Source organism: Sturnira hondurensis, unplaced genomic scaffold (assembly GCF_014824575.4).
Source record: "Sturnira hondurensis isolate 20B ecotype Veracruz unplaced genomic scaffold, ASM1482457v3 Scaffold0006413, whole genome shotgun sequence".
In the NCBI taxonomy this organism is placed as follows: Eukaryota; Metazoa; Chordata; class Mammalia; order Chiroptera; family Phyllostomidae; genus Sturnira; species Sturnira hondurensis.
The window spans coordinates 43,090,891-43,161,855 of NW_028079044.1; the positions used below are offsets into that span (position 1 = coordinate 43,090,891).

At 46.5% G+C, this 70,965-nt stretch overlaps 1 protein-coding gene and 1 long non-coding RNA gene across 2 annotated transcripts; one reads left to right on the top strand and one right to left on the bottom strand.

Moving 5' to 3' along the window:
* Positions 1 to 6,235: 6,235 nt before the first annotated feature.
* On the bottom strand, positions 6,236 to 53,391 carry ANXA13 (annexin A13). Its single transcript, XM_037048739.1, has 12 exons — positions 53,280 to 53,391; positions 50,866 to 51,206; positions 31,385 to 31,460; positions 23,963 to 24,057; positions 21,923 to 22,093; positions 19,666 to 19,699; positions 19,481 to 19,560; positions 17,534 to 17,602; positions 17,007 to 17,108; positions 12,506 to 12,581; positions 8,975 to 9,087; positions 6,236 to 6,430 (listed from the first exon to the last, which is right to left on the bottom strand). Exons 1-12 carry the CDS (start codon positions 53,389 to 53,391, stop codon positions 6,311 to 6,313), a joined length of 1,389 nt encoding a protein of 462 aa, XP_036904634.1. The 3' UTR covers positions 6,236 to 6,310.
* LOC118988652 (uncharacterized) lies at positions 37,708 to 47,705 on the top strand. Its single transcript, XR_005066823.1, has 5 exons — positions 37,708 to 37,819; positions 40,546 to 40,718; positions 41,042 to 41,043; positions 47,096 to 47,229; positions 47,523 to 47,705. It is a non-coding gene; the product is annotated as an uncharacterized LOC118988652 (long non-coding RNA).
* Positions 53,392 to 70,965: the final 17,574 nt, after the last annotated feature.

The following is a 70,965-nucleotide window of genomic DNA, read 5'->3' on the forward strand; positions in this document are numbered from 1 at the left end:
TAGTTACATGGAGGTGGGGACAGGCAAGGTGAGAGGGTGATGGTGATGCTGATAACCACGGTGAAGACAGTCCAGGATGGTTGAAGGGAGAGTTTCGGTGTGTTCCGAGGCCCGTGATGGGGATGAGACTTGACATGGTAGCCAGCATCAGCTTCTGGAGGAGGTGACCTGTGCTCTCAGATGGGCTCCTGGGGTGCGAGGAGGGGAGTTCCAGGCAGAGGGAACTGCGGGTGCAGAAGTCCTGAGGCAGAAATAAGGGCGACAAGTTTGAGGGACAGAAGAAAGCCGTAGGTGGTCAGTGCCTGGTACGTAAGGGGGAGTGAGGGTTCCAGAAGGAGCCAGAGGTGAAGGAACTGGGAAAGCAGGAAACCTAGATATGAAGGCGTTGCGGGGTCCAGGCTGGAAAGGATGGAGGCTTGACTTGGGGTGATAGCTATGGGCGTGGTGAAACGTGGAAAACGGAAGGTATTTGGAGCAATGGGACCAATAGGACTTCTGATACTTAGCCCTGAAGGACTGAGGCATAGGAGGAGTCAACAATGACTTTGATTTGAGCAGTTGGGTGGATTGGGGGTGTTAAGTGAGATGGGGAAGACAGAGGAAGGAGCCAGTTTGGTGGGTGAAATCAAGAGTTTTCTCTGTACGTACTTCAAATGAGAGGCTAATTGGACATCCCAGTGGAGAGGAAGCAGCAGCCCTCGTAGAGGCTCAAGGTGTAAGAGTGGCAAACCCTTCCAGGTGCAAGGACGCCAGCTGTGGGGCAGGAAGTGGCCTGGAGGGATGTGTGTGCAGGTGGGAGACCATCCTGGTCTGTCAGGTCAATCCAGGGGGGGAAGGGCAGGCAGAGGGCGGGAGGCACGAGTCCACGTGACATCTGTCTGCACCTTAATTTGCCCCCGTGTGCAACAGACTGCCTCAGGATTCCATTCCAGGGTCGACTGCCCCAGCACAGATGGGTGACTTAGCTAGACAACAACACAGCCGTTGTGTAGGGAGCGCTTGGCATGGGTCTACCTGTGTGCTCAGGGTTTCCATTACTTTATCTCATTAATCAGCACCAAGAGGCTATGGGGGACAACTCCCCCACTTACACATAAATGTAGTTGGTGCTGCTGCTGTTTTTATAAAAATAACACTAAATAGGTGACCTCTGAAAACATCTCCTGTTCGCAGGCAGAGTTGCCCTGATTCTCCTGGAGGTGGCATTGTCCTCATCTATGAAGGCTCCTTTTGCTTTTGGTCCTTAAGTAGGGGAGCTTCTGAACTATTATCACCCCATTTTACATGATGAGGAAGCTGAATCTTAGGAGACTGGAAGGTGGTTTCTCCAAGGGACACAGCCTGTGAATGGAGCCACCGGGAGCCCCTCCCTGCTCTTTCTCGTCCCTCAGCCCCTGCTCTTAATCACCTCCTGGCTTAGGTAGCGACGGTGCCTCCAAGGTCTTTGACTGGAAGACAAGCCTGTGGTCATCACAGACAAATTAATGTTTCAGAAGGAAGGGAAGATGTGTATTCCGTGGAAGCCCTCTTATCTGACACACTGAGAAGGGCAATCAGCCATGTATATTTAGGCCGAAAGCAAAGCATCATTACAATGAAATACATAATTTTATAATTTTATTTTTCATATGAAACATCCAAAAGTATATTGATTTGCTGAGAACTTTTCTCTGCAAATGAGCCACCGATGGGCACTCACTGTTGGCATTTTTCCTTTTTTTAAAAAAAAAATCTCATTCAATTTAGGGCATTCAGTTTAGCTTTTTATAAACACAAAAACTCTTTCTTTTTGCACTTGCACAGTTAATTAGCTTGTTTACTATGTAATTAAGTTATGTAATTACAACAGTGAGCACAATATGTACAAGCAGATTTGAGAATAAATGAAATGCACCCTTGCAAAATGCATGAACCACCGGGAGAGAGAAGGCTCCCTGCCCAGTCCACACTAGCCTCCAGCCTTCAGAGTATCTAGGACATCTACCGATAGACTCTGTGGAGAGGGCAGAGCATGCTGGTTAATCTGTCAGGTGGGTTAGGTGAGATTCAACTAAAAGAGGTCCTACCAATAGAAATGCACACATAGTACACATCTGTTTGCATCGTACACTTCAAGTCATACACTTGAAAGACTTGTGCAAAAATGATTTTGCTTTTCTGATCCTTTTTTGTTCTGGCTCAACTTTTTTCAAAGACTCATTCTAACGTGAACTTGTTCAGTAGGATATTAAAAAAAATTAATACTGGGATCGGGTTCAGACTTTGACCAATTAGTGTGTACATTTTGGTTCAGGGTCATATTATCCAGGTCCACATTACTCCCAGTGAGAAATGATTCAATACCCATTTTCCTTCTAAAGTCTAAAAATGCCTCAGGCCTCTTTTGTCTTGAGATATCATTGTTCTGAGAAGTCCTCAAATGACAGTTGGCAACCAAAAATCATTAACAGGGAGAGGCTGACATGTAAACCCACTGTCTTGATTCTGACACTGAGGCTGGTCTTTCTCTCCACTTTGCTTCCGTGGCTAAGAGTTGGCTGAACACATTTTGAGCTCATTGAAAATTGGTTACCTTAGGAACAGAAGACATGGGTATTTCTGGTTTAGTCCCAAGGAAGCCATGGAGCACTCTCTTGGAAACCTAAGAACGATTCCTTGGGTGCCAGGTGTGGGGGAGCACTCAGCTATGGCCTACCCTTTCTCCCTAGACCCGGCACAAACCCTGCCATTCCAAGTGGAAATATCATCAGTGGCGCATGCAGGGTGATGTGTATGGTTAGCTTTGATTCTTCCCATGGCTCCTTTTTCTAGGAGTGCCCCTTCCACTATCTTGTCTCCTTGTGCTGTTTTTAAGAAGTCAAAGTCAAAAATCCCCCTTCTAGTATGAACCAGGTGGTATTGGATGAAAGTTGAAGACATCATTTGAACTCAGGTATAACTTAACGCAGAGTAAGATGGGTCTAGGTTATACCTACATCTAAACCTATATCTATGTCCTCTGTCTACATATATGTATACATATAGACGTGTGTGATATGTGGCTTAGTATACAGACTTATATTTCCTAGTTCTGTCCACTGAGTGGGCCTAGAAGCAGTGACACCCCAGCAGTGATGAGCACTCCCAGTATCTGGATCTTGGTTTCTAATACCATCATCTAATCAAAGGAACCAGGATACCCTGGACAAATGGAAGGTTGCAGGACTTGGGAAAAGAATATGCAAGATGGGCCTGGAATATCTTATACTTACAGAAATTAAAGGAGATCTCAAAAGCCAAGTGGAGGGTTGTGTCAAAGGGACACTGGAGCCAACTGTAAGAGTTCCCAATAGACAAAGCTGGAACAATTTGGGCAACAAAATAAATAATATAGTATTAGATTATAACCCAAAGTACATAATAAATTGTTCATAAGTCTATACAGATGTAAATAAAGTACTAAATAGGAAAACAATGGGAGAACAGGCAAACCTCCTGTACAGGAGAACCCCAAACAATTTATGTAAAATTCCCCACTCAGGGAAGTAGACTGTAACTCCCCAACCCCGAAGTGTGGGCAGTAGGCAGTGACTTCCTTTTCATGGGTACAGTGGCAAACACTGCCTGAGCCGGGTGATCCATGTTGGCAGTGACAGGTGGTGTTGACAGCATGATAGGATGTGACAGAAATGGCACCTCCCCTCGCTGATCTTCCTCCTCAACCCCCCCAAACGCCAGTCTGACCATGAGAATCATGGCAGGCAGACCCAAACTGAAGGACATTCTGAAAAACAGCTGCCCAGGTTGACACAAACAAGGGAAGTCTAAGGAACTGTCACAGTCCCGAGAAGACTAAAGAGATGTACCAACTAAATGTCACGTGATACTCTCATGAGAACCTGGAGCCAGAAAACAACATTAAGTAAAAACTTAGGAAATGTGAATAAAGTATGGGCTTTTCTCAATTATAATCTACCAACATTAGTTCACGAGTTGACAAATGTAGCATCTCAATGACACAGAAAATTGAGCGGGGTATATGGGAACTCTCCGTGATATAATGACAACTTTTCTGTAAATCTAAAATTCACAGAAATAGGACAGAATTTTTTTAAAAAGAATATTTTGAAAAATCCGCCCTGGCCACTTCTTTTCTTTCTCCTGGCCCGGGGTCTCCCAATGTTCTGGTCTGCACCGTGTGCCCCGGTCATGCAAGAAACGGCAGAGGCACAGACAGGCCTCGCTGGCCCTTGCTGGTTGGTGCGGAGAGCTGAACACCGTTTCTGGCGCCCTTATTCCTTGGCTCATCTAGTTTGGGGGAGCGTATCTGAGGCATTTTTATTGGCTATAGTGTGGCCTGAGACACGGTTTGCTCGCAGCCTGGAGGTGTCCTGAGCATTGATCTCCTGCTGTTGGGCAAGCAAGACCCCACACTGCGGGGTCAGGGATGCACTACTCGGTGTATCAAGGGTACAAATGTGAACATAATGCCTTAATTTGTTAATCACTATGTTACGGTGACTAGAAAACACACCATGACATGTATTCTTATACTGAACATCTGGTCTATTTGCTCTACATTGACTACGCAAGCAAAATGATTTCCCAAGGCTGAAATGTTCCTCACTTAAACATCTCCAGGGACCGCCATTGCCCAAAGGGCCAGGCCCACGCTCAGCAGGCAAAACCATTGCTAACGTGATTCATGCAAACACTTTGGCAGCTACATCGCCTGCCTCCCCGACCCTCTCCTTCCTTTCACCACATCCGTGCCCGAGGAGAATGGGTGTTGTTGCTTTCTGAACACATGGCATCTCCTAATGCTTCTGAACCTCTGCCCATGCCCTTCTTTCCTTGTTTCTCTGTAGATGTTTTGTGCATTCTTGGAAACCCCACACCAATGTAGCTCTTTGAAGTGGTCCCCATTTACCCTAGGTTGAGCTGCCTGTTCCCTCTTCTTGCTCATAAACAGAGTGTTTCACATGCCTGTATTCACGTACTTAACAGCATTGTGTTGAAGGGAGGCATCTGTCTGTTACTGTCCTGGGAATGAACTGCCCACGGCATAGCCAGTGTTCTACTTATCTTTGTGTCCCCAGAGCCCAGCACCGTGATTGGCAGAGAGTAGGGAACTCGGCAGGTGAAGGAATATAGATAGACCCGTTTCCATGTACTTTGTTTTATTTTTCCAAGAAAGGCAATTAGTTGTATGATTTCTGGAGTCAACAAGCCCTGAAATCTATTACTTGCAAATGAACTTAGCCAGGTGACTTAATGTCTCAGTTTCCTCAGCTGATAAGAGGGAGTGATATTAACTTCACAGGGCTGTTAGGGAAATTAAATAGGAAAGTGTACTGTTAGCAGTGCCAGACACAAATAATCATCCAATGAATGATAGCTATAATTACGGGACCAGAGTGTCCGCGTTGTCTCGACAGAACCCTCTGTGTCTGGCAATATACGGCTATGAGACAAACGTCCCGGAACAGAGATGCTATCGGTGTGGAACAAATCCATGTAAGAGTCAGCCCATTGACCTTGATCCTGTTGGCACTGTGCCCAGCCCAATTGTATTTGAAGTTCAGACGGAAGACTCACATGGGTCGAATGTCCACAGAAGCAAGACAAACCATGGAAACTGAGTAACCGATTAGTGGATTGACCTCTAGTTACATTTCTCATAGGTGAGTCCATTGTTTCCTTGCTGCTGGTTTTGACGACTGTCCTTGGTGATTACTAATAAATGTAACTGTTTGCATTTCCCAAATATGTTTGAATTTCACAAGTCATATATTTCTAGGACAAGAGCCAAAACAAATCAGCCCAGTCTTTGGAAAAGCAGCTGATGAAGGCATAATCCACAACTTTAATTAACGTTGAGGCTTTGAAATTGAACACACAGAAGGAAAATTAATGAATTGGTTAATTTTCTCTTCCCTGTACATTAACCATTTAATATTTACCCAGAACACACACACACCTTGTGTGAGATACATTATTCTAAATGTTTTATTACAAATGGATAGTTTTTCCCCCCATCAACTGCTGATTCACTTGTGCTTATAAAGCATTTAGTTACCACACTATAAAGAAAAGCAAAGGGGCAGCCCAGACTCCTGCTAGGCCGGTGTGCAAGGGTGACCTCCCCAAGCAGGTTGAAGCCGCTGACTTTGACTTAAACAGCCTGGCCTGGCTGCACTGCTGGAGCTGCTGAGAAACTAAACCAGGACTCTTGAAAGTTTTTCAGGCTGGAGTGGTGTTTGAAAATCTGGTTTGGAATGGGCTCTCAACAAAGATGGTTCCTCCCTGTGCTCCACTGCTCCAGCTTGGCTCAGTGCAAGAAGGCTACCAGCAGTTTCTGGAAGTCCCCCGAGGTGTCCGAGTGAACCATGTCGGAGAGGGACTTCTGATACTTCTCTTGGAACTTGGCTTTTATCCCCTGGAGGTCCACCTGTAGAGGAGATCACAACAGCAGTGGAGACGACAGTGTCTACAGCATGTTCACCATACACGCAGGCAGACACTATGCTAAGCATGTCATTCTCATTTGCTCACTGATGCCTGAAAACAACCAGTCGCGGTAGGAGCTCTTATTCTTCCCCTGGTGTGGAGGAGAAGAGCAAAGCCAAGTTCAGCTCCCCAAAGGTTGCACCAATGTCTGTGTGTGTGTGTGTGTGTGTGTGTGTGTACATTCCAAGAAAGCTTGACGGATGAGGAAACTTGGATTTCACATGATGTTTATGTGTTGAAAAATATTTCAGCTCCTACTGCAGCTGAAATTACTTTCCTTTGGAATTTCAAACAGTCATTTAAAAAAATGAATCATTCTTAGGTAGCAGGACTGGACAAAACACAGATATTTGAAATGAAGCCTCTTCTTTTCCTCGTACCCTGATCAGTGTGTGAGAGCCAGGCAACAAAATCCAAGTCAGTACCAATTTGTCTTATTTTGAATCTGGTTTATTGGAAGCTTGAAAAACCAAGGTGCTGGGAGTGGTGAGAGGACTGAGAATGAAAAGAAATTAAAGGATTGTTCTGTTCTAAAGACTCCTGCAACTTAGTACGGGAGAGAACACTTGCCACAGAAAAGATAAACTTCCAGATGGAACGGAGCGAGTCTCATAAAAGAAGCCCAGCATTGTCTTTAGGCAGGAATTTTGTTGTCTCTTTCCTTGTTTTGTTTTAAACAATTTAAATTCTATCTCGCTTTCTAGACAGACCTACAAACCATCGTTCAGCTAACCCCTGCCCCAGTTAGCTGAACAGGAGAGAGAAAGACGAGAACAGAAGGTGGGTGAGTGAGGAATTGTCCCAAGTGGGTGTGAAGCGGGAGAGAGACCAGAGCAGGCAGGTGGTGGTGCCAGTGTCTCTGCTCCCCTGGCTTGTGCCCTGTTTGGCTGGGGGTGGGGCATAAAGGGGGAGGTCAACGTGGGGGGCACACTGCGGCTCTGATCTTATACTATGATGCTTTGGTGGATTAGGGGTTCTCGCTAACAATATCTGGCCGGGCCTGCAGCATTCTGAAGGCTTGGTCCCTGTGCGGACATGACTCAGGACACATGGTCAGTACTGAGATGGGCAGAGCGTTTTGGAATGAACACTCCATGGCCCGCATTGGAGTGAACTCCGAACCCCGAGGAGAGCCCTCCGGCCCGTCTGTTCCCCTGGGGTCTTTCTGAAGCCCCGCCCTGGTCTGTCACCAACCTGCTCCTTTGACTTCAACACTTAGGCTGGGGGGGTCAAGTTGCTAAGAGACACAGAGAGAAGACAGAGACCCGGAGAGGTAAAGGAAAGAGAGAGATTTGTAGCCAGGAAAGAGCAAATGAGGACTGTAGAAGGATGACGGGGAGATCAGAGAAGAGGTTGGGGGGAGAGAGAGGCGTAGACTTGAAGAGAGACAGAAAAACACAAATAGTGGAAGAGGAGGAGGAGGAGAAAGGGAGGAGGAGGAATTCCAGGAACAGAAATAAAAACAAAAGAACACTCTTGTTGCTAAGTTATATTTAACAACAACAATGTTAGTTAGATGGTTAAATATGATTTATCAAAAGCCGTGGGCCAGAATTTGGGTTGGTAGCCTTCCCCCTTCGTTTAACCATTTTTCGAGTGGAGATGTCTGTGGTTTTTAAGTACTCAGTTGCACGTCATTCTCACAGGCGTCTCCTGCTGCAGCCGAAATGCTCTCCTCCCCGCCCCTGTTCTTGTCATCTCGTGTGACTCTAAATTCCAAAGCGTTTGCTGTGAAGCTTCAGCACTCCTCCCGAGTTTTGGGTTATTCACTCCCCTGGCCCTTTCTTACAGTCATGCATGCTCAAAGGGAGGTACTATCATTCCTAATGGGACAAAAAAAATTGGTTCTTACAGGGTGAAAAAAACCCTCAATCTTTTTACGTAAAGGAAGCTATAAATGGAACATAAACAAATATACAGCATATTTGTGGTGTTAACATTTCTTGACAGGGAAGGGGGATGGCAATTAAGGAGAAAAATGGGTCCAAAAAGGCTGCTTAGTGGGTGATTAATCATTTTTAAAAGGTTGAGAAGTATTTTCTTCTACTGATGCGTTTCTTGTGCACAGCTGTGCTTCTGCACAGTTAAATAAAGGCCCGGCTCAGGAGTTAGGAAATCATTCACTGATTGTTCCTGCCACTGGGTAACCTAGTCCGGCGCTGAGTTTCAATGTCTCAGTTTGTCTTCTGTAAAATGAAGCTGAGACCAGCCCAGAACGGCCCGGGAGGTCCCCCTGCACACCCCCATGAGCTTTCTGGAGCCACAGGTAACAAAAATAGAAGCAGCTATCATTATTGTAGTTTTACAAAAAGGAGCAGGTTGAAGCAAAGCACAAAGGGTCTTTCACACAGTCTGGGAAGGCAAAGGATGTCTTTGTTCTACTTTTTCTATAAATAGTCCTTAGTAAAAACTATTTGCTGATGACGCACCATGGTGGCAAAAAGAGAAGTCACAGCCTGCCACTTTGGAGTCGAATGTGCCTTACCTGAGCCCGGGTCACAAAGATATGAATTAGTGTCTCCTCATCGGTCCCCACACCCTTCATGGCCTTGTATAGACGGTCAGCAAAATAGCCCTCCTGGTCCCGGGCACACCTCACTGGGCAGAGGAGGGCAAAGAGAAGGTGAGACAGTCACGTTTTGTGGAATAACATGGAGACCCTCGAAGGAACAGAGATGGCCCAGAGTGTCACCTGGCTACCTGTGGAGGTGACTGGTTAGCGAGGCAAATGTTCAAAAGGAGTGAACTTCCTCCTTTCGTGTAATGGGATAGGGACGATTCCCCAGGTCAGGGCACCTGGAATCTTCGACCAGAACGGAGTCAAAACCCCTCCTGACCAGTAAGAACCCCCACTGTTCCCCCAAGACTCGTGGGAGGTGGAGGAACGCTTGACCACCCTCAGGCTCTCCCCACCAAGCTCATGCTTCTGGCCGGCAGAAGTAGCTTTTCTTATCCAGATGAAACCCCTGATGCTGGAGTAGGGTCGGGGAGGAAACAGATGGGCCAGCGTCCTTGCTGTAAGCACACTTCGTCGTCTTGGAGGCTCCCTTGGTTGGCCTGTGGCCTGCTTTCCCACGCTGAACCACCTCCTCCCTTTGCTTTTCCTCTCTGGGTTGGTTTTGTGAGTTTCACCTCTGGATCTTTGCCAAGTTCCCCACTGACCTCTTAGTTTGCAATCTGGGATGTGGGCTTGAGGAATGGCTGGATCCCGCCCACAGGTCACTGCCTGCGATGCTGCCGCTTGCCCTTCCCTGGCCCTCCCCTCCCCGCCAGCTTTGACCTAATCCACAAGTTAGTGCAGCACGATCCATCTTGGCTTCCTGACCAGGAGGGACAGTGCATCTCTGGGGGGTCAGGCGTTGCCCTCCCCCCACTTCCAGGCTCATAGGAGTCCATACTGACTAACAAGTGGGAAATGAACCGTTTACTCTTTAAGTTGTTAACATTTACCTGCAATGCTTCACAGTTTCAATATCAGTGATGAATAACAAGTGATAAGTTCAGTATAAGCATGTAAGGTACAGTCTTAATATGTCCTTAATGGAAACTGCTGTTTTCTAGGTAGTTGCCCATATGATGGATGCCTATTGAGGAGGGGAGGGGAGCAGGGTTAGGGAGGCAGAGACTAAGTTGGGGGTCTTCTTTTAGGGGACATGTGTCAGCCATTAGGACCTCACGGATCAGAAAATCCCACACCCGGGTGTCTGACCCTTCCGGCCCGAGGACAACCCAAGAGCTGCGGGACTGGTGGTGGTTGGCGGGGAACCTGTCAATTTGGGGACTAGCACATTTGGGACTCACCGTGATCCCCAGACCTTCTGAGCGGGTGGCCTCACCGTGTTTTCCTGGGGACCGTCTCCTGTGAGAACTAACTGAGCTGAGATGCCTGTCTGCCTAGTGTCAGTGCACTCCACACCCACGTGGATCTCTTCTCGCCTGGCATTGCCTCTCCTGAGAGTTTGGGGAGGAAATCCTCAGCTTTCCTTTGTGTACAGTCTATGCCTGGCGGACAACCTCCGTCCTTAGCAGCGGCAGAAGTCCCTCAGACGTTTGCACGGGGCTTGCGAGGGAAGATACGGGAATAAAGGCGGTGGGTGAAAGGCTGGGCTGCCGGCTGCTGTGCTGCCTCCTGCTCCCCTTCACTCCAGAGCAGGGGTTCTCAAACCCCAGTGAGCACAAGACAACCCTTGGGGATCCTGTCAAAGTGCGGCTTCCGGCCTCCACTCCTGGAGGTTCTGAGGGGGCAACCTGCAGTAGGGCTCAGGGAACTGTATTTTACACACCTCCCCACAGGCCATTCTGATGCAGGGGGCCCCACTTTGAGATGCGGTGTTCCAGAGGTTACAAGTGGTGGCAGTCATTTGGTTTGCTAGCCCCTCCTTCTCCTTGACTTTAGCCGTAAACTGGAATCTTTATGAGCTCAGTGGGAGTACAGGGGTGAGGGCTGTCTAGAAAATGTGGCCATGAAGTCATGGCTACTGTCCGTGTGGTTCATTCCCAAGGTCTTTTCTAGCTGCTTCGTGGTTCACTGCCACCGGAGCGCCGCTAAGTCCTGCATTCCATGGCCCCCACTTCAGGCACTGAGCCTCCCCTTCCTCCAGACCCCCCTTGCTCCGGCTGTTTTTGTTTTTATCATCACTGTGGCCCTGCTCTGTTACTCGTGTGTATCTGCCGTGGTCTTTAAGCCTCTTAAGAGCAGAAACTGGGCCTGTTGACCTCTGATCCCCACACCCAGCATGACCCCTGGCCTGGGCACATACTAAGTAAATGCTAAGGAATTGGATGGTTGTATTTCCTTTGATATTAAGAAAGATTTCATTACCATAAATAATTAATACTAATGTAGATTAACATTACTGTTTTCACTGAACTCTGGTGTTCTCCTGACTCTGTGCTGTGAGCACAGGGAGGGTTTGGAGCCGCCCAGCTGGGCCAGGAGAAGACTCCCTTTACCTAAAACACTCATTCTTCACTCCCTGAGGGCTGTTGACCCTGTGTCTTCATTCTGTGGGTCAGGGGTTTTAGGCCTCTGTCCACCACAATAGAAGTCCTCCTAATCTGAATGCGAAATGAGGGTGGGTTTAAAAAAAAAACCCCTCAATTGCTGACATTGTTCAAGAAAGAAAAAAAGGAAAGAAAAGAGAAGGCTTGGCAGTTAGAGCACATTTTTTAACTTCCAGGGCTCCTTTTTCAGCTCTTCCTCTCCTTCTGGGGATGCACCTCGGTGTTTTGTGCCATTTGGGACAGTGCCATGGACAATGCCTTCATTCCAGGGCTTGCAAAAACGAAAAAGGAGCCTGCCAGACACAGCCCCATGCCCACCTATCTCTCTGCTATTTCCTGCCCCTGGGCTACAGCTGGAGAGAAGGTCCTGGTGCTTGCTTGGCACAGTCAGGGGCTGGTCTCCCTCCCATCGCTTTCTAAACAGACCTCATTCATTCCAAATGTTGGAGGGAACCAAACGGAAAAAGATGCCCTCGAGCCATCAGGCCTGTGCAGAAACTTGTTCACGAGTCCAGACCCTGGGTACTCTGGAGTGTCATATGAGCTACATATGCTCCCTGAGACTGGACAGGCTGTCGACAGGTGCTCTCAAGGACCCGCAGTTCCAGTGGGTCTACAGTGAATGCCAAGGTGTGTACCCCAGATGACCTCTTGAGGACAAAGTCCAAGTGTTGCCTGCTGGCTCTCACAACTGAGTTTCATCCCAGGAATTGCCCTCCAAGGAGGGAGCAGCCTTACCCAAGGTTGCAAATGCCCCTGGGTGGCAACCAGCCGTCTGCTTGACGTGGGGTGCAAAGCCCTGGCCCCCTTGCGCACTTGGGGCTTCAGGACTCCTTGGGGAGCAGCAGAGCCCCAGTTGCAACTGCATCGCATTCATTCTGTCCCTCGCCCCATGCTGCTGGGTGTGTTGTTCCCAGAACCATTCTGTGAAAGCTTCCTGCACACAGACCTCCGTCTCTGTCTCCACGCAGCCCAACCTAAGCCAGCCCCCCACCCCCCAGCTCTGCCTTACCGAGAGTTAGGTAGGCCTCCTGCAGGTCTCCCGACGTTTCTGCTTCAATGGCCTCTTCGATGTCTCTACCGATGAGCTGGAGAGACAAAGTCTGGCCGTTAGTCCAGGTTTTGCTTTTGGTGCACCTGGGGTTCTTCCCCCACAAAAAGCACTGAACTTGTCCTGGCTGGTGTGGCTTGGTGGGTTGGGGGTCATCCTGCAAAGTGAATGTTGTGGGTTCGATTGCCAGTCAGGGCACATGCCTGGGTTGCAGGTTTAGTCCCCGTAGGGGCGCATATAAGAGGCAATTGATCAATGTTTCTCTCTCACATTGATGTTTCTTTCCCTCCCTTTCTCCCTCCCTTCCCTGTGCTCTAAAAATAAGTAAGTAAATCTTTTTTTTTAAAGCACTAAACTCTGCCAGATTTGGTCATGCAGCCAGCCTCAAGGAACTTCTATCTGACCTCCTAGCTTGCTGAAGGACTGAAGGTGCTTGCCCCGCCCCCACTTGAGTGGGAGCTCTCATGGCTGAGGAGTTAGTCCAGATGTGACCCCTAATGGACTTGAACTCAGTCACGACCACACCCTGAGCCTCAGTTTCTTTCTCTGTAAAGTCAGGGAATGGAAGAACAATGAACGTATGCTGTATCAATAATTCTTTATGTTTTTATATAATACCAAGTGTCCTATGTGTTTTCAAAATTCTTTTTCTAATTTTCTAGGAGGCTGTGGTTGCAATCACCTTACCCACACCTTCCTTGTCATTTTTGTCCCAGGACTGGGGACTCTGTCTCCTACAGTTTGGGGGAAATAAGTAGAGGCTGCGAAGTTCATGGCAAGAACTTGATCTAGTGTTTCTCATGGAGTGGGGCTGCACGGGCTGGAAGCGGGGGTGCTGACCACGTCAAAGTGCCACTCGCCTTCATTCTGGGGTGATTCCAAATGATCCTGTGTCCGTCACCAGCTCGCATATCGCTCTGCACAGCATTACACGTTAGGTTCCTTTCCAAATATTTATAGAAGCTGAAGTTCAGAGTAAAGTATGACCATGCTCAGCTCAAGTACTGCTTGGGCCATGCTCAGAACAGGCAAATAGAAAGGAGAACTTTTTGTCAGGTTTGGGGGATGTGTCCAAGCATTAGAAATGCCAAGGCATCTTTCTTAGACATTATCTTTAGAGGATATGACACAACTGTGATTCTATAAATGACCGGGGCCCTCGAGGACACACCAATGGAGGTTATGTAGTTTCTTCTGAAAGCAAAAGTAAACAAGATATTTTTTTTTTTTGCCGTGCAAGCACAATAAATGGGGGGGGGGGATAGAGGGCCCCAGTCTCATGAGGCCCTGTTGCTCGATCTCATCACGGTTGCACATCTAGGGGTCTGGTGTGAGTAGTGGATTAGAAGTGGATTGGGATGGGGGGCTTCAGTCCTGTGCTTTCCTTAGCTGTTCCCGGCCTCTTGGGGGTTTGATGTGGGAGCTGGTACTTCAGAAGGGACTGGTTTCACTTTCCCATAAACAGGGTTCTGGTTCTGTAGACTAAAATTGCATTTCAACAGAACATTGCATTCATGCAGGTCCGTGTTTACTAAAAAAATCCTTACATTAAAACACTGTCTGTTTCTATTGTTAAGACTGGGCCAGACAGTGCTTTGCAATTTTCTGTAGCAGTTTAGCCTACACAGCAGATAAAAGCAGAAAAGCAGAGCTGTTCTGGAGAGGCAGCAGATGGGTTCCTTATGCTAGCCCAGGCAGCAAAGCCAGGTTTCTGCCCTGTCGGGGCCTCTTCTTTGCACAACTCCAGGGGGCACTATTCACACAACACAATGAGAAGCCACTACTCTCTCTTCTCTATCTATCTCCTGTCCCACCCCTCTCCAGGTAGCTGCTAAGACACCTCCAGGGGCTCCAGGGAACACAAATAAAAAAATCAATTGATTGGCTCCAAGTAATTGTGATCCTCCTTTGCAAATGGCCTACTTTTCACTTCCTGGAACAATTAATTCTTAGGAGGCTCTTGGACACACTCAGGCTTTCTGATGTGGGTACAAAAAACACAGTGCTAGGGTGAATTTCAGACAAGCCTCAAAGGCTTCTAGTAAACCAGGTTGGGAGATTATTAGAAAAACAGGGGATTAAAACCATTTCCCCCCAATTAACGGTGTGCCCACATCAGAACCCTATACACTGGCTTCGGCTACAGCAGCCGAGGGGCTGCAGACTCTGGAATGGGCTCAGGAGCACTCAAAGGGGAGCAGAGCAATGGGGAGGGCAAGGTGGGGAGGCCTGAGCCTGGGCTGTGGGTATGTGCGCCTACAGTTTATAATGAGCCCTGATTAGGGAGCTTGGTTTGGTTTTATAGCTATATACCTTTCCTGTTTGGTAGGCTTAGGGGCATGATGCCGCTGAGTTGGGGAATCTCTGTGGCTCGGGCTGGGATTTCTGAGAGCATCAGTACTCAAGACGCAGTCTTAGAGGGCAGACAGAGGGCAAAAGCCCGAGTTTTTGTGCTGGAAATTACGATTCACCTGCATCTAGGCCATGTCGGGTGCTCCAGGGATGGGACACGAGCACCCACTGCTCGCCAGAGGCTAAGCGCTCTACTTCCATTCATTCGTTTAATGGTGACTAACCCAGTGGAGTGGGAACTGCTATTATCCCTATTTCATGGCTGAGGAAACTGAGGCCCAGAACCCTTAATAACTTGCTCAAGGTCATGCAGCTAGTAGTGTAGAGCAGACTTCTTAACCTTCAACCTGCATCTGGAAACTTGGTAGAGCACAGACCATTGGTCCCCAACCCCAGAGAATCTGACTCAGTAGGTCCAAAGTGGGGACTGAGAATTCTCATTTTTAACAAGGCCTCAAGTGATTTTGATGCCGCTATTTCAGGATTAATTTCGAGGACAATAGATCCCAGGGGTGTCCAACCTGTAGCCCAGAGGCTGCATGTGGCCCAGGGTGTCTGTGAATGGGGCTGGACACAAAATCCTAAATTTACTTAAAACCTTGTTTTTGCTCATCAGCTTTCATCAGTGTTTGTGTATTACTGTGTGGCTCAAGACAGCTCTTCTTCCTCCAGTGTGGCCCAGAGATGCCAAAAGGTTGGACACCCTGGCTCAGGTAGTCAGTCGTTCCCATGCATGCACACACACATGCTGACATGCGTGTTTTTAGAGCCAGCATGGACAGCCATCCTCAGAACCTCCACCCACAGCCCCTAGAAGGTCTAGGTCATGGCGAAGTTTTCCAACTCTGTCTGCACAGCTCCAGGCACCGAGGCCCGGGCAGTGCAGGGTCGCCTGCCTTTGATCAGGACTCTGGGCACGATTTGAAAGCAGAGGGCCTTCCAAGCTTCTATATACAGTGATGATAACATTCCAAAGCTTTATTGTCTTTTCATCTGCTGGCAACACATAGGAAACACTATTTTGAGTGAGGAGCGGCCAACTCCAGCTGAGGTAGGAGCTCAGGCTGGGGAATCTTGGAGTTCTCATCCACTCTCTGCTACCGACTTGCTGTGTGGTCCTGATAAGTTACAGATGGCTCCTCACTCACAACAGACGTTCTTTGTCCGGCAGTTGTGGGTAACAATGGCTGCTCAGCCTGCATTATAGTGACGGCATTGTTGTGAAGTTGAAATGAGATACAGAGTACAGAAGGGCTTTGAATGTTAAAGGCCCTCTACACATATAAAATAGAGGCCCACAAATAAAAAAATAAAAAACTTGATACTCCCGGAAAGGCTTCTTGTACTGAAAGGCTGATTTTCAGGGGAGGACTCACCATTACATGCCTTGAAATAGCTGACTCACCTTGTCAGCTTAAAGTTATCATTAGATTTTTTTAAATGATAGTATAAAAGTAATTTATACACTTCTTTTCAGAAGCGTGTCTCTGAGGCATATCAAGTCCATCTGGGGCGTGGTGGGCACTGTAAATTAGAATGATGACAGCAGCAAATGTTCCTGTGCTCACCGTATGCTGGGAACTGTCCTGAGCCTTTCAGTCTGTCTCATTTAGCTGCTAAAATCGCCCTCTGAGGGTGTAATGGGGGAGATCATGGCTCCCGTTTCACAGAAGAGGATGGAGAGGTTAGGTCACTGGCCAGTGGTAGCACCAGGATGCTTCGATTCTAGGGCTTTGCTCCTGAACTTGACACCTGTCTGCTTTCCTAGCCTCTATTACAAAGCAGTGTTTCCCAGCCTTGGCACTGCACTTGCAGCTGAATGATTCTTTGTTGTGGGGACTCGCCTGTGTATTGTAAGATGTTTAGCAGCATCCTGGCCTTGACCCACTAGATGCCAGTAGCACACAGTGTGACAACCCCAAATGTTTCCAGACATTATTAAATATCCCTGGGGGGGGGCAAAATGACCCCTGATTGAGAACCACGGTAGTAAAATAACACCCCCCCCCCACCCTGGTACCAGTGCCATATCCCAGATTGTGGCTTCTTTTGGAAATAACTTCGGACTCAGTTCTGGCTTGAATGCCTTGCCTGGTACTTGATTACTCACAATCTGATAGGCTTCAAAGGTGGCTCGTAACTGCTGGTAGCTCCTCTTGGCCAGGACTTCGTTGAAGGCAAGTTCATCAGTGCCCCAGCGGCCTTCCCCTGCCTTGTGGGTCAAGTACAAACATTTTGTAAAAGACTTTTGTAAAAAGACTGAATAAACAGTGATGGGACCAGGCCTCACGTGCAGGAAATTATAAAATATACATTGAGCAGAAGCTAAATTGATTGGCTGAACACTTTTAAACTTCTAACCCATGAGGCAGACCCACCAGCGTCTGACATATTGATCTATATTATTTATGCCCTTCCTAAGTACAAGCTGGATCTGAGGTGGGTGACCCCAGAGTATAAAAATAGAAATAATTCTTTCAGGTTCATGAAGACAGTATATATATGAGAAATATTTTGAAGACCGTACATGTTTCCTGAGTAAGTCCCATTTGCATGCACTAAAGACACACTTGTTGAAAGTACCACTGATAAATAATTTAAAAGATGTTGTGGGGACTGGCACGTCTGCACACTTACATCATACAGCTCTTTGGCATCCTGACCAGCTAGATCTTTGTCCACATTATCTCCTTCATCACGATTAGCCTAGAAAAATTGACACATTGTTACGACCTTGAGTTCCCGCCTGACCACAGAAAACAGAAAGAAGGGGAAGTGCTGGAAAGCCGGTGACCTCAGAAGGCTGGAGGGAGGATGGCCGCCCGGCACAGTGCTGCTCTTTGCTGCCATCTTCTGGGCACAGCTGGTAAACAGAGCAGTTCCTTAACAACACTTTTCTTTTCTGTAGACAATCAGGTTACTCAGGAAAACCACTGACCTGTTCAAGGGGCTGAAAGCAGCCTCACAATGCCCCCTAGAGTCAGCCCAGTGGAAAGCTAATAGTCTTCCTTCCATAATATCAAATTTCACCTCTTAGGGTCCCAGTCCTGAAGAGCCCGGAATGTTGGTCCTAGAAGGTCTCGAAGTCTAACCAAAGCCCTTTGTGTCAGGGAGACTTCTGAGATGTCCGCAGTGGCCCACACCCTGGGACAGTCACTTTTTCTTGGGCGTGGGCGACACATGTGATCATCATGAGATGTCACTCTTGTGATTATGTTGTGTTGACAGGCAAAGGGGGTGTGTGCAGATGTGATTAAGACCCTTGATCAGTTGACTTCACGGAAATGGATATTATCCTGGGGGGTCTGACCTAGACAGGTGAAGTTATCCTGGAGGGTCTGACCCAGGCAGGTGAGGTTATCCTGGAGGGTCTGACCCAGGCAGGTGAGGTTATCCTGGAGGGTCTGACCCAGGCAGGTGAGGTTATCCTGGAGGGTCTGACCCAGGCAGGTGAGGTTATCCTGGAGGGTCTGACCCAGGCAGGTGAGGTTATCCTGGAGGGTCTGACCCAGTCATGTTCTTACTGGTCAGAGATGGAAGACGTCAGAGAGATGAGCTCCTGCTGGCCTGGAAGAAATCAACTTATACTTTGAACTGTCTATGGGGCACATGGCAGGGACTGCGGATAGTTTCCACGAGTTGATAGGGGTCTCTGGTTGACAGCTAGGGAGAAAACAGGGACAGCCGTCCTGGCAGCCACAAGGAACTAAAACCTGCCAATCACCAGTGAGCTTGGAAGAGGACCCAGGTCCTCAGATGAAATGGTGGCCCTGACTGACGACTTGATTCCAGCCTGGTAAGACCCCAAGCAAAGGACTCAGCCAACCTGTGACCGACTCCTGGCTGATAGAAACTGTGCGATCATAGATCCGTGTTGTTTTGAGTTGCTAAGTTTGCGGCAATTTGTTGTACAGCGGGAGAACCCATACACTTCAGCTACATTGAAGGCTGCCCTGTGTTCTCTGCTGTCAGTCCATTCACACCGAGAGGCAAGGCACAGAAGAAATGCGCAAAGCTAATAAGATGGATGTGCTAGCGAGAAGCACAGATGCCGTGAGGCCGGAGGCCCAGGAGCTGTGTCCTTGCAGGGCTGATTGTGAAAGCCCCACTTTCCTGGCCAAGCTCCCTGCAGTGGTTCTTACAGGCTGAGACTTGGGGTGAATCCTGGAAGTGATCGCGGAGTTGTGTCAGGGAAAAGGGCCCTGCCTGGGGTCAGAGGGTCTGGTTCTGGATCTGGCTCCCGGGCTGTGTCTTACCATGTGCAAACCCGGGCAGGTTACCCATCCTCCCCAGGCTGGCGTTTCCTCCTTGGCAAAATGAGGCGGGGATGCCCAAGGAGGTAACTCATTAACAAAAAGGGATTGTGAACTGCACATGACTGGACAGGTTATTATTGTGGGAGAAATCCCAACTGAGTGATTTCACAATGGCTGATTTGACGGAGCCTGGGTTGGTGCTCCCTGGGTAACGTTTTCAGTCAGGAAAGTAAATGTTTGCCATGGCCACGGCCTATCTCATCATGGCACCATGCTGCTGAGGACTGTCCCCAGGGTCACAAAGCTCATGAGACCTCTTCCCTCTTACCTGCAGCAGGGACACCAGAATTTTTTTTAGGTTTCCGCTTGTATTGTCTTTGACATCTGATTCCAGGCTCCGATCAAATACTTTCGAAGGAGAGACAAGGAGGGGAGAAAGCAGAGGGTTTAGTCTCGCAGAGGCATTTTGAAAGGGACTTTCTTTATCTGAAGTCAGAACAAAAGGTTACTTACACCTTTCGTAGGCCTCTTTAATGGCGATGATTTCCTAGAAAAGGTAATAAAATCCACAGGCCAAGGTGGGTTAATCAATAAGATATAGAGAGACGCACAAAGGGAGGCATCGGGGGCCTGTCTCTGGACACTGACACTTCCAAAGAGGGCCATCCCATGGGTTGGGGCGCAGGCTTGGACTGGGCCCCTAGAGTTGTGAGGGGCCCCTTCTGTGCGAACATCTCAAACCACGCGGGTGAGGCGTGTGGACTTATCCTTTGTTACAGATGCAGATGTGACCGCTAACACCCCCTTTCGTGACCTCCTCGCCACCTCTTACTGCCAACCCCTACCGGGTGGCCAGTGTTAGTTCAGTGCATATCCTTGCAAATACCTCTCTTTGTATTTGTACCCATGTATGTGCTACTGAAAATACATGCAATGGTTCTGTGTATGTGTTTAAAAAGAGGAATACTGAACACATTGGGCTTTGACTTATTTTTTCACTCCATAGTACATCTCAGAGATCCAGCTATGCTTATACATAGTTAATTACCTAGTGTTTTTTAAATTGGATACAAAAGGCTCCATCCTACTATAAAGCACAGTTTGTTTAGCCAGCCTCCAATTGATGGGCACTTAAGTTGCTTCTAATTTTTCTCTACTTCAAACAAGGCTTGATTCAGTAAACAATTTGTTGAATGCATGTCCTGGTAACAATCACTTTGTATTTCAATGACAAGTGTGCCAGGCGGTCCACTCCTCAGGAGCTGCCTCGGTTTACATTGGAACCAGCGGTGTGTTCCAGCAGGCGTTTCCCCGCAGTATTACCTGCAGGCTTTTAAGAATGAAAATCAGCATGCAGCGTGGGAGAAGGTGGGGTGGGCAATAGAAGTGAGAAGCCCAGGTCCTGTGCTTTGGTGGGTGGGAGGGGAGGTGGGGGGGAGCACTGGGTAACCACCTGTGTCTAAGCAGCTCCTTCCCTTTTCTCCTGAACCTGGGCCTGTGCTCTCTCTGCTTTTCCTCTTTCTATGTCAGGTCTACTTGATTGGAAATACAGGGCTTTGCTTGCTATTTGAGACCAGGGTCTGAAAGAAACCGCAGTGAAACAGCGTAAGGTCAAGTAGGATTTAAAAAATCATGATTAAATGAACCTTCATGCCAGGGCAGGCTGCTGACCGCCCTGATCTTGGACGCTTCTTCTCGGGGACTGCGGTGCTTCCAGGAAAGGTGGGACATTGAGTAGGGAAAGTTGTGCGACTAGTGGACCGAACAGATGCCACTGCCCATCGCTAACCCTCCTCTAAGGCACAATCCTAAATGGCACCTCCCAGAGATGGAGGGTTTTACTGTCTTGTCGGGGGTGAAGAAGTACAGGCAAGCTCCGGGAGGTGGTGGATAGATACAGCTTGGAGCCTAGCGGTGTTTCTGGAAATGCGGTTGGATAGCACAGGCTGGGCAGAAGCAGCCAGCCCAGGGTCGTCCGCACGAAAGGCTTCACTAGCGTTTCAGTGGCCACGCACTGCTGCTTCCTGCTCCAGCCTCTGCTTGGTTTCCTACCTGGAGGCCTCAAGTGTGTTGGGCTTTCCTGGCATTTTCCTGGCTGGGCCTCCGGCATTCTACTGTGATAGGTGGTTGTGGAAAAGGGAGGGGTCCTCAGATAATGATTCGTAGATTCTCTTTATTCTTGATGAATTCCTTGGCCCTTGTGCTTTCTGGAACCAAAGACGGGTGGGCTTCCACTGGGGCCTTAGCAAATGCATGCTCTTTTTAGTGACTGAAATGTGGCCTGTGCCCAGGGACCAGGGGAGAGGTCTGCAGACGGAAGGACCCAGAAACCTCCAGAGAGGTGCCGGCAGCCACAGGGTCCCCCTGCATCACCCACCTCCCTGCCTCTTTACAGCCTTTCTGGTACTCCATGCTAGAGGAGAGCCATGGATGAGGGGCTACCCACACATGATTGGGTGGCTTATCACGGTGGAATCTTGTCTGCTGCATATAAAACTGCATCCACTTAGAAAAACAAAAAGCTGCATTGGCACAGCTCTTCTGGAAGGATCTATTATGTCAAGTCAGTGGCAGTAACCCCAAGATTGACATCCGGAGGATTGGAAGAGGCTTCTGCCCCGTATAGGCCAAAGTGGACACATTTCTGCCCAGACACTTGCTCACCCCCTGGGAGGAATGCCGGCTGTAGTTTCTCCTGGCTGCCCTAGTTGCTCTAAGGGGTGTATGGAGCTCCGTTGGGGCGGGGTCTGAGGGCTTGGCTGGGACTGACCTGATTGGTTCTCGTGCACAGGATCTCGATGAGCACCGCCTCATCCGTGCCCAGACCCTTCATGGCCTTCTGCAGCTGCCGGGCATCGTACTCGCTGGGGCGGTCCAGAAGGGCCAAGGAGGCCTTCCTGAAATTCCCACTCAGCTCACTCTTGAGCACCTCCTCCAGGTCCTGTAGGAAGACATTGAAAGCCCTGACTGGGAATGGTTTGGGAGGAGTGGGGCAGGTGTCGGCTGTCCCCAATGCATGGCCTCAGGGTTGATAAGACCCTGCCATGGGCACAAATGTGTATGCAAAGGAAAAATAATACACTATTATTAAGGTTCACTACTGTCCACTGGTTTGGGTATTCTCGAAGGTCTTAGAACCTGTCTTCTGTGGCTAAGGGGGTCCCACTCTATATAAAATTGCAGAAAAAAGAAATCCAGCTGCCTACTCTTACAAGCCACAGGCATGAAAACAAATTCTGTGTGTTTACATTCTGTTTGCACATAGAAGCCGGCTCAGGATACTTCGGCTCTAATCCTGGATTTTCTGCGAACCAGCTGTGTCACCTGGGGACGGGCATTCTCTCTGGAGCTCAGTCGGCCTGGGGACTTTGACCTCTTTGTCTCTGATGTCTTCTAACTTCATGCTGTCGTGACTCCAGATCACCTGTCTGGCAGGCTCAGCTGTCTGGAACTAGGAGAACTGGAAAGCGAGCGTGCGATTGGCAGGTGCGGGCACTGCGAAGTTTTGCGCCAGCTTTATCTTTAACAGGGCCCTGAGGCCCGCACTTCGAACCCACTGGCTCCTGTTTCACAGCGCAATGGAAGGAGCCCGCGTCTGACTGTCCGCGTCTGACTGTCCGTATCCCCACAGCGCAAACAGGGGCTGCCACAGTTGGTTCAGCGATGCTGGCACGATGGAGGGTCGAGGTCATCCCGATGCATTACACACAGCGGCACTGAGGACTCACTTATTTCCCTCAGGGTCCTCGGGGAATGATGCTGTCAAGCCTGATGGCGAAGGGAGAAGCAGAAAGAGCACAGACGCACAGCCCTCTGGCCCACGCGGGGTGTAAATAGCTCGTCTCAGGGCTGTGGGTTCTCCAAGAGGGAGCACGGGTCCTGGCGTTCCAGAGCCCTCGTTCCTTTCCTTTCCTGTGTGCGATTTTGCACGAGCCATGTAAACGGATGAGCTCCACTCTTCCTCTATGTGAAACGGAAACATTCGGACTCAGCAGAGGTCCCCTTGCCTGTCTGTGCTGGCTTGATCCTGCTGGATTCCGCCGGCGACTTGCGAAGGGAGGTAAATCATCACTCATTCCCTACGTGGGGATTCCGAGGCCTGAAGGGAGCGCTGCCTGCCCAATGTCCAAGGAAGAAACTCCGTCTCAGCCTCTACGTCCGTTTACACACGGAGCGGTTGAAGCTGTCAGGCCTTCATAGACATGGGTCAGAATACATTCTAATAATTAACATTCATATTGCATTCTGATCATTCTAGTGATATTAAGAAAAGGTTAAATTGTGTTCATTATATAGTAATAACAAAACAAAGCCTGGTGTATAAAGATTTGTATACATAACATCAACAAAAAATGAAGGGAAAAGTAAAGTAATAAGGTAATGCTTAATGAAATAAAATAGAGGGTTTTTTTTTAGTTTCCTGTAACCCTCACTTATGAAGGGTGTATCATTCTTGAAGACAGCTGAAAGAAATGAAGAATTCTTATATAATGACCCACTTGTGAAAACTGATTTTCAAATCACTAGCCTGTCAGTTAACGTGTGGAATTAGTCCAAGAGAGCAGAGGGATGAATATAAAAATGAAGCCAATTTAAAACATAAGTTAAAGAATACTGATTTTATAGCCTATTGAGTTACCAAGGCAGTTTCAGTTTCTAAAGTCAAGGTTTCCCATAGTTATTTCAGTTTTTCTTTTCGGGTTAACGCAAAAGGCTGTACAGCTCTTCCCCAGTCCCTGGGCCACATGAAAGAAGCAGAGACTGTCAAGGCCAAGGCTGTGTGCATGAACGTGAGGACCTTTAGAATCACCTTGCCATACGTTTTCTTGTACTTTTGCTTTATTTGTTGCCTCTCATTTGATGTCCTACTTGACAAGACATCAATGATGGTCGCTTCATCGGTCCCTAAAGGGCAGGAGAAAGAAACAAAGCAAGAGTGAACAAGAAGCAAGACGGAGATTTATTTTTGTCAAGTCTGAGGAAGCAGCATGGCCATCAGAGACCGCGGGGGGATCTCAGCAGACCCTTTCGCTTTAATGTCTGGTGGAGAACTGCATTTGTTTCACTCACTGGAGAAATACCCATGGAAGCCTTACACTGCCAGCCATCGAGGTGGTGAGAGGAAGAAGTATGGCCTATTGCTTCATTCCAACCCTAGGTATATACTCAGGAGAAATGAAAAAATGTCCCCACAAAACGTGTGCTTGAATGTCCATTGCAGCATCATTCATGATAGCCCAAAGGTGGGAACAACCTGGATGCTCATCAGTGGACAAATGGATAAACAAAATGCGGTATACTGATATGGTGGAATATTATTTGACCAGAAAAAGGGATGAAGTACTAGTACCTGCTACAATGTGAGTAAACCTTGAAAACATGCTCAGTGAAGGAAGCCAGTCATAGGAGACTGCATGGTACAAGCTTCCATCCGTATGAAAGTCCAGAATAGGAAGATCTGTAGAGATAGCACGTAGGCTTGTGGCTGAGGTGGGCAGAGTAGGGGACTGCGAGCTAAAGAGTGGGAAGTTTCTTTCCGAGGTGGTGAGAATGATCTAAATTGACCGTGGTAACGGACTGTTCACTTAGTTGTAGGGATTAGCTCCACCTTTACATTTCTGGAAAGATTCAGCTGTTTGATTTCAGCCAGGACACAGAACATTTTAGGATGAGCTCACTTGTAAAAATAGTTGGGGTTAATTGCCTGCCTCTTTCTGGTTTGGTTCCAACACTGTTATTTATGTTCCTCTTATTTCCTCCTGCAGTGTCACCTACGTCATGTGTATCCAGTTACTTCCTCCGTGACATTATTTTGTTTTAACTTCTGAGTGCCAGAAATCTCACCTCAAAAGGGATTTCCTTTTCTTGTAAAAATCCTTTGAATCTGCCCCTTTCTTTCCATGTGCCCAGGTCTTGCCCAGGTCCAGGGCCCCTGTGTCTCAGGCTTGGACCCTTGCTGTTGTCATCCATGGAAGGAGCATTCCTGCCTCCCAGGTGGCCCATTCCCCGTATCGCGGCAAGCAGGAATTGGGCCCATCCCTGGCTCCCTCTCTTCCCTCACCCCACATCCAGTTAGTTACCACCAAGACCTCGCTACTTCACCTCTCAGGTCCACCCCTTTGTCTCCATCTTCACCTCTGTTACATTGCTCAGCGAACGGATGATCTCCACGTGGGTGTCCCACCTTACTCTCACACTTTCCGATCTGTGTTCACTGTCCCCAGAATGACCTTTTGGATGAGCAGAACAGGCTGCTCACTCCTCTGCATCAAGCCATTCATAAGAGGCCCCTTTAAATCCAGAATAAGGTCTCACCTATGTAGTGGGGCATATGAAGCCTTTTGGATCAGTTCCTACTCGCCTCTCATTGTTATCCCGCCCCACTTACCCACTTCCAGGCCTCCATTCCATCAATGCTATAAATCACTTGTAGCTCCCAGACACTTTCTTTTTTTAAGTTATTTATTTATTGTTGGAGAGAGGGGAAGGAGGGAAGAGAGACATCCATCAGAACATCCATTGGTTGCCTCTTGCACGCCCCAAGTTGGGGACCTGGCCTGCAACCCAGCCATGTGCCCTGCCTGGGAATCTAACTGGCTCCCTTTCTGTTGGCTGCACGATGCCCAATCCACTGAGCCACATTCGTCAGAGCTAGAACACTTTCCTTCTTGCCTCTGAGTCGCTGCATGGGCTGTTCCCTCTACCTGGAACATCTTTACCTTTGACCCTGAGACATGGTCACTCCTCCTCCTCCTTTGGCACTCCGCTTACTGGCTCACGTGGCCCGCTCTCCCTCTCTGTCCTGTCTCTGCCATGCCACACTGCAGGGGCCATGGGAGCAGGGGGTTCTGCTCACTGCTACATTCCCAGAGAAGGCGCTCAGTATTTATCAGATGACTTGCTGAATGGATGAATGTTCAAGTGCATGCATGTATAAATGAATGAATGAATGGGGAAGGTTGCACTGCTTTGTGATCCAACCTGGTCTCTGCATGGGTGTGAGCTGCATGTGCTACTCAGGTGGGCTGGGTGTAGCACGGACCAATAGGAAACCCTCTCTTCTGACGCCATAGTCAACCCATATCTGAAGGGTTCAGGAAAATCGAGTTCAAATGTAAAAGTAATGTCTTTTAGACATTCCTTCCTGGAATGCTTTAAAAAGAGAGACCGGAGAGTGTGGCAGACCTGGGGCGGCTCAGCAACAGCCTGGAGGTGTGGGGGGGCATGGAAGTGACTAGATTTTTCTAATGTCCCCTTAGGCTGGGTCTCAGGTTCATCCTGGGAGCGATTCCCACTACCCGACCAGGAAGCGATTTACTGAGCGGTGACCTCATCTTACATTTCACAATCTGCGTGTCAGATAAGCAGTCTGGGCTGCCCAACAATTTCCTGTAAACACTCACAATGATTTGAGGCACCAGGGCCAGTCCCCAGTGGTTCTGGGAAAGACTTTTTAAAACATGACACACGAAGGAACCTCAGCCCTGACTGTGCATCAGACAGTGTGGAGTAGTTACACAGCAGAGGTCAGGACAGGGTGATCGTCAGCCTCGAGGGGCCTGGGGGGCCTCCTGGCTTTTGCTTTCCCAGCAATTTCCTGGGAAGATACCAAGCTGAGGTTCAGCTGGATGAAGGTCCCTGGGTTTGAAGTGCCCTCCACTTCACACCAGGGGCCCACATGCCGGAGGAGTGATCCCAGCAGTGAACCAGGGGCAGGGGCTCAGCTTTCTGCAGACACCAAATGCCCACCACAGCCTTCCTTGTTGAACCTGGGGGCTTCAGCCCCATCTTTAGTGCCTGAGGGCCAGTCTCTCCTGTTAGCATCACTGGGCTTTCCAGTCCTGCAGTTTCTCCTTTGGAAATGGAGATGCAGGGAAGATAGATGGAGTAATGAGTGGAGGAGAATTTTGCCTTCCTGGATGGGTCATTGTTTTCCACTTGCTCACTGCATGAGGTTCCTGAGGCTGAATTAACTCCCACACACTCTGGGACTTAAAACAACAGCCATTCAGTCCCTCACAGTTCTGGAGGCTGGCAGTCAGAAATCCTGGTGGTGGCAGGACCATACTCCCTCCAGAAGCTCTGGAGGCTGCTGACAATCCTTACTGGTCCTTGGTTTGTGTCTGTATCACTTCAATTGTTGCCATGGGCAGTTAACTAGTTATTAATAAAGGAAGGAGAACAAATGGAATTAGATATTGAGCTTAATAACCTGGGGAGCATGAGCCTGTGTGTTTCACCAGGAACCTTCAGCTCCACACCCCAGGGGATCATAGCCTTGCTCTGCCAAGGGGATTAATGCTCCTCCCCTTCCCACCCTCGTACCAGATTTGGGGGTCAGGAGAGGAGGCCTGGACTGGGGGAGGTGGGCATGTGCACAATAGAGGTCAAATGGCACAGGGGGAGGTGTTTGACCATAGAAGCCTGTCAGTCTAGCCTGGAAAACAGTGGATTGGCTGGGGAGTGGACCCATCAAAAAACCCATGAAAGCTTGGGAAGTTGGTTGGTTCTTTTGAAAAAGCACCAGGTACTTCCCAAACCCAAGCTAATAAAATCTCAGAGGGAGAAAGGAGAGCTCTCTCTCTCTGGAATCCTCACTCACCTATGCACTTGTGTGGGGGTACGCTACGATGTGGGTCTGGCAGCTACCAGGCCTGCAACACATAGTATGGACTCTGAAGGACTAAGCTTTAGTACGAAGCAGAAACTCTGGACACTGCCTTTGCTTTGGCCTTGCTGAAGCCACGGTTGGACTTTTCTGTGGTGGGATGGAGAAAGATGGGAAATTGGAAACCCAGGGGCAGCCTTCTACACAAATAAACCGTCTTGCCACATACCATCTGCTGTGCATGGGTCTTTGGAATGCTCCCCTGGTGATCCTGTGGCAGGGCCTGATGTCCACCAACAACACAATCTGTGCCTGTCTTCCCATGACCTTCTTCTTGTGTGTCTTCTCTTCTGCCTCTTTGTAGGACATTTATCAAAGGGTCTAGGGCCCGCCCAGGTAATCCAGGGTGATCTCATCTCAAAATCCTTAATTACATCGGAAAGAACCCTTTTTCCAAATAAGGCCATGGTGCAGGTTCTGCAGGGATACACACACACACACACACACACACACGCACACATATATATATTTGGGGTGGGGGTGAGCCATTCAACCTGGTACACTCTCAGCAATAGAGAATAAAGACCAGTCAGGGGTGGGCTTATTCACTGCTCATACTCATCCGATCTGGCTTTGTGTGCATTTCGGAGCTGAGCATATTGTTCAAAAGGAGAAGATGAGCATGTAGTGAGGGCCAGTGAGGTGCTGGGGGCCCTCTGCTGCCTGCTTTATCCTCAGAATCTCCCTGTGAAGAACTTACTGGAAACAGACCATCTCAGAAACCACTCAGAACCCCCCAGTCAGAACCTGCATATTGACAATGGCTCAGATGCACGTGAAGGTTTGAGAAGCTGGGGATTGGACGGCCTCTGAGAAGGCTGTTCTGCATTTCCTGTGACGGAGGATGACTAACATCCTCTTCCATTTCAGAGGGATATCGGGTGATGGCGTCTGTACAACCCTTCCCCGGCTGAGGCATGCGCTTCAGAAGGGCCCTGCTGGGACGGGGACAGCAGGGAGGCCCAGAGGAAGGCCTCACACGAGCATCAGACATCGGTGTTGGTGGGAGGGTAGAGGGCTGTTGGGGCGTGAGGAGCAGTTAACCAAGATCCAGACCAACTACCACTTTGGAAAGGAAAGGAGAGACATCAAAGAAACAAGAAGGAAATCTCTAAGTTTTATGTTGCTGTTTGGAAAAATCCAGTATTATTTTGTGAGGTAGAATTCTTATTATTTTGGATAGCGTGGACGGGTGAGTGGGTAGAAAGTGCACGTCATCTTTTGGATGCACGGGGCCCCTAGCCCCACCCTGCTCAATGCACTGTGCGCATGTGGCTGTTGAGGACTTGGAGTGTGGCTAGAGCTGCAATGTTCTGTGAATGTAGAACACGTATCGTGTTTTGGAGACATGTGAAAACCGAAGGGATGTCAAATATTTCACTAATAATTTTTATGTGGATTGTTGAAATGAGATTTTTGGTATAGTATCAAGTTAACTAAAGTATATATTCAAATTGATTTCACCTGCATTTTTTTCTTTTAAACTTTGATGTCTCAAAATTTTCAAATGAACCATGCAGCTCGCTTTGTTGTTGGTGAACACATGGCCTTGGACATTTGAATCCAGGCCAGGCAGAGACGGTACATCAAGGAGATGGGTGCGGAGTCTTGCTGACAAATGTTGCCAATGATACGATTTTGCTTTGGCTTGCACTTCTTGGTGGAGGATGGAATGCTAGACCTTCAACCAAATAACAGCTTCTCAGGGTCACCCCAGTTTCTGATCACCCCAGTTTCTGATCCCCCACACTCATGTCATAACTCCTTGGCCTTGGGCAACATCTTTAACCTCCAGCCTCAGCATTCTCGTCTGTAACATCATTACATTACACCTTTACAGGGCTATTGGGAGGGTTATGCAAGATGAGGTGCATGCAGTACCCAGTGGCACTTGGCACAGAGAAGGTGGCCTACAACAGTGACCAGCACGAGAGTGGTCTCACCTTGTGGCCATATCTAAAAGGGGGGAGGGAACACTGCAGGACTTTGCTATTCAGTAGGTGTCCCACCGGTGCTTACTGAACTAAACTCGTGGTGGGCTGAGAATGTGGGAGTTTATCTTTAACCTCAGAGTCATCGTTCCCACGCCCACTTTCACTCTTGGCTCTAACCCACATCCAGGTGTTAGGACCTAACTCAGGAGGCAGCAGGGAGGCAACTGTGAGCCTGGCTGAGCCCCTCTGGAGAACTCAGAACTGGAAACGTACTGACCCTCCCAGGCAAACACATCTCTGACAGTTGTCATTCAAACACAAGATCAGCCAGGTCTAGATATAAGCAAGGGGCAACGACCCTGCACCAAGCTTTCCTCTGATGCCCCCAAACCAAATGGCCTAGTTGTCATCCTTCATTTCCAGTATGCCCCCCCATCTCTCTGTGATTTCTTTAAGGAGACTTACTATGTAGAAATCCCTTCTGCCACTTCCCGTCCACATCTTCTCCAACCCCAACCCCCTCGGGACTTCTCCCACATTTCTTGGGGCTAAGCAGACTATTCTATATTTAGATGGTTCCGTATATTGGCCAAAATATGACTTCCTAGAACTGCCACCGTGGACCCAGTATTTTTTCCTCTGAAGTCACACAAAGGATTTATGACCATATTAATACTACCATAATACCCGTTCCTAGAAAAGCAAATCTGCACTAATTTACTTCTGAGTAAAAAATCTAGTACTTGTTCTCACAAAACATTATGCCAAGTGAAAGAAACCAGACACAAGAAGTCATATATTCTATGATTCCATTTACATGAAATGTCCAGACTAGGCAAATCCATAGACACCGAAGTGGGTCAGCGATGACCTGAGCCTGAAAAGAAAGGGGACTTAGGAGTGGCTGCTAATAGATGTGGAGTTTTTTTTAGGTGGAGATGAGAATGTTTTGGAACTAGTAATGATGGTTACACACAGATGTGAATGTACTAGAACCCAGGCTCCTGGGATGAGAACCCTATTTCACTAGTGATCTCCTTGGGTCCCAGAGTCTCTGTGACCTCATTCCTAGATGCCTTCTCCCTCATCCCACCTGGTTACTGGAGTTACCTTACTCTTGGCTTGATCTGTTGCTTAGTCTCCTATCCTTGGCCATGCCTTTACCCTTAGGCCTAGATATAAAGAACTTCTCCAGTTTTGACACTTGATTCTTGACCTTGTCTACAATTTTATGTTCATGTGATCTCCTTATAGGTGCAGTTCCCAGATCCTGAATCCAGCTGTCATCAGACCTGCCTCCCACCACCTCCCATTAAAGGGCTCAGAGGGGTTTAGATGACATTAGGTTTCCACGAACTATACCTCTCATGAAGCCTCTTCCACCTCCAGGTCAAATTAAATGTCATACTGTCTAATTTCTAACTATCATGTCAAATCCTGAAAAGCAGTAGGATCTGATTATAGCTTTGGAATCTTTTATAAAGAGACCCTTGGAAGTGACCCGCCTGCGTTACCCTGGAAAACACGAGTTAACTGGGAAGTCCTTTTCCTGAGATCACGGGAAAGTTGGACATGCGATCAAATTTAATCAACTTCAAAAGTAAATGAGCAAACAAAATATCTTTCCTACCCTTTCCTTTGCAGGCTTTGTTCAGCTTTTTGACATCTCGATCCACATCAAAGGGCTGGTGCTCTCTGGCTTTGGCCTGCAGAAGACAATTGAACAGGTGAGTGGATCACAATAGGCGCAAGTTGGCAGCTAACTGGCAGACAAAGCAGATATCCAAATGTGGGATCAGCTGCCCCTTTACACGTGGGTACATGCGGAAATCAGCTGGGGACACGCTGGCCCTAGAGAGATGGCTGGTACTCCTTGGAGCCCGCTGGCCTGGGGTGGCCACAGAGAACGGCCCCTTTGTTCTCCGAGACAATCAGCCTGGCCAGCTCTGGGATGAATGGTTTTCCTATGAGCCCTGCCGTTGGGTGGCTGTCTCTGACACGGAGCAGCACAGTGGACCAGTGTCCTCCAACGGTGCTTCTCCCTTTTGCTATGAGACACATGTGTGTCTAGGGAATAGGCATGGCTGGCCAGAGGCTGAGGGATCTTATTACAGATCCCCTTGGTGACCTGGGCTAAAGCTTTGCCATTCACACAATGAGGGACATAATATTTAGTTTGCCAGAGATACCATGCAGACGAGCAATCGCACAGTTATTGGCTTTTACTGTTCCTTGGGGGAAGGGAGTTCTGTTTATACACTAAGCTAATGTTTGTCACACTTCAGCCATTGGCATGGTACGTGCACGGATTTGTCCACAGCTACTTAAGTCTGTCTCATTATTTGCTTATTAGTTTTATTTCAACTGGCTTACTTTGTTTCTACTTAAAGATATTTTTGAAAGGAAGCCTTCCATTAGCACTAACGTGGAAAACCAGGACAGGTTGCCTAAACAAAAGATAAACATGAAAATAATTGCATCACTATAAAACATTTAAAGAGGTGAGGTTAATTGCAGTTGTGCAGCTAGTGGCTTTGAGCACGCCCTGTGTTCTCTCAGGGCCTTGTCTTTCGCACAGGGACTCTCTTGGATGACGCATGTCACCTATTTCCCACCCTTCGGCGAAGGACTGTTAACTGCTCTGTCTACACCACCGACTCCCCTCTTCATTTCCTTTGGCTCCTACTGGGGTGAATGGTACACCACGTAAGGCATGGTGGGCACGTTGCATTTATCTGTCTGGTATCTACATTTCATGTGGTCTCACTGGGGCTGTCATTCGTGAGGCTTGAGCCCCAATGTTCTGCCCCTGGCTGGCACAAGCCCTGTCATTCTGGCAATTGTGACTGGTTCAGAAACGGGGGTGTAATCCTGGCAGGATTGAGTCAAATTTTTTCCTTGTTTGATATATGGATATTGAGAGATATGTCTGTCCCCACTGGGTATGCTAAACCAGAGAGTTGGGTCTTGGGCTGTTGGCAGTCAGGTGTAAAAATATGGAGGGACAGAGGGGAGGGAGGTAGGGAGGGAGGGAGGGAGCGAGTAACATTGTATCAGTCCTCAGACACAGCACTGTCGACAGACCCTGGCACTTCCAAGTCTCATTAACCAACAAACTGCCACTTTCCCTTAAGTCAGCGATTTCCAACCTTTGTCATCTCATGGCACATGTACACTAATTACTAAAAGTTCTGCGGCACACCCAAAATATTTTTTGCTATCTAACAACAAAATAAGTATAATTTTGACTCATTCACAGTGGATGGCTATTGTCGTGTTGGCCATTGCCGCTTTCTGACTTGCCAGTCCAAGCAGAAAGAGATCGTGTCCTCCACTAGCCAGGTGCGGCACGTTCTAAAACTCATGGCGTGCCAGTGGAAAATCACCGTCATGTGTTAACAGGAGTTGGGTTTCCGGCCTTGCAGCCGAATGTGTTCTGACAAATGTCCACGGACTGGGGGAGCCCTGGCTTCTAGGCGCTGGTTAACGCAGAATCAAGTAATCCCAGAGCCCCAGGACCTTTGAGGCGACTCGTCGCCCACTGCTGTTTGGACTGTAAGTGCTTGGCCCGACTTGAAGAATCTGTTGGCACAACATGTCAGGAGGGGCCCTTCCATTTACTGAGCCTCTGCCATGGGCCAGACAGTTTCTCCATTTACAGGCCTTTTTCCATTAGTAACAGGGAAGTAATTAGTAATCTGCTTTACAGATAAGGAGAGCGGGGTTGAGACAGGTAGGGAATTTGTCTGAGGTCTCGCGGGGTGCCGGGTAGCTCCCTGTTCCATGTGCCTCCTGGAGCCCATGCTCTTGGGCTCAGTGCGTCCCCTGCCTCACACACTTTGATGGGGGGTCTCCGTGTTTGGCAGAAGAGCGACACTTCCCTCTTTCCTTTCCAGAACTTCTGTGGGTATAATATAGGAAAACCATCTGGCGCTTCCAAAGACCTGTTGGAGGGACCCGTGGAGTAATTCGTGAGGCCTCATGCAAAATAGAAATGTAGGGCTCCTTGTTCGGAAGTGATCGAGGATTTTGAAATGGTGACATCAGAGCACTGAAGAGAGGTGAGAGGCCCTTCTGAGTGTGGGACCCTGCGCGGCTGCGGAGGCTTCAGGCGTATGAAGCCTGCCCTGCTTTGTAATCCAGGCCTGGAGGGGGTGGGCCTCTGAGTGCGGGGGCACAGGAAGTCATCTTGGAGGGGTAGACGGTGCCCTTGCTTGTATTATGGAGGGTTCAGGGAGTGAGGTGGGATTGAACCAGGACAGCAGACATCTCTATGAACAGGCTGGTTCGTAAATGGTTTGGGATGTCTTCTCAGCCTCATCAGTGCAGAGAATTATCGTCTGTCCCCGATGAATATCGCCTCACAGCTGACAAGTCCAAGCAGAGACACAGGATTCTGTGAATGGCTGTGGGGTTGTAACCTGCCGCAGGGCGCGGGGGCTGGAGTCCGGCTGGGGTTCCACTTGCCGAGCCCTTGTGTTGGCAGCGCTGCTTCTTGCTCATGGGGACACTTTTTCCTCATTTGCACAGAGACCCTGCCAGGGCTTGCAGACGCCTTGTGGAAACTTGTTTCAGGTCACCTGACCAGGCCATGGCTGAGCCGCAGCCAGGGCTGGAACCAGGATGGTCTGACTCGGGCAGGTACGAAATGACTTTCCTGCCTCTAATCCCTCAGTGCTCCTAACCTAGCTCCAGGGTTATGGGAGCAGAGGTGTGGAGAAAGAGCCGTCTGAATGCGCCTAGTTCGTTTATCCAGGGCCGAAAGATAAGCGCCCTTTGGTCCAAGATAATAGTGCCCTCTGGGGGCTGCTGTTAGGAATAAAGATGATGCTGGGACTTAATTTCTTTCTTTTTTGCTTAACAAATAATGTGGCATAAGAGTCTATACCAGACATGTGACCATCAGCAAGGTTGAGCCACCATCCCCCGCCGGCTCCTTTTAGGAACCACCATTAGCCATGTTGGTTATCTTTCCTGATGTGAATCTGGTTTTGTTCCTCGTAACAGCAGGATGTTTAATGTCAGCGTGAAGGAATCATGTGATGTGACTTTTTTAAAGGGGAAAAGAAAGCACTCTGTTTGGAATTTTCCCCTCTGCATGGCTGGGACTGCCCCCACAATGGACATGTTCATCAGGGATGGCCAGTATTCATCAGCGGGGTGTCCTTGGCTCATTCTGATGCGCTGGGGAACCAACTTCTTCGGAGTATATGCAGAGCAAACATTACACGTCCACTGTTCATTGTCAGGGGCCAGCAGCTGACTTTGGGGCCTCGGGCCTGTCTGCCAATCAGATTTTGCTTTTGAAGCTCAAGGCCACAGAGCAGAATTTCCACATAGAGCAGGTCTGCGGGAATGTGAGTCAGGCACAAAATGGGGGTGCAGAGGGCCCCCACGTTTGTGAGGGTTTAGGCAAATACACAGATATTTCACTTGCTTTCAACTACAAGGCATAATAGACTTGTTTGTTTTTTTAAATAAGATTTACCCTGATACTCAGGAGACACGTGAAAAAAGACAAGATGTTAGATGTTAATAAAAATAATCACAGAAGTTTGGGCTTTCAGGCCACATGAATCCAAGTTTAAAAGTGCTTCTGCCCCTGAGGAGCCATGTGAACTTGAACCATTAAACTTTAACCACCATTTCCTTCTCTATAAAGTGGGGGCAGTGTCTACCTTGTAAAATTTGAGGCTTACACGACACAGCACTGCAAATGCTAGAAAGATAGAAGGGCCGTGGATGTGCTAGCCCTTTCTCTGCTTCTTGGGCCTTCTCTTGTTTTTTTGTCTTGTAGTGACATTTAGATTTTGATTCTGCACGTTCTGATTTACCAGGTGGTCACTGAGGACGTAACAGTCAAGTTTAATGACATGGATTTCTAGTCATACTGGATTTGAATCTCAGTGTGTCTGCGTATTACCCAGTGACCTTGGGCAAGTTTGGGAACACCTCTGTGCTGTGGTCTTCTCATGGTAAGATAGGAATGGCAAAAGTGCCACCTTGCATGTCTTTTGTGAGAATTCAAAACAAGTCATTTGTGCAAAGCATCTCAAATAAAGCCTAGCAGAGAGCATGTGCTTAATAAATGTAAACCATTATTTGTTGAAGGCAGATTGCCAGTGAACTTGCCAGGATATTTTAGACCCCTTCCTGCTTGAGGGGTTTTCATCGTGTCAACGGCACTCGGATGATCAGTTCGCCCTCGGTCACCTGCTGTTCAGATCTAGAGCTCCAGGCATAGATTTCACACAGGGCAGTTAAATGGTTACAAATCCGGGCTGTGCAGTCCTGGGGACTTGGGATGATGTCCCGACACCACACTTTGTTAATCAGTCTCATTTGACAGGGGCACTCGTTCCCACCTCGGGGAGAGTGAGGGTCAGCCCTGATGAAGTCTGGCCACCGTGCCGGTGTGTTGGGCTCAGATGGAACCAAATACTGTTCCCTCCACAGAGGCCTGCCTGGTGCCTGCATGAGCTGGCGATGGTCAGTCTTGGTTTTTCTTCCTTCTAGTGTGTCTACACATCCCTTCTTTGTCTCCATGTTCCCGCCTCTCAAACGAGGAAATGAATGGTTCATTTCCCTGGAGGAAGGCGGTATGGAAAATAAACAGAGACTCTGTGAGACTCGGAAGCAGTGTCACTGGTGGAGAGAATACTGTGAACCCTGCCCTGGGAGATGACCCAGGGGTGTGCCAGCATCAGCACGCTGACTGCCCTGGAGCAAGGTCTACTTCTGGTCCAGTTCTGGGACCCTGGCCATGAGGGCAGAGTGCAAAACAGACACCGGACCCAGGGCTTCTGTGTCAGCAAAGTTTAAGGAAGGCTTAACTCTTGTGATAGAAAGGGAACTCTTGAAGTCTTCCTCCAGCTCACAGCAAACTGTGGGGACGGAGTTTGTGCAAAAGTTAGCCGATGGATATGGTTTGCAAACTGGTTGCTTTGTGTGTTATATAGTAAGCGGGATTTTCCAGGACCCAGCCTTCAGTACACTCATATTTAGATACCTTCCTGCTCGTCAGTTCTGGTGACTTGGTCTTCTATTTGGGTAGCGTCAAAAGTGGAAAATATGAATACACTGTCTCCTCAGGGACACGTGAATTAATTAAAAAGCAATAGATGGTAGGTTCCTTCCTCTCTCCCTGCTTCCTCCTTCCCCTCCCTGGTTATTCCCCCTCCCCTCCCCTCCTCTCAGCAAGTATTGAAGATTTATTGTGTGGTATGTACACTACCCCAGGCCCAGGGGACTCAATGATCTATGAAGCTCAGTCCTTGTCCCCAGGGAAATGAACATGGAAACAGATAAATGACTTTGCATTGTGGTAAATGGCTGGGTTCAAGTAGCCAAGAAGAGAAAAGGGGATTTTTACAGAGAAATTGGCATTCATGCTGGTTCTTGAAGGATTCGTAAGGGTTGGGCAAGGGGGTAAATAAGGGAGAGGAGTGGTGGGGTGGGGGAGGGCATTCCAGGGAGAGACTGTGACCTGTCACTGCAGAGCAAACACGATGGAGCTAAACATGACCTAATGACCTGGAAGGGACTTGGGGGTCGGACCTACTGTGTTCAGTTACACTTTGCCTGTCGCTGGTTGTGTGATGGTGGGTGAGCCGACCCATCTCTCTGTCTTTAAAGTGGAGATGTACCTACTCACAGGTGGCATGAGGTTTGGATGCAGTCATGTCTGGGACACAGTGGTGCATGCCAGGTATCAGCAAGCACTAGGCTTGTGGCACGTAGGAGGTAGGATGCTGGGTGACATAGCACAGGAGGGTCATTTGGAAACTCTGAGATATTATCAAACTGTGATGGGAGTGGCATTTTGATTGTTTGCTTGTTCCAGCGCAGTTGCCCAGAAGCCCTGGCTCGCTGCAGCCTGCTCAGTAAATATTTGAAAGTGGTTGCTTGGTGTCTGACCTCTGAAACAGGAGGGCTCTGAGGAGTGCTGGGGAGTGGAGGGTGGAGGATGCCTCAAACACTGATCTAAAGAGGGCTGCTGTTCCAGGTGATGTGAAACCAGGAGGCCGCTGGTGATTTCACAAATGAGGGCCAGGATTGACCCCAGGTGATGGCCAGGCATACTAGCAGGAGCAGAATGGGGGGCGGGTGAGGGTTGTGCTGGGGAGAGCCTCGGAGCCCCTGAATGCTCCTCAGTGTAAGCAATGGCCATTACCACTGCTAGTTCATGGGACCTTGAGCCAATGTTGACAATTCAGGCTGAACTTGGATTGTGTTGCTTTTAAGTTCATTATAGAGTTGGGGAAACTGAGGTCAGGTTTGGGGAAGAGACCGCCTTGTGGTCATATAGGTACCCCCTTCCCGAGAAACCCGCCCTTGAGCCCGGCATGCTGCTGTTTCTCTCCTACTTCCTGAGGCTCTGCTTTACCATTTGAACGGTGGTAATAACAGTACCTTCTTGTGGTGGGTTGCAAGGATTTGTATCAAAAGTGCTTGGCAGGATGCTTGTGGCAGGCGCTCTGTGTTACTTTTATGGCTTCTTTCCACCTTGCTCTGATTCCCACAAAGTACTGAATGGGCTCTAGACATGGTGCTTTGTGTGGTGCCTTTAAACTGATGACATAATCTGGTCTAAAATTAGGAACCATTTTGAACTTCTCAATAAGCAGTAGCAAGAGCTAAGAGTTTAAGAGAAATTTGCAGGAGAAACACATAACATTGAGAAGGATGGCAGAAGATAAAGTACTATGTGCCGGGCACTGGTCCAAACCATTTGCATATAATAACTCATTTACTCCTCACAGCAACCACACAAGGCAGGTGTTATTGCTTCTAATTTTGCAGAAGAGAAAAAAAAAACCAAGCCACAAAGAGGTTAATCACTTCCCCGAAATCACACAGCTAGTAAGTGATGGAATTCTCACCACATTCTCACAATCTGGATCCAGAAACTCTACTATTAACTTATTTGCTAATTTTTTGTCCCTATAAAAATGTAATTTAATGGTAGAAAAACTCGGTCCAACTCTTAGAATGCTGGTCTTTTACCGAAACACCAGTTGAGACCTGCTATTTCTCTGATGACCACGGAAGCCGTGGGCCACTTGCATAGTTTGTGGGATTATAACTATTTCTGACAGTGAGACAATAGGAAGTGAAATAAAAATGAAGGCCAGGGACCGCTATTGGCAAATCAAAAAAGACAGCTTCTCCTGCGGGCGAAGTGTGTGTGAGGGAGGCACGATCGTCAACTCTGCTCCCAGTGTGAAGTCAAATGCAGTCACAGATTCTGCGTCTCATCTGTAAACTGGGACTAATTCCTGCCCTACTCAGCAGAGCCTCAGGAAGATGGAATGAGACAATATGATTCACTGTGGCATTTTTCACAACAGATAAAAGGCTGTGGTATACGATAGAGCTCATATAGAATTCTGGATCCAGGTTGTGTAGGTTTGGATTTTATCACTTTCATCTGAAGTTTGAGAAACAGGGAGTGTACCCAACCCCTTTATTTTACAGATAAACCGAGGCTTAGTTGTTAAGCCATCTTCCCAGTGTCCCCTACTTGCTTGTCAAGAAACCTAAATTCCTCTCTCGGGGTAATTTATTTAAGCCTGTAACTGAACATTTATTTGTACTTTGAAACCAATTGGTTATGAACGCAAAGTATTGTGCTGTTAAAGTTCACAAATTCAGAGCCAGAAAATATCCTGGTGACATTTACACAGACGTGTTTAGTAGACATTGATGGGCAATTTGAAATGGAACAGAGGGGCCATTCACATCTTTAAACATGAATCTTGGGTGATGAATGGGATATTGTTTTATTAAGTTGACAGTTTCTTAGGCACGGTTTCATCGGGACAATAAATATGATAAAGTCTTGCTTTCAGGGGGCTTTCAAATAAAAATGTACTTAAACATTTGTCAGAGAAAAAGTAAAACCACTTAGTAGAAAAATAAATAGTTACACACTCCGTTGGATATATTTGAGCACAGGTTCAATCTTAGAAGAATATTTGGTATTTCACCATGTAGTTATTGCTCCATTTTAATTGAGATTCTCCAGGGTCACAAAGGCTAATGGCAAAGTTGATTCCTCCATTAGACCCTCTTCCCACTCAGACACCCTTTAGAAATCTATTAATCAAGGATATAGTCCAGCTAGCTAGGAAAGCATGTCAGGACCCCTGAGCTCTGTATAACCTTAGATGGGTGCTGAGAACACATGGAGCCATTTGTTGCTGGTGATCCATCTTTTCAGAGATGCAATTTTAAAATGTCACGTATAAACTAAGTGCATATTGGCTGTTGCTCTAAATGGGTAGGACTATCTGCATCATTTGGCAGATAAAGCCGACAATTTTTTAAAAATCTATATGATTTACTTACATATGTTGACCATGTGTTACAAAAATTGAGTGAAACTTTCTAGATCAAAAAATGACTCCTCCTAAGTTTGGGATTATTTATATGTTGGCATACTAAAAACACATGTTAAATGAAGATTGGCATAGTTAGGTCATTCCCAGAGAAACCAGTTTTCTTAGCTTTTCTCTGGGTTATACATGTCAATGGGATATCGACCAATCAAAGGTGACTGTGGGGTTGAGACTTGATCATAAGAAGATTTGACCTTCTGGCACTTCAAAGCTGTGGGGTGGTAGGCACCCTCATTCCTGAAGGCACTGACGCTATACTCAGAAGTGCAGACAACGTGATGGGCCTATTGGGCACTGAGCTCTGGTCTGGGGAGACTGACTGGGGCAGCCCTTTGGGGGCCATGCCCAGCCCCAAACTCACTCACGAGCATTTTGGACCCTGTCTTTCCAGGTGAGCACTGCTCCTCCAGGTGGGAAAACCAGCAGCTCAGCAGCCTCATGACTGGGGGGTCTCTGCAGAAATGCCCTTCCCAGTCTAGTCGTCAGAAGTTACTAATACGCTAACGGCCCATTTGCCTCTCAGTTTCTTTTGTCATCAACAGGAGACAGGGGTCCACCTTAAGGGTGAGTTCGCTTTCATCTTGTGTGAGGGAGTGTCTGGGACAGAGGGGCAGAAATGCGTGGTTGCTGGTGGGAATTCAGCTAGACCAAGACATTCCGGGGACGTCTACCCGTAGCCTTGCTCTCCCGTCTAAGGTCTGTGATTTTCCACCAACCGGAGCAGTTCTGCCTCCCTGACGACATTTGGCAATGTCTCTACATTTTTGGTTGTCACAAATAGGGGTATCTAGTCACTGAGGCTGGGGATTCTGCTCAACGTCCTATAAGGCACGGAATAGCCCCTCACAATAAAGAATGATCTGGCCCCAATGGTCAGTAGTGCCAAGATGTAATGTGCGAAGGGTGTGTGGCCCTGGCCTAATGACTGTGACAATTCTGTCAACATGTCATTGTAGAAGGTGTTAAGGAGGCCGAGCTTCTCCCGATAAATGGCACATAAGTACCAATTAAAGCAAGATCCCCCATCGCAAAGAGCAGATTGCTGTGGTTACCTCAAAAGGGAAGATTAGAAGTGGGCCATGGTGTCTTTTTTCTTTAATTTTTTTTTTTTTTGCAAAGTGACCCAGATGACAAATCTGAAGGATGAGTACAGGGAGGAGGTGGGTAGGAGGAAGAGTTTGAGTTCAAGTCCGTCCAAAGGGAGAAGCCCGTCAGCACCCCCTGCTCGTTGTCTGCATCTCAACTTCAGACATCACAGCCTCAACCAGCAGCCCCAGCTGACTCATTCATAAGGAGCCCTTTGGTACGGTGTTAGGCTGGAGTACTCTGAGAGTTCCTTCTAGAGGCAGAATAACAGGCATTGTCTAGAAAGAAGAGTTTGTGTCCTGGGGAAAATGACTGTCTGCTTTGAGGTTGTCCACAGATCTGTTGAGGAGTTAGAGACCACTGAAGAGTGTTAAACCTCCAGCTATCCAATTACTGCTGTATTGCATTAACAAATGGGAGCCTGGAGGACAGTGTGGTACTGGGCAGATGATGGCTATTACTCAACCATGAAAGAAATCATGCCTTCAAGACTTATAAAGACAATGCACTTTTCTTTCTCATTAGAAAAGAATTATCCATATCCTTCTATTGCCAAAGGCTGTCTTTTTATTTTTTTTCCCAATTCAATGAAGATATAAACTTGGGATTCATTAGTTGCAGGAAAAAAAAAAGAAGCTAGCGCACTCTGGAATCTTCAAGAGTCAGGGATAAGCGGGCAGATGGAATTGAAAAGAGAAAATGTTGGAGGCCGACTGGGCCATTGCAGCATTGAATGGTGCTGCGTGGGAGGGCAAAACCAATAATGGGAACAAGTTCTGATTTGCTCAAAAGGAAACAAGGTGAAATAGCTAAATTTGCTTTGAGCTAATTCCTGAATCCATCAGAATCAAAACAATGGATGGTGCTCTTTCTCGCGGTAAGGAAGTCTGAATGTGCATTGGATCCAAGCCTATTCATTATTTCTTTAAAATGCTAAAACATTTTTAGCTTTCTTTTCATTCCCACCACAACCATCTAAACCCTCGTCACTGGAAGGGTGGCTGATTTTACTGCCTTTCTGCCTGATCTTCAACTCTCCATTCTCTTTCTATTTTGGTCCATTTAATAGTGGCAGCAGCATTAGTACTAACATTAATAAAAACAATACTTGTAAGAAAACAATAATGATAAACCAATATCTCCCAACCCCAAGGATGAGTAAGGCCAACCCTGGCCACAGTGGTAGTCCGAGGAGCAGCTATGTGACCCAAGCCAATTATCATTTTTCCCTAACATTTTTATGTATAGATGTTTAGAGAATGAAACTCTTTTCCTTGAGGTTGTTAACCTGGATCGATTTGAGGGCTTGGAATCCTCTGTGGAGCCTGGACTATCTGTGGAACCACTCAGCAATTCCTTGTGCCTCCCATGCCATTGAAAAGGACAGCTCATTTTCAGTAGGAGAGAATGAGGGCAACACACACGTACACACTCACATACACACACAGAGAGAAGGGGAGGATGAGCGAGAGAGTGAGCAGCCCTGAGTATGAATCATGATCCATGACTATCCTTTTCCCTTTTCCCCCTTCCCAGGGATTGGTCTAGGGATGGGCTTCTGACCAGTTTCTGGCTGATGAGATAGAAAGAAATGTCTGCTTGGGTTTTCCATAAAGACTTTGCTCACTGCAGGGGTGTGGTACAGGGAAGAGAAAGGCACTTTTTTCTCTATCCCCTTCCTTCTGGTTTGTGACCCTGTCACGGGAGATCGTTAACCTGAGCCCACGACCATCATCTTGCGCCCCCGAAGGAAGATGTTGCCAGCCTGTCGAAGGTTGCAGAATGGGAAGGCAGACAGGGTCCTTAATAAGTCTTTAATGAGCTGTTGAACCAACACTGGAATCCCTTCCTTTCAGACTTCCTGTTAGGGTTGATAACTAAATGTTTTTGTTATTTAAGCCGCTGTTGGTCTGACAATCTGTCTGCTGCTTGTAATCAAACACGTATCATTTTAAAAACAACTGAACTCATACCTTCCAAACTACCTCAAGCCTTGACTTCTCTCTCTTTTCTTAAAAATACATTTTATTGATTATGCTATTTCAGTTGTCCCAATTTTTCCCTTTTTCCTCCCTCTGCTTGGTAACCCCCTTCCCCACAGCAGTCCCCCACTTAGTTCATGTCCATGGGTTATGGATAAGTTCTTTGGTTTCTCCATTTCCTATGCTATTCTTAACATCCCCCTAGTTTGTACTTACCAATTATGCTTCTTAATCCCTGCACCTTTTCCCTCATTCTTTCCTCTCCCCCTCCCAGCTGATAACCCTCCAAATGATCTCCATATTCATGATTCTGTCCCTCTTCTGGTTGTTTGTTTAGTTTGGGTTTTTTTTTTTAAAGATTCACTTGTTGATAGTTGTGAATTTGTTGCCATTTTAATGTTCATAGTTTTGATCTTCTTTTTTAAAATAAATCCCTTTAACATTTCATGTAATAATAGCTTGGTGATGATGAACTACTTAAGCTTTACATTGTCTTGGAAGCACTTTATCAACCCTTCAATTCTGAATGATAGCTTTGCTGGATAGAGTAATCTAGTCTATCTTTGAATACTTCTTTCCAGTCCCTTCTTGCCTGCAAAGGTTCTTTTGGGAAATCAGCTGGTAGTCTCATGGGAATTCCTCTGTAGGTAATTCTCTGCTTTTTTCTTGCTGCTTTTAAGATTCTCTCTTTATCTTTAACCTTTGGCATTTTAATTATGGTATGTCTTGGTGTGGTCCTCTTTGGGTCAAACTTGTTTAGGACTATCTTTGCTTCCTGGACTTGTATGTCTATTTCCTTCACCAAATTAGAAAAGTTTCCTTTCATTATTTTTTCAAATACGTTTTCAATTTCTTGCTCTTCCTCTTCTCCCTCTGGGCTCCCTGTGAGTCTGATGTTGGTATGTTTGGACATGTTCCAGAGGGTCCTTATACTATCCTCATTTTTATGAATTCTTTTTTCTTCTTGCTCTTTCAATTGAATGCTTATTTTTTCCTTATGTCCCAAATCATTGATTTGAATCCTGGCTTCATTCCCTCCACTGTTGGTCCCCTGCAGATTTTTCTTTATTTCACTTAGTGTAACCCTCATTTCTTCCTGCGTCTTTTTCATATTGTTGCCATACTTAGTGAGTTCTTTGAGCATCCTGATCACCAGTGTTTTGAATTCTGCATTTGGCGGGATGGTTGTCTCTGTTTTGTTTAGCTTTTTTTCTTGGACTTGGTTCTGTTCTTTCATTTGGGCCATATTTCTTCGTCTCCTCATTTTGGCAGCCTCCCTGTGTTTGTTTCTTTGTATTAGGTAGAGCTGCTTTGACTCCCTATCTTAGTAGCATGGCCTGTGGTTGAAAAGGCAGCTGTAAGTTGTGTAGGGCAGAGTCTTAGGTAATTGCCAGGTTGGGAGGGTGCAACCTGCTTCACCACTTTGTGGCTCTGTGTCAGGGGAGGGTTTGGAGAGGGGACAATGCTGCTACCTGGCTTCTGGAGGTTTCCCTGGTACTTGCCAGTCAATTCTCTTACTTCCCATTGTGACTAGCACCCTTCTAGCTATTGCCCTGGTGCTGAATCCTAGATTGTGCCTTGTGTACATTCTAAGTCCATGTTAGCTCTTTAACCAGAGTCTCCTGAAAATCCAGCAGTTTCTTCTGCTGCCCCAGACTCCACTGGCTTTTACAGCCAGAAGTTATGGGGGTTTATCTTCCTGGCACTGGAACCCTGGACTATGTGGTCTGGCCAGGGACTATGATCATTTGCTTCCAAGGTATCGCTCCCTATTTTTATCCATCACACGTGAATGTGGAACCACCCATTCTGCTGCCGCCGCCTCTCCATGCCACACCACATCTCTGTGCCTCTCTGCCTGTCTCCGCATCTCTGCCCCTCCTACTGGATGAATGTGGCTCCTTTAAATCCTCAGTTCTCGGACTTCCATACAGCTCGATTTTCCTGAAGGTTCCGGTTGTTTTTTGTTTTGAGATCTAGTTGTAATTCTTCCTGTGGTTGCATGAGAAGGCAAAGTGTGTTTACCTATGCCTCCATCTTGACTGGGAGTCTCTTTCTTGAGTTGCAGATGCAGCTACCCGCTAGGCTTTATACCCAGCTGTATCACAGATGCCTCAAACTCAGAAGGTCCCCAAACCAAACTCATCCTCTACTCTGCCTTATCCCCAGGATGTGTCACCATCTACTGGGTGCACAAGCCAGGTACCTAGGAGTTACTCTATTCTTCCCTGTCCCTCACCTCCCATATCCAATCAGTCAGCTAGTTATGTTGACCATTCAATCTGTCTTCTTCTTCAATTCTATTGTCACTGTTTTAGTTGGGAACAGAGGTTCATCATCTTTTTCCAGGACCACTGCTTCCCAAGTGCTTTACTTGCCTTTGTTTGTGTTTCTCTCTAAACCTTTCTCCACCAGCTTCCAACACAGTCCATCCACAGTGTGGCTCTGACCCTGTCATTCCTTTGTCTGAGATGCGTTGAAGCTTCCCAATGGCCTCAGGCAGGGGTTCCCAAAGGGTGATCCCCTTGTTTCTCTTGCACGGACTCACCGCCTCCACTGTCTAAGTTCCGATCTTTTTCCCGTGGACACGTTTCTGTTAGCATATCCATCACATGGCATTATAATTAGTTATTCATTTGCCTCCCTTTCTAGATCATGAGCCCATTTTCAGGGTACGGGCTATGGGCTTTTCTTATTCTTCCGTGTACCCACAGAGCCTCAAACAGTGCTTGGTTCATAGTAGTTTCTCTAAAAGAATATGTAGAATTGACTGGAAAAATGGAGAGTCGTTTCCTCCCTCTACACGAGCAGAGGGACTCCTCGTGCTGCCTTTCTCTGCTCTAGGGTGAGGTGGGAGGGGGTGCAGCCTGGGGTGGGATGGGGGATGGAGCGGAATGGGGCAGTTCCCTGGGTTGCATTTGGTGTGAGAGGCTGGGGACTAAGCAGGTTTTAAATACCATCATCCAGGCATCTCTGTAGGCTGAATGATGGGAGTAGTTCATTGTCAAGGCTGGACAAAGCTCTAGCCTGGGCCTGTGAGAACATTTTGCTTTCACATTGCTTCTGAAATTTGAGTGAACATCAGAATCACCTGGAGGGCTTGTACAACTGCAGACTGTTGGGCAGGCCCCACCCTCAGACTCTCTGTTTCAGTAGATCTGGGCTGGGACCCCAAGATCTGCATTCCCAACAAGATCCTAGGTTATACCAATGGCGCTGGCCTGGGGACCCCATTTAGGAACCATGGCACTGGAAGAATACCTAATGTTAGACCCATGGTTCTCAACTTTGGATGCATTAGAATCATCAGGGGAGTGTTGAAGACACAGGTACCAGGACCTTACCCACACAGCGGTCTGGGGTGTGACTGGACAAAGGGATTTGGACTCCAATGGTTTAAGACTCTCTTAGAAAATTTAATGAATTGATGAGTTCATCAAATGCTTATTGAACATTTGCTATGTGCCAAGCATTGTGTTGGTGACGGGTATGCAAAGATGGAAAGGACACAGTCTCACCCCCAGAGAGCTATCAGTCCAGTGCAGGGAGGCTGTATAAACAGTTCTAAAAGCACGTGGGAGAAGGATGGCTTTATATACAGAGTATTATGGAAGCATTAAGAAAGAACAGCTAATCCAGCTTGGGGGAAAAGGAGGAAGCTAGGGATGGGGTAGAGAGGAGGTGATAAGGTGAAGAACCACTTCAGTAGTTTCAGAAATCCCAACAGTTTAGCTTCTGATTGGTGTAATATGAGCCTGTATTGAGCCCAAGGCATCGTGTGAAGAACTTGTGCCTAAATCTAAATCCATTCTTCACCTCCTACATGTACAACCTTGGACCAATGACGTAACCTCTCTTTTCCTCACTTTCCAGATTTAAAAGGTGAAAAATAATAGCATCTCCCTCTGTTGGGAGAACTGAATGCAGCGTGTGTAGAGCACTGAGTAGAACGAAAGGCTCAGGTATCAAGGACCAGGGCCAACACCCTCAGAACAGCTCATGGCCCAGTAAGTGCTTGACAAATTTCCGTTGTCGTCATAATGTCATTTCAGAAGGCCCTTTTAACCTCTAGTGATGCCCTCATGCCTAGGAGTTGGGGCTCCTGTTGCTATGTGGTGGAGCAGACATGCCCGCATGCCCTGCAGTGCCTCAGTTCTATCCCCTCTACTAAGGGGCCCCGGCTCCTATAGCTTGAGAGTTGTTGAGACAGGTTTTCAGTTTGCATGCTCTTCCTTGTCTGTGTACTTGTCCTGGAAGCCTTTCGCCACCTCTTTAAATGACTGTGTTTTATCTACTGTAGGCAAGAAACCCCGAAGCCACGACTGTGGATTGTGTCTCAAATACAGTTCGCCTTTGAATGGGAAACCTATATTTAAATAAAGAAGGTATGCTTTACTGCATTCCCTGTCTGATGTCCGAGGGTATTTTGACTCACAGTGGAAATCTAAAGGGCTAACTTTCTGGCATAAAACATTTCCCGAGAGAAGAGTTATGACCACCTTGCCTAGGCTGGCTTCTGCTTGGGGTTCAATGTGCTTCTTTGGCTTTTTTTTTTTTTTAGATTTTATTTATATATTTATTTATCTTTAGAGGGGAAGGAGAGAGGGAGAGAAACATCAATGTATGGTTGCCTTTCATGCATCCCCTGCTGGAAGTTGGCCTGCAGGGAACCGGCCTGCAACCCAGGCATGTGCCCTGACTGGGAATCGAACCTCGATCCTCTGGTTCACAGGCTCGCGCTCAATCCACTGAGCTACACCAGCCAGGGCCGGCTTTTTTTTTTAAATCACGTTTTAATTCACACTCTCAGTTAAAACCAAACTCACTTTTATGTCAAATTCCCAGTCACGTTTTTACCTACCTCCACAGCCTCCCTTCTTTTTTGGGAATCTGGACCTATTCCCCTCTTGTCCTGTGGCTCCCGGGTGTCCCTGTCCGCCCTCATCTGAGCTTGTTATTCACCTGCAAGTGTTCTCCCTCTTAGATAATATTTATGTTGGCTAAATATTGGCACAAGGAAGTTATAAACTTCCTTGTCACCTGTTTACAAACACCAGGGCAGGTTGCTGGGCAGATGTCCTCACATTTACAGGGTGGTTTTCATTTTCAGGCAGTTGTAATGGCACCTGTTCTCACCTGTACATGGGCGGCATGCTGATCTGTTCTTATAAAGGCAGGGGTACGCTCCAGGTCAGTGTTTCTCGAACTCCGCTGCACATTAGCATTGCCTAGGGAGCGTTTACAGATCCTAGTGCCCAGGACAACCTCCACACCAATCCATTCAGAGGCTCTGGGGGGCAGGCATCAGTGGTTTCTAGTACTCCCCGGTGTGCAGCCAAGTTTGAGAACTCGCTCCTCAGTTCAGCGCTTCTTAGACTGTAATGCGTATGAGAATCACTAGAGGATCTCGTTTAAGATCCAGATTCTGATTCAAGAGGCCGGCCAGGGTGGGCCTGAGACTCTGCATTTCTAACAAGCTCCCAGGCAACCACATAGATACCAATACTTGTCTGGGATCCACACTTCGAGTAGCAAAGCTCTGGTCCTGTCTGGTTCCTGTTCATCAACCTTGAAAATAATTTTCCAGAAATCCTCAGTCCTCTCCAGTTTGTGATTTCCCCCCATATATATCAATGGCCCCACTGCATCTTGGTCTCTGTTGCTTTGCTGATACCCTACGGCCACACTATCTGCAAAGTCATCTCACTCAATCTCAATACTCTCTTTTCCTCTAGATGCTGAGTTTCCTGACAACACCTCACAGGGTAGCTATGGAGAGGCATCTGGCTAGACCTAAGAAGGTTTTTCTATGGATCTTACTTTTCCATCTATGCACAGAGTTCACGGAGCTCAGGGACGCACCCCCCAGGCTCAGCAGGCTCTGTGGACGTTGTGTGGTTTAGCCGATGACAACATCCCAGAATCTTATTATTGCTCCAAATAGGTTAGTCACAAACACTAGGTCTTTAGTTTTAAAAAAATCATTAATGATGATGAAAGGATTGGGGAAAAGCACAAAGTGAAAAAAAGTAATTTTCAGTTTTCAGAATTGGCTAGGATTCCATATTTTAGGACCATGGGAAACGTTGTCTCCTGGCCCAGACACTATTGGCTTCAGAGCGATGTCTGTCCGACAGTCATGGGTGAACCCTGATCTGTGGACATGTTCCTGGGGACTCAGAGCTTCCCTGGTGGGTTTTTTTAGTGTAGTTAGTGCTGATAACTTAAAAACGGACAGACAGCACATTGCATCATCAGGACGACCAACCTTGGCTAAGGCTCCTGACTTTAGCACCTGCATTTGTGTGTCTGCTCATGACTGTGTAGATGCCAAACAGCCAGCCACACTTTCCTCATTGCAGGCTGATGATAACAGAGTGAAACACAGAGGAAGATTTGGTGTAGAAAACACGCATTTTAGCTAAGAGGAGGCCCAATTGTATCACGGGAGTCTTATAAACGAAAGTCTCTCTCTCAGTAGTTTGGGTAGAAAAACGTGGTAGGAGAAATCAGGAGTCACACACCACATCCTATGTTGGACGTGCTGCCAGTCAGAAGCCACATCCTGCCCATTGGAACCATTTTTGCACTGCACTCAACTGGGCAGTCCGGCACGGTGGCATCGTCTGTGACACTGAATTAGCAATACGCTTTTGCACATCATCGACTTGCACTCTACTAGTATGTAATTTTTTCCCTTTTTAAATAAAAAGGGAAATTTAAAAAATTTGTTTTGGTTGTATAGTTGCTTCAAAACTACAATCATTGTCTTAAGTTTATACATATTCAAGGTACTTTCTGATGCAAATGGTGTAAGTCATTACTGGAACAATTTTTTTTTGTCCTGTCAAACGGTCTTGCCTTTGCTTATTCAGAAACACAGTCTTAGAACATATTCATTCCTTGGGCACATGTTCAATTTCATTAGTATTTTCAAAAAATGTCATGGCGGCCACTTGTAGCCTCATGCTAGCCTCATTGTTAAGGGGACACTGTTGGAAACGTAAGCTCAGCTCTGAATTACGTTTTTTTTGTTTTTTTTTAATTTTATTTATTTATTTTGGGAAGGGAAGGAGAGAGGGAGAGAAATATCAATGTATGGTTGCTTCTCGTGCATCCCCCACTGGGAACTGGCCCCCAGCTGGGAACTAGCCTGCAACCCAGGCATGTGCCCTGACGGGGAATCGAACCGCGATCTTTTNGACACTGTTGGAAACGTAAGCTCAGCTCTGAATTACGTTTTTTTTTTAATTTTATTTATTTATTTTGGGAAGGGAAGGAGAGAGGGAGAGAAATATCAATGTATGGTTGCTTCTCGTGCATCCCCCACTGGGAACTGGCCCCCAGCTGGGAACTAGCCTGCAACCCAGGCATGTGCCCTGACGGGGAATCGAACCGCGATCTTTTCGTCCGCAGACCTGTGCTCAATCCACTGAGCTACACCAGCCAGGGCTTAAATTACGTTTTTATATGAGCTGCAAATGCCATAGCAAACATTTTCCCAGGGAAATTTTTTTGATGCCTGATGATGACATTCTCAGACTGGAGGTGTGTGTCCCGTATGACAAGTCATTGGTCAGTGATACCGGGCTCATAAGAAAGCCCCATCCTACCCAGGATTTGGAGGGAAAAACAGTGCTTACAGGCTGCTGGTCCTCCTTCGGCTGTCTGCTCCCTGATGGGTGGCTGAGAGGGCGCACGGCTGTCGAGGGTGAGGTGTCCCCTTTGGGCAACTGTTGGCTGCCTTCTGAGAGGGAGTATGAATGGCTCTGAAGAATCAAAAGAGAAATACATAAAAAGGCTGGACAAGTCACAAGAGCCGGCTGCCCTGTGGGGTCAGCTTTTAAGGGATGGAATGTCCTCCTAAAGTGCCCGTGCAGGGACAGGTCACAGTCCCTGAGGTCCTCTGCACCTCTCACAAGTATTTTACAAGTAGGTTTCACTTTCTCTGAAAGATATTCTGACTGCAGGCTGATAATCTTGGCTAGTGTGTAATGTTGTTTACAGATGATTTAAAAATAGCATCTCTCTGAAGAAGATATTTACAGGTTTGCAACCATCCGAGTGCAAGTTTAATTCATAGCCAAGGAAAAAAACCCATAAAGTGAGAGTTTACAGAAAATTTTGGAGCTTTATTCTCTCACCCCTGTGTTCTCACAGTAAATCATTCTTGCCATGGGAAGCTATAGTAGGTGCCACGAAGCCTTATTAAATTCTTATTGCAATGGCCTTAGCTATTCATTTTTTAAGATCTTACTCTGGCCTGCCTTGTGCATTGTTGGTTCCAAATGGTAGTATTTTTGGCGGTTTTTAGTAATTAATGGTTTAGATGTATTATTCACATGAGCCTAGGCATTTCAGAAGAAAAGTAGAATATTGAGTCCATTTCATAAATATTTGCAAATATATGGACATTTGATGCTATTTAGTAATCATACTGGGATATTTTCACCTTTCAATCCAAGTACTATGGCCTTGTTGGAGTATATTTTTACCTCAATCTGTTGATATTTGCAACAAGAATCTGTCTTCCCTTCAAAACTCTGATGGTCATGGCCTATGAACTTCTGTACAACTTTGCTACCAGCTAACAACTTTAGTCATTCATTCCACAAATGCATATTAGCCATTTTGTGCTCTGCAAGGCACTGTGTATTACCTTGCTGTAAACACTTCTCTAAAAGAATCTTAATCTTAGTGATAATCTTAATCTCCCTCCTAAGAGATTTTGGACTAATGATGAAAAATACATTTCAAATGTATTTTAAAAGCATGCTATGCTATGCTATTGTGAAAACCAGTAATAAGGGTTAATCACAATCATAAAGTATAAAAGCATCAATCATGATTTAACAGTTTAAATTTCTACACATGCTATAACCAAAATTAAAACTTTGTTTGATTCCCAAAGGCAATGAGTACTTACGTGACAATTGCCCATTTTCGTTTTTTCTGAGATAGCTGTTAAGAGATCAGCTCTCCTGAAGACCAAGTTTATAGTGGTTTTCCCAGGACATAATATCTCTGGAGTTTAATAAGTAACTTTTGGCATTGAATAGGAACACATTGTTGGGATGGGTAAGGCGTGGCCATGGTTGCAAATAAGATTACCTGGTCCAAGCTGCCTCGGCACGCCATCTTTTTAAAATAAAATCTTTATTAATCAATTGAATGTGGGCTTTTTTTTTCCCAATTTTTTGTTTAATTATTTTTCAAGTATAGTTTTCTGTCTATTACTCCCATCCCATCCTACCCCCCATCCTCCCCCCTCCCTCCCATTTCCACCCTTCTCAGTTGTTGTCCATGTATCCTTTATATAGGTTCCTCTATGAATGTGGGCTTTTTAAGTTGAGTAACTTACACAACTAAAGGGCTAAACCTAACTCACTTCTGGATTATTGAAAAAGTCATTATTATTTTATGTTGTGTGTTCATTTAAAATTTCATACCTTAACCAAACAAGACTGGAAAATCTTTCTATTTGACTAACATCATTAGTCTTGGCACAGAAAATCTTTCTGAGGGCTACCTTGAGTTGTGGTAACATCATTTTATCATATAACTAGTTTTGAAATTAAAAAGTAATATGCGTAGTTAGCAAAAATTTTTTTTCTTAATGATATGAAAGGTATCATGAAAAGTAAGCCTGCTGACCTCCCAGTCCCTCCCCCAGTGGTTTCTTGGGAATCCTTCCAGAAATGGTATGTATACACCATATATCTCTCTGTTTATCTGTCTGTCTGTCTGTCCATCTCTGGACTGCTTTATCCCCCTCTCAACAAATGATTTTGCACAATGCATTGTGTTCCAAACCTTGTATGCCTCACATACTAAGGAAATACATGTCATCGGCATATTTTCCCCCCCCGGTATGGTGGTTCAGTGTGGTGGTTCATTATGGGTGTGAACCAAACCTTATTTCATCTGTCCACTGTCCAAGGTCATTTCGGTTATTTTGGTCTTCTGCATGAATCTTTGCCTATGTGTCCGTGTTTATCTGTAGAATAAAATCTTAGGGTGCATTTGCCAGCCAAAGAGCATTTGCATTTAAAGTTACCATAAACGTCGCCCAGCTGTTCTTCGCGCAGACGTAGAAATGCTGAACCTCTCTCAAAGGCCAGCGGACCGATGAGGCTGGCTTCGAAGGCAAACGCATGCCCCCCGCCCATGATGGTATGTCCAGGCTCACTTCTCCACATACTGGCCAACACTAAACATTATTAATGTTTTTTACTTATGCCGATTTCAAAGATGAAGAATGGTTATCTCACTGTTTAATGTACACTCGCTTCCTTGATATTCTTAAAATTATATATCCCATTACTTAAAAGCCCTTCATATCAATTTTTCTGTGGTCTACGTATGTCCTTGATTTTTATTTTGAGTTACTAGTCTTTTCATTATTTACCTGTAGCTACACTTGGTTTACAATAAAATCTAGGCTTTTGTCAAGTGTAACACTCATTTTTCCCCAATTTGTTGCTGGTCTTTGGTCTCTGAGTGTGTTTAGAGTGTGTATGTGTGTGTGAAGAAAGTGTTGGTGTCTACGCATTTAAAAACATCCATCTTTTCTTCTTTGGCTTGCTCAGAAAAACATCTCTGTATTAAGATAATTACAACTTCTTGTACATTTGCTTCATGTTCTCTTAATAACTTCGTTTTGTTAAGGCTTACATCTTCGATCCATTTGGAATTGATTTTGATAGAGTAAGGAAGGAATAGAATCAGCTTTCGTTTCGGTTATTCAATCGATCCTAGGTAGTTAATAAATAATTCATCTTTCCTCTCCTGGTCTAAGATGCCATCTTTAGTGTATGCCAAAATTCCCATGTGATACAGGGTTAAAATTCTGAGTGCATATATCCATTCTTTTGTTCTTCAACCACTATTCTTTGAAAGCCTTGGGTGTGCTGACTGCTGGGCCTATAAGAGTGGACAAGGTGGACATGAACTTGCTCTTCCTAGAACATGCAGTCAAGTGGAGAGGCTGTTCAAGAGACAGACCATCGGAGATTGTTGTAGGGCTGTGGAGACACTAAATAGCACGCTGCGATAAAGGCTAGTGTGTGTGCGTGTGCATGTGTGTAGTTTTCTTTAGAGTGTGTGCCCTGCAAGGAGCTACCATTTAAGCTGTGAACAAAAGCACGAAAAGGAGCCCATCACTGGAAAAGAGAAGAGCGTTCAGATCAGATGTTCTTAGTTTGGGCTAAAGTCAGGAGTAGCAAAGAGCTTTGCAAATCAGAAGAAATGAAAGATGGTGAGAGAGACTGGAGTCTCCGTGTGCCAGGCAGGGAGGTATGTGCTGGGGAAACAGGGTGCATGAGATAAAACTCTCCTCCAGGAACTGAGTTACAACTAACACTTTGACCCTCCACTGTTACATGTCTTGAGTATCTAATCTGTGCTCTATAGTTCACTGCCTCCTTTTCCCAGCCTGAGACCCCTCAGGGCCAAGTCTTCCTTGCCCCACCTCTGTGAACCAACCTCTGTGTCACCGACCCTCCTAGAACCCTTGATTGGTGACATCTCTCTCCCTTCCTCTCCTGCCACCCCCTTCCCACCCAGGACCTGCCGACTGTTGAAGCTCAAAGTCCAGGCGGAACCAGGCAATCGGCTGTGCAGTGTTCGATGTGGAGACGAGCTCCGTTCCCCGTGCTGCGTTCCTGAGCACAGGAAATGCCTAAGGAAGAGACATGGATAGTTTCACCTGGGAGGTGAAAGGCACAAAACTTAGAGTAGAAAGTAGAAAGCTGAAACACTTAAATTTTTTTCCTAGATTACCACCACTTTAGCCACCTCTTGATTATTTAAATTTGTCCACAGTCAAGTTTGGATTTAATGCAAACACAACTCTTTCGAATAGCATCTCCTTCTTTTCTCCTCCCCAGCTGGATGGCTCTAAGCCACAGCAGGGGAAGAAGGACGCCTCTGAGGAATTCCTGGGAGGGCGTCAGGGCTGGAGGCCCACCAGGAAGACGTGTTGGGGAAGAGAAGGCACAAAAGATACTGTGGGGGCAGGGGGAAGGGAGATTAGGGTTTTTTGTATTATTATAAATATTTGGTGATTCTACATTATTACGGGGGCTGTGTAGTATCTTTACTAGACTGGGCCTGTTTATTACACCTCTTGGGTTTCAGTGGTTCTCAAAGTGGGTGTGGCAGCCGAAGTTCTCATTTCTCCTCTAACCTGTGAGTCTTGGTAGCAAGTCATCAATCAGTCTTGCCAAAAAAAAAATCTTTCCTTCTCTACTGCCCACCAAGACTGTTTCTAACACTTCTTCAAAATGTTACTGACACATCTGTTAGGAGTTAAACTGTATTTCCTTCCTTCCCCCAACTCAAAAGACACATTGGGGTCATAACCCTCAGAACCTGTGAATGTGACTTTATGTGGAAATAGGGTATTTGCAGGTGTAATTGAGTTAAGAGGAGGTCATTAGGGTGGACCAGAAGCCATTGTAACTGGGTAACTGGTGTCTTTAGAAGATGAGGAACGTGCCCTGGGAAGACACGCACAGGGGAAGGTCAAATCATGACCCACCCAGAGATGGGGGCCTTAGCTGCAGCCAAGGAGCATTGAGGACTGACGGCCACCCCCAGACACCAGGGAGAGGCGGGGTTGTGGGGGAGGGGGAGAGTATCCTCTCCAGGTTCCAGAGGGAGCAGGGCCCTGCCTGCACCTTGATCTTGGACTTCCAGCCTCCAGAACTGTGAGATGATACGTTTCTATTGATTGGAGCCACTCAATTTGTGAGACTTTGTTACAGCATTCCTAGGAAACTATTACAACATCTAAAAAAAACTCAACAAAACAAAACAAACAAAACATCATCAGTTGCCATGATTCTCACAGCAAGTACATTAGGCTTTGTAGTTTCTATTTAATAAACTTTTCATTTAGAGACAACTTTGGGAAAGATTTCATATTGTATGGTAACAAGACCACAGTGTTTCAGATTACTTTGTAGCCATACATCACTTAAAATAACAAAAGCACATAGATGCTGATTTTCTAAATATAATAATGAAGTTGAACACTCGCCTAATGTCTATTTCTGCAGGGAGAATTAATAGTATTTTATTTAGTGTGACTGAGAGAGAGTCCAAAAATTATAGTTGATTTTCAACTGATATTTATCTCTACATAAACAAAAGCAAAAATGTGAGTATTTTGTTGTGTCTGTGTACAGTTTTTCTTCCCCTCCACGTTAGTCAATAAACTCCCAAGTGCGGAGACAGGCCCATTGCTTGGCAAACCCCCGCAGAGTCCGCATGTAATGGCTACTTAATAAAAGCTGTTGTTTGACCAAGACAAAAAAGACTGATATCTGCAGGAGATGATTGTAGTTGTGAAACAACCATATCCTATGGTCCTATACTTCCCCGAATCGTAAAAACCATGAAAGTAACACATTTCATCTTGCAAACACAAAAACAATTGGCAAAAACCCTCATAGAACAAGAAGGCTTCTCCACTCAGTGACCGGTGAACAAGTGCGTGTTGTACATCCACACCATGCCCTGCTGCAGGGCAGGTGAGGAATCTGGGACACAGCTCCCTCCTCCACCGAGCCAGGGGCTTCTGCTCTGGCGGGGGCAATAAAAGAGACATGCGAGAAAAATGCCTGGACCGAATGGGGCATTTTGTGGCAGAGAAACCATGGCTTTGGGAGAACAAACACCTGGGTTTTCGTCTGGTCTCTGGTACAACTGAAGAGTGTGATCATACCAGAGTCACACTCTCCTCGGTTCCAGGATTTCTACCACATACATGTAGGAGCTGGATTTCATTTTTGCATTTATCTCCAGACCTAAAGTCCTGTGGACAATTTGGATTTAGGAAGGCACATTGAGACTCTTTCAGTTGCAGGTGACTAAAAACCAGACTCAACAACCTAAGCACACAAGGAACTCAGTGGCTCACATAACTGGAAAAGGTAGTCAGCTTTGGCAAAGCTGCCCTTAGTCCCTCGGACTACCTCCCTGGGGTTCGCTGTCTCTCTCTGTTTCTCAGCCCTGCTGTCTCTCAAAGGGGTCCCCCTCCTCTAAGGCAGGGTGGCCGCCAGTGGATCCGCATTGTCATCCTCATAATTCCAATGCTGGGGAGAAGAAAAGCAGAGCTTCCCTTTGCCCTAAGTTCGGATGCATGTCGTGGTCTGAGTCTCTGGCCCACATTGAGACCCATGCTCATCTCTGAGCAGGTCACCATAGCTGGGGAGAGGTTACAAGGACTGGATTTTATGTCACCTCTGGAGCTGGGAGAGGAGCCAACTGCACCCATTCAATGTCTGCACTTGTATAGTGGCAGAAGGGAACTGACTAAAAAGAATCCAACATTTCAAGTGGGAGTGAGTGGGACTTGGGCTGATGTCTTCAGCAAGGGGGCCATCAAGGAAGGAGCTACTCTAGGAAGGAGAGGGGGACCTGAGGCACCAGAAGACCCCCAAAGAGAAGAAATCAGAGGTCAGGAGGAAAAGGAACTGGGTTTAGTTTCTTAGTTGGGAAGTCATGGATAGAGCCAGACCAGAGGGCCATCCACATGGGGTGTTACAGTTTTTAGATGTGCGGAGGCAGAGCACGCAGACAAGAATCAAAGACCAAGGGCAGAGCTTGGGAAACCTATTTGGGGGGTGGGGAGGAGGGAGAGGCCTTCGAAAGGTCAGATGGTCCATCAGAGAAAGTGATAAAGACAAGATGAAACTAATGAAAAGCACGTACCATGGTGATACAGGCTGCCTCCCCCAGGTTAGTCCTCACCCACTTTGTTATTTTGCTTTGTGTCAAGGGGTATGAGAAACTGTAATGGTGGAGAAAGGTTTGGACCCAAGGAGACCCAAGAACAACAGTCTGCATGTCAAGTGGAGTGGGAGGTATGCTCTCAGCACAATGTGATTGGTGTTATTTATAGCCACCCTGCCACTGGCATCCCTCGCCCCACTGTGAGAACCAGGGAGACAGGGTGATGGACGTGAAAGTACAAGGGAGACGTAGGTGTTCTCGAGTGGTGTTTCTCCACTCACTCGTCACACGATCACTGTGTCGTCTTGGGCGGGTGGCTGGGCCTCCTACTCATCTTCAGAACAAGGAAGCAGTTACACTCATTACACAGTGCACTGTAGCTTCCTGAGATTCCTTACAGCTCTAAAATCTCCTGAGCCCAGGGCACTTCTTTCCACACTATTCTTTTCTCACTAGAAATAACTTTTCCAGTCTCTGCTGATACATGGGGGTAAACTACTGGGAAGAATGTTAGATTAGTTCTTAGTGTTATGGAAGTAATTTAATGCATTTAGAGTTTGGGTGCATTTTTATACCTCAGGTATTTACAGGACAGATAATGAAAAACCCCAATAGATGGAATCCTTCCCACCACTAGTGGATAAGATTCCTTTTTATTCTGGTCTTTCTCCCCAAACTGAGCCTCATCCCAAATCTCCTTAGGCCTAGAGGGAACATTATTTTTAGTTGGTTTCCCTGTTTGCATGTTCTCACCCCAGAACAGGGCTTCCCAGGGACAGTGACTGTCTCCTCTTCACCTTTCTGTATCTGTTGGTTTGGATGGCACTTGTCACATGGAAACGATGGCAGCTGCCTTACAACAGGTGTTTGTTGAGTGAGTGACTGAGAGTGATGAACTCCCTAGAAAGCTGTCTCCCATTGACCAGGTTTTTTTATGAAGAACTGCAAGGGACATACAGATTTCTTGAATGGCAGTTTAATTCATGCAAAAACTCCTTAAATGAGTGGATAATTTGGCTGGAAAAAGAGCGTGTGTGTGTGTGTGTGTGTGTGTGTGTGTGTGACACACACAGGTTCTTTTCACTTTGAACCAGTGCAGGTTAGGAGCACTGAGATTGCCACTTACACACCCCGAGACGAATGCGTATGTGATCCTGTGATTCTTACATTGGTTCCCGTTAGCCTTGTTTTAAAGGAGATTGACTCCTTAGTGCGTTCTCACCCACTAAGTGCATAATCACTTAAACGGATAGTTGACTGAGTGCCCACTATGTGCCAGGCGCTCTGCTTAGTCGCAGGGCCAAGTCTGAGCTTGTGGGGTCTGCGTTGTACTGGGGGCAACGTAAAGGTGCAGACAAAGACATGATGACATAATTGCAGATTTTGAAAAGGGCGAAGCTGTGATGGCAGTCAACAGGGGGCTGAGAAGGTGAGTGACTGGGGAGGTCAGCTGCAGGGGCAGGAAGGAGGAGGCTGGGGGCTGAGACCTGAAGAAGAGACTCAGCCTTTCAAGAGCTGGGGAAGGGAACACGGGCCAGAAAAAGGAGGCCCTGAGGTCAAAGGGCTTTGTACATTTGAGAACAGAAAAGGTGTCAGCCTGGAAGCTGGAGGGGGGAGAGTGGAGAGAAGGCAGAAGCCATCAATAGGGCTTTGCAGGCTATGGCGAGGGGTTCGAGTTCATTTGTAGAGAATTGTGGAATCACTAAGGAGCTTTAGGCAGGAGAGCTGCACCATCTGCTTCAGTGTTTAGAAGATCGCCCCAGGTGTGTGTGCGTGATGGACTTCATGGCCGCAGGGCAGGAGGAAAGGCACAGGTAAGGAGGCTCCTGCGGTGGAGCAGGGGAGAGACACAGGTGGCTCGGACACAGACGTGGCCTTTAGAGATGGGCACCAATTTGGGAGCGGAGCCAAGAGGACAGGCAGATGGATTGGATGTGGGAACAGAGGACAAAGGAAAATTAAGGATGTCTCTCCCAGACTTGAGGCTCCAAGCCCCTGAATAGAAGATGGCCACACCAGCTGAGGTGGGGAAGTCTGGGCCGGCAGAGGTCACGGAGCAGGGGGCCGAAATATTTGGCTTTGAGTCCCGTTAAGTGTGAGATGTTTATCAGACGGCCAGGTGATGCTGTCCCAGGGGCACGGGGTGTGAAGGATGCCTGGGGGAGAGGTACCTCCGGGAGTCATCAGCCTGGCTGTAAGTCAGGCAGATGGAGAGTGTCAAGATAGAGGAGACGAGAGAGAGAAGAGGAGGCTCAGGGCCGAGCCTCAGGGGGCCAGCTCTTACCTTCAAGGCAGAGGAAGCGGGGAGACAGCAAGGAGGCAGAGAAGGAGCAGTGAGCAGTAACGGAGGGAGGCGGGAAGAACGCCAAGTCTAGAAAGGCCAGACAGGGCTTCAAGAAGGTGAGCAGTTAACTGTGCTGAGTACCATCTGCGAGGAGGGCAAAGTGTCTGAAGGGTATTTTTGTTTGTAAAAATTTCCCTTACAGGCTTTTAGGAATGTACCTGCCACACGAATGAAGCAGTATTTTCTCAGGTAGTTTATTTATTTATAAAGATTTATTTATTTATTTTTAGAGCGAGGGGAAGGGAGAAAGAGAGAGAGAGAAACATCAATGTGGGGTTGCCTCCCAGTGGGGACCTGGCCTGAAACCCAGACATGTGTCCTGACCAGGAACTGAACCAGTGACCCTTTCATCCACAGCCCACGCTCAATCCATGAGTTGCACCAGCCAGGGCCATTTTTTCATTACTAATTAATAATAAATGTTTATTAAACTCATTTATTTTTTAAATTAGTTTGCTTAATTGAATCTGTGTAAAGAGATGTGATCATAATCAGAGTCAGATTGATCAGGATGCAGTAAAGCGGTGGCTGCTCACAGTGTCACTTCAGGGACACGCAGGGGGTGCCCCGTCCTGCGCTCTGCACTCAGCTGGGGACCGGGAGCTGTCCCTTCCCCTTTGTGGGCTTCCGTTTCTGTAACTCTGAAGCATGGGGTTAGAGCAGGACCTGTGGAGTGGCTTCCGTCTCAAGGCTACTTTGATACCAAGATTCTGACCAGGACCATTTATCCAGCCCTTTTTGATTAAATTTATTAACATGAATTAAAAAAAAACATTTTTGTCTTTCCAGAAATTTGCCCAGGGTTAGCACTGCCGGTGTTAACGTGCAAAAAGAATATTTCCATTTCTGACTTTTCATTTCATGATTCTGGGCGAAGCAGTAGCAAGATGCAAGATCCTCATTTTCAGACTCTGGTTACTTTTACAACATCTGAAAGCCTGTTCTGTGTTACCAATTTTACTTTACAAGTCGCGGTTCGATTCCCAGTCAGGGCACATGCCTGGGTTGCGGGCCAGTTCCCAGCAGGGGACTCAGGAGAGGCAACTACACATTGATACTTCTCTCCCTCTCTCTTTCCCTTCCCCTCTAAAGATAAATAAATAAAATCTTTAAAAAAAATTTTACTTTACAAGGGCACACTATGACTAAACTAAGGTGCCTAAGATGAGTTCCTTCCCTTGTGAGCTCCCCGCAACCCCCACATTTGGGGTTCGTGTTTCTGGCTGACTTCAAGCCCTGGACTTTCTATAAAGGAGATACACATGTTGAAAGGTCTTTGTTTGGAGGCCCCTTGCTCTCCCAAGGACCAGCGTGTGTGGGCTCCACTCAGGAGGCTGATAAGCCTTATTTGATGATCTTCATATGGCAAAAGGTAGCCCACGGAACGCTACCTTTTGGCAAAAGATTCTTCTTCCATAAGAACCTTTTTTAGCCTGCATGTCAGATCCCACAAATATTCCCGAACTATCCTTAAACGCGGTAGAAAATTATAATATAAATCATGCACAGTGATAGCAGATAAACCATTAATAGAGCAGGAAGCTAATGAATCACCTGCTGACCAATATGCCACAGGAAATGACAAAGGGTAGCGTGAAGGTCACACATTCACCTTTTCACAGATCACTAAGTCTTCCCAACCTTTCTTGATAGTTAAGCTCACTTTTAGAGAGAGAATTCTTAAAGTAACCGATACAATCAAGCATTACCAGGAATTTAGTTAGTAATTCAGATACACTGACACTTTATTTTTCATTATTTATTTTTTTAAATCCTACTTCAGTCTCACTCTTACATTTTTCAGCCCCCTGAGAAGAACGAGTTCAACATTTTGAAGATTTTGGGGATACATGTTAAGCGGCTAGAATGACCTGAAGCCTGGATGCCATGCACCCTGAAGATGTTCAGCAGGTGTCTGAGAAAAGAAACACACAGGCACAAAGTAATTATGTGCTAAGTAGATGCACAAAATAAACAACAATAAGAGTTGCAAAAGGTACTTCTTCCCCAGTATCAAACATAAAACTTCCATACGGATGGGGTCTCCTTTTCTATATCCAAATATTCATTTATTTTTAATTTAGATCATCAAGGGAATTCTGGGGATGTAGAGGAACCCTTTTGAAAGTGAGCGTTTAAAACTAATTAGCACAATAAAGACCATTAAAAGGAACATTTTTATTTGGTTGGAAAGATATACAAAAACCTTCTTGTAGAAAAATCAACTGCATGGCATAGGCATGTGAGCGTGGCTTACCATCAGCAATAGCAAGAACACTGGGTGCCTAATTATAGGTATTTTATACATGGCAGAATTTTTACTTAGATAGAATTTTGTCTAGAGCATCCGCCCAAGATTTTGTCCTGTGGTGCCGAAGAGAATCTAAGTGCCTGAGAGGCCAGAGGTGGGTGGGAATGGGGAAGAGGCCAGATATCGGTGTACCTTGGGTTGGTGAGTGTGCTAGTTAATTTTATGTGTCAACTTGACTGGGCTTAGAGATGCCCAGAAGCTGGTAAACATTATTTCTGGGTGTGTCTGTGAGGTAGTTTCCAGATTAGCATTTGATCAGTACACATGATTGAGGGGAAGGCGAGCCCTCACTGATGGGGGAGGGGCAGCATCCAATCTGTTGAGGGTCAGAGGAGGAGGAGGAGAAGGCAGGGCCAGTCGGCTCTCTCTCCTTGTCCACCTCCCGCTCTTGGATGTTGGAGTTCTGGTTCGCGGGCCTTCAGACGGGGAGCGAATCATACCACCAGCTGTTCTGGTTCTCTGGCTTGCAGAGAGTGGGTTGGGGGACATCATGGCCTCCAGACCGTGGGACCGAATTCCTATAATGTAAAACCTACACATATGTCAGTTCTCTTTCTCCAGAGAATCCCGATGAATACATAGTTTTGTTAAAGCTGCAGGGATGAATTGAAAGATGGGTTTGCTGTTTCAAGGTTATCATCACGCACCTCTGTGCTTCATTCCACTTAACAACCACAGATGTTTTATAAAATCTGCTGAGCTAAACCAGACTCACCTACCTTCCTACTATGTGCTGAGCACCACGGAAACGCTCGAGGTGGAAGTGGTGACAGTGTTATTGGTGTCAACAGTGTCCTTGCCCAGAAGTCAGACCCACACGCTCTCGTACATGGCGGAAGGTGGAGGGGCCTACTGTCGGTCGGGTCAGGCCTGTGTGTGCCTGGACACCCATCCTGGTACTGGGGGGTCACACTCCCATGACTCCGATTTTCAGAGGGAGGTTGGAGACAGGAAGGGGTGACAGAGTCCTCGCTCCTCCTACCCGCACGGAACTGGTTCGAGCAGCTGCAGTTCCACACTGCCTCTCGGGCGGCGTCACACAGGACCAAGCCACGAGAAGCTGTGGCTGCTCAGGAACACGGTGTCTTTTATTGGCTTCTTATCCTTTCCGGAATCACGTTGTTTCCCCCTGCACTCTTGCTGCCCTGAGATTGTACTCCCTGGTAAAGTGTTAGCATGCAAGCTTTACTCAACTGTTTTCTAGAGAACTGAGGCTAAGAAATTGGTTTTTTTTAGATGTTTGGGTGCCTCGTGATACCTTAACCCAAGGTAGATGAGTGGAAGGAGGAAGAGGGAGAGGAAATCATGAAGGGCTTCCAGAAGGAGGTGACCCTTGAATAGGGTTTAGAAGGAACAGTAGCTGGGCAAAGGGCAGGGGGGTCAATAAAGGAAGATGAAACAACATGAGCAAAAGTACAGAGGCATGAAACTTAATCAGGGAATAAGGCCTCTAGTTGGAAGGCTAGTAGGAAATGCGGAAGTCTTGAAGTCTTACTAATATTTCAGTTACCTATTATTAATAATGTTGAAATTACTAATGATAATATTACTTAATATCCTTAGTTAGTTGAATATATTGGTAAGAAGGCTGCTTTAACTTTTCTCTCAATTAAACCTTCTGCTGGGGAGTGCGAAGGAGGTGCGAGAATGTAGGAGCGCCCTGCCGTTCGCACACAGGTGGCCCGAGGGCTAAAGGCACTGCCCACCAACGTTGCCCCACACAGTGCAGTTTCACTTGTTTGTTTCAGTTGGTTATGCATCAGTTTCACGTAAAACTTGGAGTTCCTGTTTCCCTTGAAAAATCAGCATTGGTAGTACAGGGCTTATGGACTGCTCCCCTGCCCCACAGCCCCCCTGCCCCCCAGCCCCCAGTGAAAACAAATGGCGGCCACTGGGCACATTTTAGATGAGTCAGTGCTCACGTTCCCACAGGCACCACTACCCACGGGCCTGGGTCGAGTTACTCATTTACATGACTTGCCTAGTCCCTCTAGCATCTGAGTTGGCAATCGTGGGGATTTACTCGGTCAGGGGCAGTCTTGGACCGGTGAGAAAATCTCTGCCCCCTCAGCCTCCCGAGGGGGATGTCTCTGTAGCCACAGGGCTCCTCTCCTGGAGACTGAGGTGATGGACACAGTGCCTGCTTCTTTTGGTCACCAGCTCCTGAGTCAGGCTCAGGCACGAGCATGTCTGATTGGTGAAGTTGAGGTCACATACTCATGGCTTAGCTGCAAAGGCAGCTGGGAAAGACTGTATTTGGCATTTATAACTTCTTTGATTGGATAGGGACTCTGCCTCCAGCAGGATTAATACAATGTTTAGATGTTGAGTAGCCAAGTGAGTGACAAAAATCCACTAGAAAGGGGGTGGCTATCTCACTGTGGCTCGTCTACTAATGAGACACATGAGATGATTCCAAACAATCTTGCTTTGATAGCATTACATCATTTTGTGCATATTACAAAAATACTAATAAGGCACCAAATCTATAAAGGAAAACCCTGTCCAGTGTGGCTGAATTGGTTGGAGCATCAACCCATAAACCAAAAGGTTGTGGGTTCAATTCCTGGTCAGGGCACATGCCTGGGTTGCAGGTTCATTGCTTGGGTCGTGGGTTTGTTTCCCAGTCAGGGCACATACGAGAGGCAACTGATTGAAGTTTCTCTCTCACATTGACGTTTCTCCCCCACCCTTCTCCTCTCTCTAAAATCAATAGGCCTGTCTGTCCTTGGTTGGATAAGGATAAAAAAAATCTGTGGATGCCAAAAATTTATAAAGAGTGTGAAATATGACAATTTTAAGAAAAATCTTCAGTAAAGAGTAGTTTAGATGATACTTGGAAACAAAGTTATTATTTAAATTCCTGAACTTTTGGAAATTGATTTAGATAAATGCAAATCATTATATTTCTCTTTATGCCAAGTAACAATAATACATTTACATTTATGTAATTCTATGGGCTATACTCTAAGCACTTCATACATGTTTGTTTGTGCTCAACCACCTCATCAACTTTATGAGATAGTTACTGCTATTTTCTCAGTTCTACAGATGGGGGTAAGGCACAAAGCAGCTAAACAACCAGAGGTCCCTTAGTAAATAGTTGAATGGGGACTTTAATCCAGGCCACTGCTCTCTACCTGACAGCTGCCTGTTTAGGGTGGACATGGGTTTCTGTACATCAATTGTACAGAAAACCTTCAGAACTGATTTGGGAGTTTGAGTCAGAAATTTGGAGATGAATGCTCTTGGAGAACCCATTTTTATGTCAAGTGGTTTTCATTTTGAGGAGCGATCTCAACCTCAGTACTACTCTCAACATTTTGGGCCAGGTAATTGTGGGGGAAAGGGAGGGCGTCCTGTGCATTTTCGGACAGCATTCCTGGCCTCTGTTCACAAGATGCTAGTGACCTTCACAATCTTCTCCAGTTGTGACAACCCAAAACGTCTTCAGACGTTGCTGACTGTCCTCTGGAGCCAAAGTTGCCCCCCCCCCGCCCCATTGAGAATACCAGGTCTAGAGAATCTGAAGTGTCTCAGAATTTTCAGAGGAGCCCCCCCCCATGATTCCAACACGATGAAATGTGGTGACTAAGCGTCTCTGGTGTGGTTTCCAGGCTGTTCCTTCACAGTGTAATGTCATTATTTGCTAATAGCGGGAGTGTCTAGTTTCTCATTTCAGAAGTAAATACATGGTACCAACTTGTACCAGCTATTGGTTTTAATGCACTGTGTGGTAAGTCTTTAACTTTGTGGTTTATAAAATGAACAATCAGCTTCTTATTTTTTTCAAGAATCCGGTGGCCGTACTCTTGGCAAGGAACTACAAGTGACCTCAATCTCTTTAAATATTTAAACAGTCTACATTTCCCCCTAGACTTGGTGTATTAGCCATACCAATAATTTTTGTTGGGATTCTATATAAAATAAGCTAAGTCCATTCTCTATATTTAAATATGTTTGTTAGGATTTTAATTACAAAGATCAATATTATGATCATGATATATGAGTACATCATAAGACATCGAAGTGCTACAAAAGGACAAGTCACCTCTCAGGTGGGACTTTTGGTCATTAAATTGCTGACATCAGACTCTAGCAAGAGCGTTAGCTTATTCTTTTAATTTTAGTGTGCCCTGACCCCCATGGCATCTCTCATACCATTCTCTGCCAGTCGAAACACCTTCCCCTCCAATCCCGTCACGTCCATCCAAGTACTAACGCCCCATGAAAACCCCACCTGCTCCATGATTGCATCCAGAACACTTAATCAGAAGAGGCACGTCCTTCCACCAGACCCAAATATCATGTTGTAACCATCATCAGGTTCAGTGTTCCACTGAAGTAAATGCCCGGATCCTCGGCCCCACTAGACTATAAGCTATTGAAGGGCAAAGATCATGCTTTATTAGTCCCCGTATCCCCAACTACTTAGCCTAGGACCTTGCACATAGAAACCACTTAGCACATTTTTGTTCAAAGAATATATCCTTTTGTTAAATTAATCCTTCTCCAGAATCAGAAATCAATTTTTGGCAGCAGGACCAAACCGGGTGCTAACTCAATTTCTGTTGTTGGGCTGTAAGAATCGGGAGTGTGGTGGGATCCAGGTGCTGGGTCTTCCAGCCTCTTCCCCATTTACACAGGGGGAGAGTTTCCTCTGAGTTTTTCTGGAATCCAAAATGTTACCTGCTTTGAGCCTCTTTCCCATTTAGGAATTAATCACAATCGTTCGTGTTTGTTTCACCGATGGAGTCCATGGAACAATCTTGGACCCTATCTATGCCTTTGTACCTGGGGTCAGGGTTATCTGCCTACAACAGTCCCACAGGAACTTCAACCCTTTGGCGGATTTGCAGTTCCTTTCAGCTACAGGCCCTTTAGTAAGTCACAGTTTGGGTCCCCTTAGTGGTTCCTCTTTCTGAGTAGCACAGGGAAGCTGTCAGCCTTCCCCTCTGGACAGGCTCTGCTCCCCAAGGCTTGCTGCCCAAGGATGGCACTCTGTGGGTGCTGATGCCCTCTTAGAAGGAACACAGTGGGACTGTCCTTCCACTTCAGTGCTGCTCCTTACCTCCCCCGTGCAGGAAGTAAGTCTCAGCTCAGATTAACGCTGGCAGTTGTTTGGGGCTGAAAATGTTCACACCTGACTGTTCATAGAGACCAAGAAAATTGTAGCTGCTTTGTTTTCGATCCCCTGATGGGCAGTGTGTGTGCGTGTGTGTGTATGTGTACAAAGGGGGTGAGGTGGGGAGTGGGGCCTTGCATTTACTAATCAAGATACTCCTGATTTGGCGCTTCCTGTTTAAATACAGTCATCTCATCAGGTCAATAGTTTCTGTTTGGCAAGTACCCCACCTTGAAGATTCCATCTTCTTCCCCTGTTTCTCTTTACGATGTGCCAGTGGGAACTAAAATAACTCAGAAAACCCTTTCTCAACGAAGCCTGGCTTTTGAGACTATGTTTTACTCATAATAAAAAATCCTACTTTTTATTTCAAAAGGTGAACCTTGACTTTCTCTTTGTCTTTCTTCCTTTTCTTTCTTCCTGATTTTGTTTATTTATTTCCAGAGAGAGGGGAAGGGAGGGAGAAAGAGACAGAGAGAAACAACGTATAGTTCCCTCTTGTGTGCTCCTAACTGGGGACCTGGTTTGCAACCCAGACTGCTCTGACTGGGAAGCGAACCGGTGACCTGTTGGTTCACAGGCCAGCACTCAGTCCACTGAGCCACACCAGACAGGGCTCTTTGCCTCTCTTTTCAATAATTATCTTCTCAGTGGCAAATGGTCGATGCTGGCTTTTTGATTAATTTTTTTCCTGACTTTGCTTTTCTGGGCCTTTTACCATGTATACAATTCAATTTGCTACACAGTTCAGTTGGCTTTTTATATTCTTTGAAAGAAAACAACAACAACAAAAAATTACTGTGCATTAAAGCTATACAAATTCTAAAAAGATATGGCCCCTAGTGACATTTGACTTACTCTTCCCAAATTCTAAAAAAAAAAAGAGAGAGAATTCCACATTTCTATACAGCAAGGGAACAGATGCTTACACAGACCTGGGCCAAGAAAGGGCCAATTTACCCTTTTCCCAGAATCAGCTGTAATGTTGCCAAGAAAGGATCCTCTCTCTCACTCAAATCTCATTGAAAAAGGTCATGACACAGTCCTGCTGTGCCTGAATTGAATTCTGGGTCACATTTACACTAGCAGAGAAACTCGTTTTTCTCGTTAGACAGTTAAGAGATTACGTGTTGCTAAAGGCATAAAGTTTGAATGACATAATGTAGAAGAAAACAAAAAGATTTCGTTTCAGCCAAGTTCTAAGCCACTGTGACAATACACCCAAATAAGCTGAAAAGATCTGAGATGGCCCAATGCCATGTGTACAACACAAACTCAGATAATTTCCATATTAGTCCAATGGTGTATAATTCTTTATTTATTTATCTCATGGCTCTCCCAACGGTTATCAAGGGCTGGAGAAATTATTTCCTTCAGGGGTGTCTAACCTGCAGCCCGTGGGCCACATGGGGTTCAAGATGGCTATGAATGTGTCTCAACACAAAATCGTGAATTTACTTAAAACATTATGAGATGTTTTGGGGATTACGTGTCACCATGCATTTAATGTGAGGCCCCAAACAACTCTTCCTCCAGTGTGGCCCAGAGACGCCAATAGGCTGGACACCCCTGGCATGAATGTTGAACAGGTGCCTGCTTTAATTCTTATATGAAAAAGCCTAGATTGGGGGAACTGTTTTGCATATGCAAAAAAGTATTATAGTTGGCTCTGTAATTATCATTGTAGAATTGGAATGCACATTAGAATTCATCTTTGTTCAAACTCCTCATTTTGCAGATTCATTTCGACAAGTGCTATTGAGTACCTGAAGCCCAAAGAAGCCTGATAAATGGTTGCCAGCCCTTGGTGTACCGTGAGTCACCTAAGGAAATTTTATGAAATATGCACACTTGGGCCCCTGCTGAGGGATTCTGATATCATTGCTCTGGAGTGAGGCCTGGGTATTGGTAGTTTAAAAACCTTCTCAGGGGATTCTCATGCTCCTGCGACTACCTGCTCCCCATTTTAAAAAGAACTGGCATTAAGACTTTTATTGTGTATCCTACCCACTTACTTATATTATTAACTCATTTAATGAAGTACTGGAGAAAAAATAGAGGAACCCTCCAGCTGCCTCCTCACTTCTGTTGGCTTTCATAGCTCGTGCCTTTCACCTGTTCATTTTTTCAGGTAGTCCAACCTCATTAAAAAATTAAAATTAAATACCTAACTGGAGAATTAACAAGTCCCACTCATTCAAAAATGTGATTTTAATTCTTATCAGGGATACTGTGAAAATAGAGTCCAGCACAAATAGTGCCCGCTTTTTATTACGAAAATCACAAGAATGTGATTCTGTAACATAACAGTAACACACTCAAGCATACCCTCTGACATTTTCGGTGAAATGTTCGAATTGTTGTCCATCTCCTGTGAGACATTAACGTACCCCATCAACCACACTCACTCAGGCGTTACTTCTGCCAGACCCTGTATATTCAAGTAAGGATAACTCATGCTTTGTATCTGGCTGACTTACCCTGCCTACCTGAGCTACCCAGGGGCACCCAACTTCAAGCTCAACGACAGCCCTGAGGTTGCACAAACCTCAGCTGGACCACTCCCCAGCAGTCCTAAATGCTTCCATTTCAGAGGAAGAATCGACCACACTTGGCAATATCATTCACTGGAGACAAAGTAGAAAAAGAATTTCAGGGACTTTAAGGCCTGAGAGGATGGTTTGTATAAAAATCGATAGTCAGAAATGAGGAAAAAGTAGAGCTTGCAGGTTTTAGGTAATGAAATGTTGTGTGAGATCAGCCCCTAGTGGGCACCCTGAGTATTACAGTTGTTTCGAGTGGAGATGACCTGTGGCTTAATACTGGAAAGTTCATTTCCACAGCAGACCGCGGATATTCTAAACACAGACTGGCTTCAGATGGCAGAAATATAACATTCTATACATTATGCATAAGTGTATAATATTAATCTTTTATGGCAAGAGGATCTCTTAACCTCTCTCTAAAACACACTTGTACTTCCTCAGTTGTTCTCCGAAATTTGCAGAAAAAAAGAAAATACTGGAAACTCCTTAATGGAGAAAAGATGACCCCATCTTTTTCCCTTCTCACCTCTCCATGTTCACCTCCTGATTCTGCAGTATTCCAGTCCCAGATTCAGGATGAGAAGTTTTGCAGGTAGGGAAGGAGGAAAAGGCACTTCAGAGAGGAGCATTCAGTATGCAAAACCCCAAAGAGTTGAAACAGTGTGGTGTATTTAGGGA

Coding starts and splice junctions, on each gene's coding strand:
- ANXA13 (XM_037048739.1), bottom strand. CDS start 53,391: ATGGGCGGGGGGCATGCGTTTGCCTTCGAAGCCAGCCTCATCGGTCCG. Junction 19,561..19,665: donor TAAAGAGGCCTACGAAAGGT/GTAAGTAACCTT, acceptor CTCCTTCGAAAG/TATTTGATCGGAGCCTGGAA. Junction 12,582..17,006: donor CCTTTGAAGCCTATCAGATT/GTGAGTAATCAA, acceptor TTGTCTCTCCAG/CTCATCGGTAGAGACATCGA.